Consider the following 72,089-nt stretch of genomic DNA (forward strand, 5'->3'; position numbering starts at 1 on the left):
CTTCTTTTTTGAGACGGCTAATGGTGCCGTCGCAAATACTCTGCTTTTTTGAGACGGCATTTCCTGCCGTCGCAAAAAGTGACTTTCGTGTTTTTTTTTTTGTTTTTAGTGAATATTTTTAAAATTTTAAATATTTTGTTAAAATGCACCTTACTTAGATGTATCTAAAAAATAAAAAAATTATGAAAAAATATTTTTAAAAATTAATAAATACATAAAAATACAAAAAAAAATGTATTGAATTATTATTATTATTTTTTTGTATTTTTGGTATTTAGTGAATTTTTAAAAGATTTTTTTTTTACAAATTTTTTAATTTTTAGGTGTATTTATGTTAGATGTGTCTAAAAATTAAAAAAAATACTTAAAATATTAAAAAAATTCAGTAAAAACAATATAACACGGAAAATAAGAAAGTATAATTTTCTCAAAAAGAGTTTTTTGAAAACTCTAACCTAGCATAGTGATTGTGGTTTTGAGATAGCTTCATATATATATACAGTCACAAAATGGTTTGAATAAATTCAACGGTATTTTTCTGTAGCAAAAAAAATTTAAAAAAATAATGTCGTCTTACTCTTTTGATATAACATTTCTCTTTTCATTCATTTTTTCATCTTCCTGTCTCTCTATCTCTATCTCTCTATCTTCTCTTTATCTCTTTCACTCATCACTCTTCTTTCTCTGTCTATCTGTTTCTCTCTCTCATTTTCTCTCTGTGTCTCTCGCCTATCTCTCTTCTCTCTATCTCTCTCATCTGTTTTCTCTCTCTGTCTCTCTCGCTCATCTCTCTTCTCTCTATCTTTCTCATTTATTTTTTTTTCTCTCTCTCTTATCTTTCTACTTCTCTCTATCTCTCTCGCCTATTTCTCTTCTCTCTCTGTCTCTCTCTTTTTCTGTGTCTCTCTCTTGCTTATCTCTTTTCGCTCTATTTCTCACTTTTTTTTTGTTTATCTCTCGCTTATCTCTTGTTTCTCTCTCTTTTTCTATCTCTCCTTCTATCTATCTCTCTCTCTCTCTCTCTCTCTTTCTCTCTTTATCTCTTTTTCTGTCTATCTCTCTCTCTTTCCCTGTTTCACTCTCACTTATCACTCTTTTCCCTCTCTCTATCTGTCTATTTGTCTATTTGTCTATTTATCCCTCACTATGTTCGCCTTACTCACTCTCTTACTCCCATCTTCTCTATTTATCGAGCTCTTTCTCGATTTATCGATCTACTATAAAAAAATACACTTTTAGCAACCACTTTGTCTCTCTCTCACGCTCATCACTCTATCTCTGTCTCTCTCATTATCTCTCTTCTTTATCTGTCTCTCACAAAATTAAAATATTTTTAAAATATTTAAAAAATTGATTTGAATTAAGCTTTGAAAAGAGTTTTGAATTATGTGTTTGGTTATGAGTTTCGAAGAGTAATGATTATATTTTGAATTGAGTTTTGAAAAATTGATGTAGAATTATGATTTGAAAGCTCAAAACAAACATCATACTTAAATCAATGGGTGGAACTATGACCACTACCATTACCACTCTCTCTGTCTTTTTTTTTCTATGTCTCTCTCGTTAATCTCTTTTCACTTTCTTTCTCTATCTTTTAGTTTATCTCTTGCTCATCTCTTGTTTCTCTCTCTTTTTCTGTCTATCTCTCTCTTTCCGTCTCTCTCTCTCTCTCACTCATCACTCTTCTCTCTCTCTGTCTTCCTGTATGTCTGTCTGTTTGTCTCTCTCCCCCACTGTGTTCGCCTTGCTCACTCTCCTCATCATCTCCTCTTTATTTTTTGAGCTCCCTTTCAATTTATCGATCCACTACAAGAAAATGCACTTTTAGCGACCACTTTGTCTCCTTATCGCTCATCACTCTGTCTCTTTCTCTGTCTCTCTATCTTTTTTCTCTATTCGTCTCTCACTCATTTCTCTCTCTCACTACCCATCTTCTCTACCACATTTACCACTACTGCAAATGCCATTCAACTACCACCATTCTTCTCTTTCTCTCTTTCACTCATTACTCTTTTTTCTCTGTCTGTTTGTCTATCTGTCTGTGTGTCTTTCGTTCATCTTTTTTCTCTCTATCTCTCTCATTTGTCTTCTCTCTCTGTCTTTCTCGCTCATCTCTCTTTGTCTCTCTCTCTCGCTCATCTCTCTTCTCTCTATCTCTCTATTTTTCTATTCTCTCTTTCATTCATCTTTTTTCGTTCTCTTTCTCTCTCTTTTTGCATCGCTCATCTCTTGCTTCTATCTTTTTTTCTGTCTCTCTCTCTATCTCTTTCCCTGTTTGTTTCTCTCTCTCTCTCTGTCTCTCTCTCTCTCACTCACTCATCACTGTTAATAGAAAATATTTTTCATTAAAATATTATCCTTACTTCTACCAAATAAAAAATAATAATAATAATTTTTCATTCATTAAATATTCATTTATAATAAAAATGAAAATTATTTTTTTTTTATTATTTAAATATTCATTTATGTTAAAAATTATTATTATTATTTTTTTTTTCCCCAATTCCGCCCGCTCGGTTCCCCCATTTTTTCCCATTCCTGCGCCCCTCAAAATCCCCAATCTCTTGGCACCAAATTCCCTAATTTCTACCAAAATGAAAAAACCCTAATCGTCTCCTCACTCTCCCAGTCTCATCTCAAGTTCAACTCATCACTGTCTCTCTCTCTCTCTCTTCATATCTGCACCGATCACTCTCTGACTCTCTCGTTGTTCATCTCATCGCACCGATCATCGCACCGCCGATCTACTCACAGGTGAACTCTCTCTCTCAATCTGTCTCTTTCTCTCTCTCGCCCCGATCGTTGTTTTTTTTTTGTTTTATATATATATATCAGATATCTCTCTGATCTGATCTGTCTCCCTCACTCTTTCATCTCATCAGTCTCACTTTCTGGTTTTGAATCTCTGTACCGATCGACTCACAGGTAAGCCTCTCTCTCTCTCTCTCTCTCCCTGATCTCTCATCTCTGCACCGATCGAACAGATCTGTTCTGTTTGTTTGTTTTGGACCAACAGATCTGTTCTGTTTGTTTTGGAATCTGCGTGTTTGTTTTGTTTTGGAATCTGTGTGTTTGTTTTGGACCAACTTCTCTTTTACTACAATTTTAGGCTAATTCAGTATCATCAACACGACAATCGACTGCTCAACCTCCACAGAATGAGGAAGTATCTTCTTCACAACTTTCTCTACTACTTTTTTTTGGGGGGGGTCTCATTTCAGTGCTAGCTGTTACATTCATGGTTGTTAGAATCATCCGATTTGATTCATATAATTTGATACGAGTTTCAACAAAATACGGTTTGAATTGTTCTCTTGAATCAATATAGAGTTATTTTATTTGATAATTTATTTTATTTTAAACATTATATATATTTTTAATTGTATATAAATATATAGAGTTATATTTAGTAATTATAGTTTGAAAAAATTGACTTGACTTTGAAACTGTAAATTGTAATTATATTTAGTAATTATAGTTTCAAGATTTAAGGTTCTAATAAATTGTAAGAAAAGGGTAGTAGGTATGTAGATCAAATATGACTGAAATTGGCTTGACTTTGAAACTATCAGGTTGCTGGATTTCAGAGAAAACATAGCTGGAATTCTTTGACAGTAGCTCTTCTTTTGGTTTGTAGAATTGAAGTAGATGACAATTGGTATGGGAATGTATTAAGAAACATTTTGTCTCTATTTATGCAGAGACTGTTTTTTGATCGTGGTCAGTTCGTAAATTGGGGTGTCAGACCTCCTTAAACCTTTAATCTTGTGGTATAGGCTTATGTATCTAGAAATTGGGTATGGATACGTGGAGTTGTGGACACTCCCTGAACATTTAAATATATTGTCTATTGTATGATATTATGACATAAGATGATGTTATTATTTGGAAATATAGTTGAAATAAAATGTGATTTAGGGGAAAAAGGAGATACCTATCCCCCATTCATGTGAGGCTAAAAAATTTTCTTTACTATCTAATGTGAGCTTCTGTTCTGAACATTGTTAATTATTAGAGGATCCAAGTGTCTAAATTTGAGTACAAAGGTTGGACGCATATACCATGCAACGGTGTTGGACCTTAACGGATTCTTCATAATTATTAGACCTATTATACTCTTCCAAAGACTATTATATTTGTTTATCCATTCAATAGCTGTGGCACCACCCAACCTATTACAAAATTATAAAAATCATCTTTTTCCTAGTGCTTAGCATGAAAATTAATGGTATAACTTTCTTAATAAGGGATTGAAGTAGTACCTGATTGCTCAGTTTTTACTAACTACTTTGCTCACAAATCAAAAGCAACTTGGACTTGCAATTTCTTATAATAGTTTCATATATTGTACTATGAAAGTAAACTTCATGGTCTACCATGTTAATTTCTTGGTACATCATTCATTTTCTTAAAATCAAACCTCAAGATTATCACCAGGTTCAATTAAAGCCTTCAGGACACAGTTCTCACCATAGAAATTTGGGGCTTTATAGCAAAACTATTTTACTCATCTAAAACTTTTCATTTTTGTTAAAATGATGTGGACTTTTAACTTAAGTCTTCCCCTTGGGTAGATTCAGCACTTGGATTGCACGGCTCAAACCCCCTCATACACAAATGGAAAAAGTCCTAACAAAATCAACAGCAAAACAAATTTCTTTTCTTTTCTTTTTTTTTGCAAAATAATCGCACTATATGAAAACATGTTTTTAATTATATATGAAAACATCTCTGATCTTGTTTTCTTATGTATTTACTTTGGCCCATTAATTTCTCTCTCTCTCTCCCCATCTGTGTGACATTCATTTCATGTGTAATTTGTGGCATTTCACAATTCCATGTTGCTTGCATACGTTTCTTATATAAGCATAGTTGATGTTGAAATCAAAATAAACATGTTTACATGGGATGTGTCCTAACAGATTCATTTTGGGCGAAATTAAAGATGGCTGCAGAAAAGAAGGTAAGAATGCTTGTGGTGGTCATGCTTTATGAACATAATAAATATACTCACAGCACAGTAATTAATTTTAATGTGTGATCACTGTGTGCATGGAAATTATAAATAGCAATCTTTTTTTTTTGCTTTGAAGTTAACTCTCCTTGACAACCACATTTCATTATACTTTTAGTGTGGAACACAAGCATTCTATATGAAATTTGCATTCTCCCAAGTTCAAATGGGTTTTTGTGGTGCTAATATGTTCCATGGAAATTAAAGCTATCTAATTTGTTAAAATATGATTTTAGTGGAATTTAATTTGAAATTCCAGACTTTGTTGAGTTGAGCTGAATCAGGTTTGTGGGATTTTTAATTGAGTTCATCACGGTATGGATGGTAATCAAATGTAGTTATCTTGTATTCCAGGAAGCATGTTTAATTGGGTTAGTTTTGTAGGATTTAATTTCATGTACTAGTGGCCAATTAGTTTGAATTGTTGTGATATCATAGCCATATTAATGTAGTGGCTTTTATTTCAGACATTTGATGATTGTCACCTGTTGCGGGATTGGTGTTTAGATGTATGATTTTGTGACTTGGAGAATTGTCGGTGTGTCTTGATAATTTAGACTAATGATGGTTTCAAAGGATGCACATTTTAATTTTAAATTTTTTGTTTTAGTCTAGTTTTAATATAATCCTTATTTTTCAGGGTTTGTAATTGGCTACCGGATGACTTGAAGGAAGAATATGTGCATAGTGTGAAAGTAGTGGAGAAGGCGGCGTTGAGAGCTGTAATTTTTCCTTGTTTTTCCATTCTGTTCATTTGAAATCATCTGTGCCATGGCAGACATGAAGATGTGAATAAGATATATGTTCTTATTGCTAAAATTTAGTGAGATGATACTAGTGATGCCCTTTTTTCTGTTAGCTTTATATTACTGCTTAGTTAGTTTTTCTTGTACAATGTACGACAGCAAAAAGAAAAAAATGGAAGATCATTTTCATATTTTTAATTATGGATGAATTTTTATTTATATACTGGACTTTTTATATTATTATGTAATTATCGATTTTTTTTAAAGTTATTTTTCATTTAATACAGGTCATTTTCATAATTTTAATAATTTTATTACATTTTTTTTTTTTTTGGAGACAGCAGCACACATCGTCTCAAAAAAAAAAATTGAATCAGGATTTTTTGCGACGGCACCTTTACTGTCGCAAAAGATAGGGAATTGGTTGAAATGTAACGCCTTTAGCGACGGTTTTATTGCCGTCGCCAATAGTCCTTTAACGACAGCTCAGGGCTGTCTCAAATAAACCTTTAGCGATGGTTTTTTTTGCCGTCGCAAAAGACATTTTTAGCGACGGCAACACAGTGCCGTCTCAAAAAAATTCAGATTTTTACGTGTTATTTGCGACAGAATTTTTCCGTCGCAAAAAGGGCATTTTGCCGTTGCCGTCGCTAAAACCCTTTTGCAACCCCCTTTGTTGCGACCCCCCACTTGCCGTCGCAAAAAGTCACTGACCGTCGCAAAAAACCTTTTGAGACGGCGTTTGGAGTATTTGCGACGGCGTTTTGCCGTCGCAAAAACCAATTTTTTTGTAGTGAAATCAACTATGTGTGTGTGATGCTAATGACGCACAACACACCCACGCACCACATTGCACTGACAACTAAATCCCAAAAAATCATCACAACAACAACCAAAATCAACAACGATACACCACCAATACTATGCACAAAACAAACGTACAAATGTAAAATATACCGAACAATCGAAATGCTCGCCTGTTACCATATGATAGGTGCAAGCAACATCGGAGCAAACCCTGCAAAACACCACCAAAAAGAGGTCACACTATCGGATTATGGTCACCACTGAAAAAATAGAATACAACACACTCAATAATGCCCACACTCTCTCTTCAAACCAATGAAATCAATATTAAACAATCAAAACTCCCTCTTACACCTTAACATTGCCTTATTCCATCCAAACCGAATCACTCATTTAGGGGGGAAAAATCACACAAAGGGTATTCATATAACATCAAATGGAACCAAAACACCCTAAATAAAACTCACCAAAAATATAAGACTAATTGGTTCACGAGAAAATCCTGAGAACTAAATGATTTAACTTTCCTCCATATAGGATTTATGGATAATTTTTCCATGAATTATTTGGGTTTAATTTATGGTTTTTTTTAAGGGTAAATTACAAATACACCCCCTGAGGTTTGCTTAAAATACAGATGGCTCCCTGTGGTTTGAAAAATTACAAATTTCCCATTGTTAGAATTTTTTATTAACAAAATTAACTAAAAAAATAAAATTCATAATTACTCTCCTATATAATAATAAAATTACCTAAATTATTAATTGAAACATATTTCAAATATCATTAAAAAAATTTAATTGACTTGATAATTTATTAATAAAATGGGCGATTTGTTATGAAATTAGAAATCTCAGGAGGTGGAATGTAATTTTTAAAATCACATGGGACGATTTATATTTTAATTAAACCTCAAAGATGTATTTGTAATTTATCATTTTTTTTAAAAAAAAATTAAATTAAATAAATAGTGCACAGACAAGCTTTATTATCAATTAGGATAAAACATAATTATGTTTGGATAAAAGCTTGGTTGCTAACCAAGGTTTTTTTTCTTTAATGTAAAAATTATTTGAATTACTATTTCATATTTTTCTGAGTGTTTACATTCAAGTAAAATTGCTAATATCATTTTTTTAAAATTTTAATTGAAAAAAAGCATAAAAAAAAAAGAAGGTTTAAGGACCTGCATATGTATAGTTCTTTTTTCTTTTTTGAACTCATATAGTTCTTTTCTTTGCATTGGCACGTTACACAACAAGCTTGATTGTCTTCCTATGGAAGTTTTCATGCTTGCCTATGCTGGGCTTGGTTTTTGTGGATTTGATTGGATAGCCCAAACATGGAGCCCAGCTCTTGGGTGTTGCATCCAAATTCAATGGATTGGTACAAGTCCAATTTTTTACTGGCCCAAAAAAGTCCACATTCTACCATTTAGGCTCTATTTTGGCAACTTGTTTTTTTTTTTTGGGGGGGGGGTTAAAATAGCTAAAAAGAATAATAATAATAAAAAATTAATAAAAAAGTTAAAACTCTAAAAATTACTATAAAAAAATAAACATCTTAATAATTTATGATTTTCAATATAACAAAAAAATTTAGTCCCAAGCACATTAACTTTTTCCACTTTATAAAAAAATCATACCCCAAATGAGAACTTAGTAAAGACACGAGCACTCCTACAAAGAATCTAGCCTAGGTAACAAAATGTGTTCTATTAGGCCATCTCCAATCTTTCATCAAATTTAATTTGATGAGAAATTAGTTAAAATGGTATTGTAACCGTTTTATCAAATCGACATCAAAGAAAGGAAGAATTAAAATTTTCATCAAATAAAAGGAACTTTTGACCTTTCATTAAATTTTGTAGGTGGACATGAACGTCTTCTTGGACAGTCTCCCAAATAACTGGACTTTCTTTATCTAAATGTCAAATTTTACTCATGGTTGGACGTCCGCCTCGTACATCCTCCTAGACAAACAGGTCTTGTAACAAGATCAAATTTAATGAAAAATTTAGTGAAGGATTGAAGATGCTCTTACTGTTGTTTTTTTTTTAATTTTTAAAATTTAAACTTCATGTACATTGGGGGAGATCCGTGTTTGTAGTTTTCACAGACATGAAATATATTACAAATTTGAAGCCACTAAATTAAAAGTTAATGATTGAAATTTAAATAATATGAATTTATACCTATTGGTGTCTATTTCTTCTAGGATTTTTTTAAAAAAAAAAATTTTAGCCCTTTTTTACTGGAAAATACCTAAAACTTTTCATTTAATTATGAAAAACTGGGCTACATCAACACTGAACATAAAACAAATTAGCCCACCAAAGTAAAAACCTACCTGATATTGGGCCTAGCTTTATTGGGCTGAAATACTTTCCAGTTTGTGGCCCATTTTAGGTCTTCTCCCTCTCTAAACCTCCATTATCATTAAGTTCTCTCTCTCTGTCTCTCTCTCTCTCTACCAAAACAAAGCCCTGAAACCATGGAAGCTGTTGCTAAACTCCACCACCGTCACCAACCACTCCACCTCTCACTCCATCACGACCGTCCATCATTCTCAAAACCCATTTATTCACTCTCCTTCCCAACCCCTCCACCCCCATCATCACCGTCCCTCAAATCATCATCAGCACCACAAACCCCAAAACCCCAATTCACCAAAACCCTAAACCCCTTCCCATTCTCTTTCCTCAAAACCACTCTCATCTCCGCCGTCGCCGCCGCCGCCGTCTTCTCCAATCGCTTCAACCTCAAACCCGTCATCGCCGCTACTCCGCCGCCAGCCGCCGCAGCGGAGGAAGCTGAGAAATCCCTCGAAGACGTTCAAGCCCTTCGGGACTTAATGGAAGCGAAGGTCAACAACGGGAAGGTCGACGATGCGATTTCAATTGCTGAACAGTTGATGAGACTCGAACCAAACGATATGGAGTGGCCATTGTTGAAAGCTCACATGCATTGCTACAATGGAGAGCTTGAAATGGCGAAATTAGGGTTTAATGAGATACTTGACAAGGACTCTTTGCTGGTGGAGGCTTATCATGGGTTGGTAATGGCTGTGCCGGAGGGCGATTTGGGTTTAGAATTGAAGGAGATTGAGAAGAGGGTTGGGGAGGCAATGGAGATTTGCAAGAGAGAGAAAAAGGAAGAGGTTTTGAGGGATTTTAAGCTTTTGATCGCTCAAATTCGGGTTATTGAAGAGAATTATAGTGATGCATTGAAGGTTTATCAGGAGCTTGTGAATGAAGAGCCTAGGGATTTTAGACCCTATTTGTGTCAAGGGATTATATATACTCTGTTGAGGAAGAAAGATGAAGCAGCGAAGCAGTTTCAGAAGTATAGAATGCTTGTTCCTGAGGGGCATCCATATGCACAATATTTCAATGATAATATGGTTGCAAATAAGGATTTTGGGCAGATGTTGGGAAATGAGAGAGTGGGTTCGAAGAGTTGAGCGAAACCGGTCATCTGTTTTTTTGTTGTTGTAAGACCATGAATCGTGGGTTGGGGCGTAGTGATGGAGGCTTTACCGGCACAGGAAGGTTCCTTTTTTGTAACTCTGATCTGGTCTATTTTTTTTATCATGTTTTGGATAACATTTTGTTTGTAGAATTGTAATTAGGCTCCTTATATATTGCCAAGAACATAGCAGTTCAATGAAAGTTTTGTGGTTGGTTAAATGGATTTATCGGTATAAAATTTTTCAGCAGGAGATTAATTAGAAAAGGCAATGTATACTGGTTTTCTTTGAAGTGTTTGCATTCTATATGTTGAGATTGAATCAATTTGTGGTTTAAATTGAGTAAATTGGGGATATTTGAATGCTCCTTCAGATTTGATTTGCCTTTTGTTTCTGTATATATGTTCCAACACAGTATCATGCTATTGTCATGCTGTTATACAAAACCCAATAATTTTCACATATGGTAGTTAAATTGTGAAACATTTGCATCTTGTGGCTTGAAAGTTGGTTATATGGCAGTTATATGATAAACAGGTTGATGGATCTTTTTTAATTTGATAACCACATTCCACAAAGACTGGTTGAGAAATGTCAAGAGCTCCCAAATATACAGACCTGTAGAGTGTTCTACTGAAGCCCAGCTGCATTTTTTTGGTTACCTCTGCTCTTTTCTAAGCCATCTTATCTTTGCTAGTCAGATTGGTAAGCCCACCTTATCTATTAGAGTATAATATAATTCTCTCCCCAAGATGCAAGTATGTTGGTGACTTGTCATTCTGGAAGAGATTTTATAATTGCAAGTATGTATCTGATTATTGTAATGGGGATTCTTAATGGGCTTGTTTAGTACCAAACCATATATTTGTTTATGCCAATCTTGCTTAGAGCCAAGCAGGTTCCTTATAAAGTGTTTTATTTGAAAAGTGTGGGCAATGGTTAGCTAGTTAGGTTGGTGAAAGATTCTTTTTTGGAGGTATGACGATTATTGAGATGGCGGCGGGAGCGGTCGTGGAGTAGGAAGGGGAGAGAGAGAAACCAAAAGAGAGAATAGTTTGGATATGGAGAGCTAGAGCTTTCAAGTCATAAGATGGGGAAGAACGGCGTGCTGTATGCATGGTGGAGATCTTTTATTTATGGGAGGGTCGAGTTGTGGAGGGCAACTCACAGGGTCACGCGCCTTATTATGGAAAAAGTGATTGGTGTCTTCCTCTGCTTGACTTGACAACTTGGAGGTTGCAGCCACTATCGGTAGTGATGCTGAAATCCTCAAAGGCAATTGTTACTCTAGCCATTAAGCCATAGTACTCGAGTAATCTAACGCTAGGGCCATGAGGTCACTTGGGCACCTTATCCTTATGACTGCTGGACCGACCCCAATGGTGTCCTTGGGCCTTCCTCCAAACTTGATCTAGTTTAAAAGGTTCAATGTGACTTTGGTAATAATCTTGTTTGGTTCGCTAATGGAATCAAAAGTACAGATCATAAGAAACTTGCATTTGGGTGGAAGACCGCTTGGCTTAGCCGAGGAAGAGCTAAGCGCATGTGAGCAAGTGGATATGGTCGCACTTGATAGAGACCTATTTTGCACAAGCGAGAGAGAATAGAGCATGCCCATGACAACTCTTTTTTTTTTTTTTTGAGATTGCTTTGGCCCTAGCCATCACATGTGACAATAGTTTGTTGATTCACTTGTCAGCTCATGAGTTTGACACAGCAAAATCATATGGTAAAGGTGATCTGGCAGACTTGTGGCCTGAGCCGCGTGAAAGGTGGATACAATGTACCTACAAAAACAACTAAGTATTATTATTTATCTATTTTGTTGCATGCCAATATGGCGCAGGCCCTGTAGAGGTCCACTAGCCCTTTTAAAAGGTCTCATTAGGAGATGATACTTTGGTAATTTTCATCAAATGACACAACCTAGCGGATGGTGTCCCCTATTTATTTGGTTCTCTTCTAGATACCTCAAGCTTAGTTTCTCAAAAGTTGGGGTTAAAGCCTACCACAATGCATAAATGAGTCCCATTTTGATGTTAATTATGGTCATTCAAAAGCCATAATTGTGGATTTGGACCTACAACACACTTTAATCAAGACACAATCTTCTTTTACTTTTTCCTTTTATTATTAGCTTTAGGTCAAAATTCTTCAGCTAAGTGGCTCCATTCTCTACAGAGAAGAACCTTCTTTTTTCCCCTTTTTCTGTGGCATATTGTGTAGTGCCATCTATTAACTATGCACTTTTTTTTTCCCCTTCTCTTGATTGGTATGTGATAATTTATAAATATTGTGAAAATCTGTACATTCTGTCAAAAAACACACAGGTGTATAAGCATATAATGAAATTCAGCAATCATAAAAACCACTCATCTACTGTTGGGGAATCAAATTCAGGACCCAACAATGGAGATGGTAATACTCAACCGGATGTTGCTAAACCACAGCTCAAATTTAACTATTAGGCTGTGACAGATAATCCTTATGAATTGTTAGGTAATTAAGGATAAATGTATATGTAATTTTTTTTAAAATGTTTTAATTTTTTACAATTAGGAGAAGAACAAGGGAAGATGAAGCTGCATCGCTTAGCAATAAAAGTTGAATTCAAACATCACATTTGGTAAATGCATGAAATTTGGGGATATTGATTTGGAATTGTTTGCTTTGATTTAATTAGGTCCTATGTACAATGGTTGACAATGAGACTGGTTCTTTTGTTGCATCACTAGTGTGTTTGAAGTTTTGTCCTGATTAATCTCTATGTACAATGGTTGAGAATGGGACTGGTTCTTTTGTTGGATCACTAGTGTGTTCGAAGTCTTGTCCTGATTAATCTCTATGTACATGTCTTTCTGTCTCAAGTAATTATCGGGTTCAAGTCTCGTGGTGGCTTCTACAGGAGTAGGAAATGAAATTTCTATTTGTTGATCGAACTTTTGAGGTTTCAATCCATGATTGTTAAAGCCACAACAGAATGGTAGAGTTTAGGATTAAAGACATGTTTGGAATAGATAGATTATTTTCAACCTACAACCGTATGCTAGAATACAATATCCTGAAGTCGATGGCCATTCATAAACTCAGTATTTACTTGGGCTCTTTGACATGCTTTAGTAATCAGACATTGGGTCCCTTGTCTGAAAATCAATCAAGCAATAACATAAACCATATAATAATAACATATGATTATGCATAACTGTGATTCAATGGACAATCCAACTACCTTTAATTTACTTCATGAGAGATATTGGAATTATGGAGACAACAATGATTGTTTTTTTGTTATAATAAACCTTTTTCTTTGGTCCATGCACACTGAAACAGAGGAGTCAGTGCCAGGCCAATCATAGAAAATATGGGAATGGATAGTGGTATTTTGACTCTAGAGAATGTAAGTATCTTCTGTGCGTGTATATATTTATGCTATTGTATAAAAAAAAATTAAATTATACAACCTTTCTTGAAATTGTGGATAGCAATAAGGCGAGTTTGTTTCTTTGTTAATAATGCTTTCATTAAGGGGGTCTATTTCGTACAAAATTATACGAAAAATAGGTATGAATCTAAAATGTTGGCTTGAATATATCGGCTTTGTTTGGTTTGTTTTTGATAAATAAATTTTAAAAATTTTTGTTTGGTTTAGTAGTTTTGGAAAAAAATTTCCAAAATCACTTTCTATCTCTACGCATCAATCAATCACTTTTTCTCTTTCCTCTCTTTTCAATTACTTTTTTTCTCACACACATTTACTCAACTACAACAAATATCAAATTATTTTAAATTTCCACACTCCAAAACTATTTTTAAAATATACAACCAAATAAATCAAAAAAAATTCTAAACTCTTTTTTTAAAAAATTTATCTCTCAAAACCAAATCAAACCAAACACACCTATAGTGTTCCGTCCTTGCCCGTATCATATCGAGGGTAGGACAAATTGGGGCCGGCAGGGACAGAGACAGGACGAGTTAATTTTTTATCTTTAAAAAATGAGAATGCTAATGAAAATTAAAAATAATATATTTTATAATAGATAATGATTTAGTATTAATGAGAATTAAAAGATATAAGATAAGAAATAAATGAGCGAAAAAATTATTTTAATCTTATTAAAATTGAAAATTTTAAACTACATGCATTATATATATATAAAAAATATATATACATATATATATGTTTAATTATATTTAATCGGGGGAAAGGGTGGGAGAGCAAAATCCATTTCCACTTCACTTCTACATTGAGGTATCAAAAATCTACATGGGAATTAAAGGGGGATGTGGGGACAGAGAGGAGTCGGAGAAAATTGTTGGCCTTATTTGATTTGCTTTTGATGGAGTAATTTTAGAGAAATTTTTTAAAATTTTTGTTTGGTTTAGTAATTTTGAAAAAAAAAAATTTCAAAATCACTTTATCTTTCTTATACATCAATTAATCACTTTTTCTCTCTTCTTCTCAATCAATTATTCACTTTTTCTCTCTCTCCTCTCTTCTTTTCAATCACTTTTTCTCTCATGTATATCAATTGAACTATAACAAAATATCAAATCATTCCAAATTCTCATACTCCAAAACAATTTATAGAATATACAATCAAACAAATTAAAAAAATTTCTAAACTCTCTCTTCAATTTTTTTTTTTAAAAATTTATCTCTTAAAACTAAACCATACACACCCGTCACATCCTACTTGAAGTAGAGAAATATTAGTAGACTTGAAGTGAGAAATATTAGTAGAAGTAGAACAATAGTTGTCAAGGTATCTTTCATCAAATATTGAGATTACCCCGTAGTTGTAGATAGTTTGTTTGTTTGTTTGTTTGTTTTTTTTTTTTTTTTTTTTTTTTTTTTTTTTTTTTGAGAACACTTCCGTGGGGCCAAAGATCAGGTGTGGATCTAATTTTTTTTTTCTTCCCAAACACACTTTTAATGTGTATTATTTGAACGTTATTTTATCTCGTTAAATGTAGTTCTTCCAACCAAAAATAAAAATTAAAAAATGATTTATTAGCTTTCTTAAAATGTGAAAGCATTAAAATGAGTTGTGAAAACAATTATTTTCGTTGTGCAATAATGACTCCATTAACTTGAGTAAATGATAAATTTTGAAGAAAAATATCAGTAGGGAATATTTCATATTGAAGGGAGCTAACAAGTATTCGTAGGGCGTAAGAAAAAGACAAAAAAAAAAAATATATATATATATATATATTTTATTAAATTTATTACACTTTTATTGTAATCAATAAATTTTTTATACACATTAAAATAATAAGCCTCTGTTTGGCAAGTTGGTTCTTGGGCTTTTTTGGCTATTTTAGCCACAAAAGACAAAATAGGCTATTTTAGCCATAACAAACAAAACATCACATCCAACCCATAATCATTACATTCTTCTCTCACAAAAAAACTCAAAAAAGCCAAAAAGCCAAAAAGCCCTTCCCAAACCAAGCTTTTAAGCCCAGGCTAAAATAGCCAAAAAAGCCAAAAAGCCAACCCACTTCCCAAACGGAGGCTTAAGGGATACTTGATAACATTTTCCTTTATCAAATATTATGGAGATTATGCCATAATTGTGAATTGTTAAATAATGTAATGAGTTGCTAAAACTACTATTTCTATTGTGGCAATAATGATTTCAAGTAAATTTATTATTAACTTATGATTTTTTTAAGATTTGTCTTTTAAAAAATTTAAAAAGATCATATATTTGACATAAAAATGAGTATAATAAATAATTTATAATTTTTTAAAAATCTTTTAAGATGTGTCTTGACAAGATCCAATTTTGAATCATAATACGTAAATGCTAATGACCGTTTAATGGTAGGAGAACACAAAATATTTCCACTCTAAGGATTAAGAAATTTATTTTTATTTTTTACATTCTAAAATAAAAATAAATGTAATAAAGAAAGTATAATTTTTTAAAACACACAAGTTAATGAGAACCTTTCAATAATTCTTTTAACCTTTTAAGCCTTTACAATAATACTACTATAGATTTTTTTTTACCAAACCCAAATTATTACTAAACTTATTTTCCAAATATAAATTGTTTTGAATTTATTTCTACAATTCATTATTTACTTTTTAAAGTCATATTTTAAATGGGAAGTACTAATAAATTTTAAATAGTGATCTTATAAATTGTTTAATCTTTCATTTTTTTTTTCTTCTTCTTATGGACCTAAGGTCCCATTTTAATGTGAATTATATAAAGGGACAAGTATAAGCGTGCGTGTTACGTGCTAAAAGATAAATATGTTTTTTAATTTATTTTAATAATGTTGAAATTACTAAACGTAACATTTAAAAAAATTTTCTTAGTGTACTTTTTTCAAACGTAACACTGTAATGTAATACATTAAAAAACTCATTAATGTACTTTTCTCAAACGTAATAACGTAACCTCAAAAACAAAAACTTCGCGTATTTTTTCTAAATGTAACACTCCAACATGACATATTAAAAAACTCATTAGTGTATTTTTTTTCAAATGTAACAAAACAACAGTCCAAAAAAATTTATTAGTATATTTTTTCAAATGTAACACTCCAATCAATGCAACACACAAAAACTACTTAGGTCAAGTTTGGCATGATTGAAAAAAGGCAAAAAGTCAAAAAGTCGCTATCCTATTTAAGTCACATCATCTTATTTAAGTCACATCACCTCTCTAACACATCACTTCAAACCCAACCCAAACTCAACCCATATTTCATAAAAAGTCAAAAAGTGCACTTATTTAGTCTTCCCAAACTAGGCCTTAGTATTTTTTTTTTCAAACATAGTGCTCTAATTTAATACTCAAATATAACACCAAAAAATCACATAAATAGAAATGTAGATTTTCACGCTTGACAACCAACACTTTAGCCACCAATCCCCTCAAAAAAATCTTCCACACCTCAACATTCCATTCCCATCCCAAAAAAATGAATTAGAAAATTGAAAATATGAATTACAAAAGGGCATTTATATAAACTCAAATGACTCCAAATCAAATAAATACAAAGTTTTAAAACAAAAAAAGTACTAATTAGTTCACAAAAAATTTTTTAGGATTAAATGAATCTACATTCTCCATATGAAATTTGTGAATAAATTTTTCTATTTTAAAACCCAACTTCATGCTCAATTTTAGTGAAATTGATCTCTCTCTTTTTTTTTTTTTTTTTCCTTCTAATATTTATAAATTAAAGTCTTATTTTCAAACGCAACATTAAATCTTAAAAATCGTGTATGAAAATATGATTTCATAAAATAACATGTAGTATTTAACAAATAAATTTAAAATAACTCAGTGACATGAATTTGGTCAAAAACTCGTCTTGGATTAATCCACTGTTTTTAAAATTTAATTGATTGCTCCTTTTTCCTTTTTCTTTAAAAAATTAGGCAGCTAAACACTTTTGATTTATTAATTAAGCTCGATTTATCTAAAAAAAAAGCATACTTACCAATTGCCAACAACTTCCGAATTAGAACCAAGATACCCTCCTCCATCTTTTTCCTTAACTCCTTCTTTGTTAGGTCATTAAGCTCATTTTTGGATTTAATTTTAATGATTCGAACTGTGTATATTTTTAATTTCGTTGAGTGTATTATACCAGTAAAATATTAAATTGATCAGATATCAAAAAGTATGTATTCGAAAAATTATTTATTAAATTTAAAAAAAAATAATTTATAATTCGATGATCCGAACACATAATTTTTAATATTTAATTAACTTAATTTTTTATAAATATAATACACTCAATAAATTTTGAAATATAAACAATTCCGATCATTAAAATTCAACTTAAAAATAGACGACTTAGCAATGAGAGGGTTAAAAAAAGAGAAATGAAGGAAAGGAAGCATGATGACAACGTGGCAAAACTTGATTCCGACATGTTGCAAGTAGCAAAGGGACTATTTTCGGTAATTTGAAAGTTCAAAAACAAAGTCCAGCAGGGACTTCGTTGCCCTCTCTCTCTCTCTCTCTCTCTCGTTCGATTCAAACAGAATCCGACTACAGATCTTCAAAAACAAAGTCCAGCAGGGACTTCTTGCTTCTTTCGATTTCTCTTTCTACTTTCTCTCACTATATCTTCATTTTCTTTCTCGGATAGTATTTTTCGTTTCTCTCTCTCTCTCTCTCTGAGTAGATTTTGAAGATCTGTAGTCGGATTCTGTTTGAATTTAGCTGAAAATCTAGGGCATTTGCTTCCGTGATACTTGTTGAGTTCCTCGTCACTCTAGTTCGAGGCATTCTCCCGGCTTTCTTGGTCTAAGATTTTCTAGGAAAATTCCTTTTTTCTTTTTTGTCTTTGTCTTTTTGTCGTGAAAATGGAGAGAGTCCAACATAAGAAGTCGAACAACGAAGGTCAGTCTCTCTCTCACTTACTTACTTACTTACTTACTTACACACACACACACACAAACACACACACACACACTCACTCACTCACTCGTAAATGTATGTATGGATGGTTGCCGAGAAAAGCAGAGAATGGAGAGAATCTCTCTGTGTTCTTTTTTTTTTTTCTTCTTCCGAATGCGTTGCTGCTTGGTTGCAGAGAAACTGGTGGGAAAGCAAAGAAAATGAGATTTTCGAGTATTTTCTTTCGTTATTTTTACTTGTTATAACAAAAGTAGAATGTTTCATCCCAAATTAGGAAAAATTGATTTTGCTCATTTTAGTGGTTAAAAATCTCAATTTTTAAATAATTGAGGCTCATAATGTTGAAAAAAAAGTGTTTTCTCTGCCTTCATTTTCTCGGCAACCAAACGGAGCCTTTGTGTCTGTTTCTGCACTGGTTTGTCTCTTTGCTGTTTGTTTAGCATGGAACTCATGAGTTAGGTTGAGTTTTTGGCTTTGCTTGTGCTTTTGTTAAAGTAATCTTTGTTTGCAAGTGGAATCAGTTGCGCCTTTTCTGTAGTGGTATTGATATGATTTTGTTTTTTCTTTATTAGTTTCGAGGGTTATCATGAGAAATAATTGCGTCGTCTAGTGCTCCAAAAGTTCTCATGTGCAGTTCATTTGATACTTCTGTGGGGTTTGATTTAAAAATTTTGCAAATATCAATTTTTTTCTTTTCTTTAATTTCTTCATGCGATTTGGTATCAATGCATATACCTATTTTTCTTCGGAAAATCAGATTTTATCTTTATTTATTTATTTTGTTTTATTTTAAATTTTGATCTTTTTGAGTTTTTGGAGTCTGCCTACACAATATTTTAAAATAAATTTAGCATTTTAGATGAGATTCATAATTTTGTTCTTCCTATTGCATGTTGTTTCAATTCATTGTTCTATTTGGTTTTGGTGATTTGAAATCCAGCATACACAATTTTCTTACATCTCTGTGCATAGTAATATGTATATGTCATCTTGGAATGATCATCCAGGAAACAGGCTGATTCAAAGACAAAGAAGTCTACCAAAATTGGCATCAGATTATAGTTCTTACAGCGGTGGCACCACCGAGGAAGATTTGGTACGTTGATTTCATGTTTTGTATCTATATTTGAGCTTTATGATATGTAAGTTATTAATTTTTCACATTGACTTTTGAATAGTCATTGTGAAAGTAAAGCAATGCTGCTTTTGTGATGTGTCAAATACTCAATAGTGGTTCTTTTTCTTCTGGTTATACTAAATTTATGAATTTAAATTTCATTTTGCATATGCAGTTCTCATGTGAGTTGTGGACTAGCTCTTCTAGACGAGTGACAGGCACCCCAATAAAGAAGTTATTAGCAGAAGAAATGTCAAAAGAAACGGAGTCTAAGAGACGGCCACCGAGTGTTATTGCCAGATTGATGGGTCTTGATGGGCTGCCACATCAGCAGCCTCTTCATAGACAACATAAGGGGTTCTCAGAAACTTATCGACAATGGACTGCATCAGTATCATCCCAAAGGGATGGAAAACCATATGAACGCCAATCAAATAGGAAAGACTCAATGGCGCAGCAAGAATGTAAGGATGTGTATGAAGTTTTGGAAACATCAAACGTTGAGAGGAGTAGTTACCCAGCAAAAAGGACTATAAACTCAAAGCTGTCTGAGGCAGAGATGGCGTTTATTCAACAGAAGTTCATGGCTGCAAAACGTCTTTCTACAAATGACAAGCTTCATAATTCAAAAGAATTTTGTGATATGCTTGACATGCTGGATGCCAACAAAGACCTATTGATGAAGTTTCTTCAGCAGCCAGATTCCTTGTTTACAAAGCATCTCGTTGATCTGCAAGGTGTTGCTCCTAGATCAAAATGCAGTCACATGGCAGATATGGACCCATCAAAATTGGATAAGTATGAAAGCAGTACCATTGGTTGGAAGTCAGAGAAAAGGATTTTACAATGCTCTCATCGGAAACATTATGATGGTCTTTTTACCCACTTCTACAATCATCGTGGTGCTCAAAAACCTCTTAAATCACCAAACATTCAATTAGAAGGGAAGCATGAGAGTGAGACAAACATCCACCCAACACGGATTGTTGTTTTGAAGCCAAATCCTGGGAAGATGCAGAATGCTACTAAATCTGTTTTATCAACCAGTTCTTTTCATGGTAATCAGTCAGATTGTAGGAAGCACTGGGAATATCGGACCATTGATACTGGTGAGGGAGGACATTGGGTTAAGAAAAACTCATCTAATGATGATGCAGGTTTTTTGAGGCCCAAGTCTAGAGAGCCCAAAGAAAAAGCTAAGGAGATTACTAGGAAAATGAGAGAGAGTTTACGAGGTGAGCCGATGGATTTGCCCTCCATATTTAAGGGATATGCTGGGGATGAGAGCTCATATAATGTGTCTGCAAGTGATTCTGGAAGTGAATCAGAACTGACAATATCGACTCTTAGAAAGTCCTTTCACTGGAGTAACCGACCTAGACCTTCATCATGGCATTCGACTGAGTCATTTGTAAGTAGGGAGGCCAAGAAGAGACTCTCAGAGAGGTGGAAGATGTCCCAACGGTATCAGAATTTTGGAGTAGTGGGTAAGGCCAGCACTCTGGGTCAAATGCTTTCTATTCATGATACGGAAATAAGGCCAGAGAATTTTTATCCAATGATTGGTTTGGATGGATCCAGTGACAGATTTGTTAGCAATGATGAAATTGCTGAGTGGGATAGTCCTTTGGGTATTAGTAGTAGGGATGGTTGGAAGGATAGTATCAGAATTTCATCCAGATCGAGATCTTTTGCTGCTTCATATGTTGGCTTTGGTGGCCCTAAAACAAACATGCAACGTGAAACTCTTGACCAGGATAGTTATTTGATGGCTGGAGAAGCCAAGAATCGGGGTAAAAATAAGGCAATCAGGAGAAATTCCAATAAGAAAGAAGACTCTTCATCCAGAAAAATAAGATCCAACAATAAGAAATCTCAATCCTCTCACCTCACCTATAGTGATAGTACTGACTCCTTTGAGGAGGAGCAATTTAACCTATCTCAGGTGGAGATCAACCTTGGAAAGAAAGATCCTGCAGAACAGAAGTCTTTAGTTTCTCAGATGCGGACCCATAACATCAACTGTAAAAGTTCAACTAATGATGCTGAGGCGGATGGTGGACATGCGGATATGTATTTTGAATCTCTTGATGAGGAGTTGCCCTCAAAACCATCATCTTGTTTGTTAGGAAATCCTACTTCTTCTATCCCTGGTCCAGAGGATTCAAAAGCACAGGTTTGATTTACTTGACTAATAATCTTTCAATGCTTGTTGACACAACATAGATGCAGTATTATAATATCTGAGGTGGTCTTTTCCCCTTTCTATACCCATAATAGTTCAATTTGCTTAACTTTTTATTTTTTATTTTTTATTATCATTTGTAATATGGTTGTATTTGATGAACTTGTGCATTGCTTGTTGTCCTTAATGTTTTCTTGTTGGAATTTTTTTAATGTGTACAGAGCATCAATATCTCATGATAAATAATTACATTTTGTTATAGGTGCATTTTATTGTATCTTGTTATATGGTTAGATACATGATATGTATAATTTATGCACTATGTTGATTATTTATTTATTTTTATTTTTTAGAATGGTCAACTTTTCCCTTAAAAAGTTTATATGTTATTGCTTCAAACTTCAAATATACATTAAGATTAAAGAGACTGAATAGAAATTTTCTATTGCTCTTTGAGAATGGCAATAGGGTACGCTTTGGGTTGATCATCCCTCCCTCAATCTTATCATGGAATAGAGGTGACGCAGCACGTTCAGGTTTATAGCAGTTTGAATCTAGTCATAGGTTTAGGTTTAATGAAAGAATGCTAAGGGATGTGTGGGGTTTGGTTGTGAAAGGTTTGGGCTCAAGGGGAAAGGAATTTTGGTGGCATAATAAAAGTTGTTCAAAGGCTGTAAACAGTAATCCATGAACATTAAACAGAAAGAAGGAAAAAGTGGAAGAAAACTAGGAATCAACCCTAGAATCCCTTAGGTATCACACCTAGGGCTAAAGTTGCAATTCACAAACCTAAAAGAGGATTCAAAACTCTAGAAAGTTCTGTATAATTTGATCATTGAATTAGAAGCAATACATTGCATAATCTAGAATTAGAGGAGACTTCTTTAACCAAGTAGAACTAGGATTTACCAAAAAAGAAAGTAAAACTAATAAAAAAATTGCTTCCAAAACTTATCTAATACTAAATAAAACTGTTAAACAAATTAAAACAATACCAAGACTCGTGGCTCAGAAAAACAACCCATTCTTGAGACCAATTTCAAAAATTCTGTAAATTAAAAAAATACCTAACCCTAAAACAGAACCAAAGCTCACATAAAACATAGATATGAATAGAGAGAAGACTCAAAACTAAATTATTCTAGTTCCCAAGTGGGCCTAGCATCATCCAACACATGCCAAATCAACATTTGAGCATTAGAAGCATATTTTCTACATTGTTTATAAACTCAAGTATTCTGTTGCCAGTGGTCTCCATCAAGAGGGCATCCAACTTGGATTTGACACAGACCACATTAGTGTCGGTTTAGGGGACAAGTCAACAAATTTTTTCCTTTTATTGGGCGGGTTGGGGGGAGCTTTTTTTCCCCTGTAATAATTATATGAAAATCATTGGAAATGATATAATTATTGACTCCATACACGTGAATTCTTACCTCACGCAAGCTAATGTCATGGTGGACTGCCATTATGATGAACATGTAGAGTAATGGAGGTCATTGATGATTGATTTAGAGGAGCTAATCCTTTGTTGTGTTAACTCTTTTAGATTTAGGACGAGTACTTATAGGTTTTTGTCATCATTTATTGAAATGAAGTTGTTTATTGTACAACTTTATAGAGGGAAACAATCCTTACCCACATTCCTCTCATTCCACTAATTGTTTTCTAGTTTGAGAAACACTTTAGTGAGGTAATCCCTCACTTGCAAACAATTGGCTAAATTTCATGATTATGGTTGAACATAGCATGATTTTGTCTATGAATTTATTTGTTATTTATTATGCTATGCATTAATTGATTTTCTTTTTTCTTTAAGTGATATTCTCGAGTGAGGTTGACATACCCCTCGATTCAAAAGGGTTACTACTAGTGTTAATGATCATTTTTCACGACGATTCCACCTTTGTCGACATGTCACGTTTTTTGAACATGTGCCTAACTACAGACTCCTTAATGAAGCTCCTGAAAGGGAAAGAGAGGGAAAGCAGGTGTTCAGACCCTTCATTGTACTCGTCATCCATAAATGACCTGCATTGAAAAACTATTCGACATTTGAACTTAGTTGATTGATGTCAAACCATCTTTTTTTAAATTTTTTTATAGGTTCTATGGACTGATGTCTGCTGTCTCGTCTAGGAGAAAAGAATGCCAGTCATTATAAGGAAGGATGATAGTGGTCTGGCGACAAGTTCGTTTTGACCTTGGATGCAATGCAATGGAATCTTGAAGAACCACCATGAACATTACCGCAAGTTCGCCTACGGTGATGAATACACCTATTGAGACGAAGGCCATAGTTGAGTTTCATCGGTGCATGTTTCGAACCGAAATGAGGATTTGATTCATAAACTAAGCTCGGAAGATCTAAAGTTGAGTCTTCTACAAGTTGAGCTTGAAATGAAAAGTCCAATGGCTATCGATTGTTTAGACATGAGTGACATTTGCATTAAAATAAGTTGCAACCATCCATGGACCTTGTATGTCATGGGATAGTAATTGAAGTTTTTCTCGAATTAGCTTTCCTTACTTTCCATGTCCACAGGAAACTTACTTTTTGTTACCGTTGAAGGACATCAAACTATGCTTCTATTATTTTGCATGTGTTACGCCTTAGTGGTGTCTCAGTCATAACCTTGGGCCTAGTTGTTAAAACCATGTTGTTTCCAAATTCGATTTACTCTTTTTAGAAACCTCATTCACAACCTATGTTACATGGACTCGGGTGCGGGTATCGGGTGCTAGTGCATATCTAAGGGTCAAACACTTCAAAATTAAAAATGAAGGATACGTGGATGTGGATCCAAATTTGGATACGGATCCAAATTTAGATATGGATACGGGGGTACGTCAAATAATTATTTCTTAAATATATATTTTTTATAAACATGAGTTAAAAAGTTGATCCAATAATTTTTTTATATATAATTTATGGACCAAACATATAAATTAACTACATAACAGCCTTTGTTGACCAAAATTTTAATAGGCCCAAAGTTTTACTTATCTGCTTCAGCCCAATTGTTTTAAAAAAAATAATTTTATAAAAAGAATAAAATAGAAAGATGAAATATAATAAATAAAGAATAAGAGAGAGAGAGAGGGGGGGCAGATCAAAAGGTAGATCTGGATTAGAAGAGAAAGGCAGATCTGGAATAGAAGAGAAAGGCAGCGAGAGAGAGAGAGAGAGAGAGAGAGAGAGAGAGAGAGAGAGAGAGAGAGACGTGACAGAGAAAGAGGGGGTTACGGTCGTGCTCGTCGAAGACGAGGACGAAGGACGCGAGCTGGGGGATCGAAGTCGGCGACAGAGGGATCGATGTCTTGCCTTTTCGAAGTCGGCGACAAGTTCTCTCCTTACTCTCTTCTCTTTCGTTTCTTCTCCCGTATCCATTTGTACAGAGCTGTATCCCGGCCGTATCCCACACCTGTACCCGTGTCGTGTCGTGTCGTGTCGACACGGGTACCTCCCAAAAAACGAAGAGTCCATGTAACGTAGTTCGCAACTACCAACTTGGTTACTTGGCAAAAATATTTCCATAGTCAACCTTAGATATCTGTAAATGTTTATTGATTGAACTCATAGAAATAAAACTCTTGTTATGGATGACCCAAATGATGGGTATGACACGAGCTTGGTGGATGGTGGAAATAGGTGGCTATAAGTTGGAGGTCTCTCTTGTACATTGCCATGCTAGTTGGTACCTCATGAATCTAATGTGATAATCCTGTGAAAAGAGATTTGTGTGATGGGAGAAACTAATCAATCAATTGAAAGTTATTAAGCACACAAACATATTCCCTTACAAAATGTACGTGTGTTCGACACATTTTCGACACAGATGTGGCAAATGCCTAGACATGTATCATATGTGTCTGTTTGTGTCTTATTTATTTATTTTAATTTTTTTTTTTTTGTAGCCAAACTTCAATGAATACTTAGTAAACGTGCATTTCCTTGTATCAAACTCCTCATAGACATGATGGGGATTTAAGAAGATTTAAGCGGAGCATCAATGTATAAGAAAGTATGTTTGTGGTTTTAGGAGGGAGGAAGAAAAATATTGTTGTGTTATTATACAAGTAAATTTCATGGTTGGCAAACCTATTTAAACTTGTTCCATTGGATTTGAATATGGTTGTTGTCTTTTCTCTACCTACTTTCTAATTTAAACTATAACCTCCACCACAAAATCCACCCCTTTATAAATGAAGAGGGCGGGAAAAGTTTTTTTTTTTTTTTTTTGGGGGGGGGGGGGTTTATTGTGATCCATATAAAAGAGCTCATTTGGTGTTGAATTTCCAAATTGGTGAATGCCTTATGATTTCTTGCAGCCTCATCAATTGGAGTTTTTGATGAGGCCAAAATTAAATATAATCCATAATATGTAGTGTGGAGATGATTGAATCGTCTGCATTGTGTCCAAATCGTGTGGACACCCTTCAAATAGCCCCTTGGCTTGCTTGTTGACTTATAAAGATCTGTTGTAGCAAAGGTGACTCTGATGGACTCTCACTAAACAATATTGATGGTGTGAGTTTTCTCTTTGTGAATAAATGTTGGTTTAAGAGTGTTGCATTGATTTGGTTATCAAGCTTCTAATTTGTCGGCCCACAAATGATTTTGCCTAGTTGAGTGGGTTGCTTAAAGAACTTGGTTCAAGATGATAGTCCTCAATAGTGATCTTATTTCTCCATGTCAAAGTCACGAGACTATGAAGGTTGTCTATTAGCCTACGAGATCCACTATTTACGTTGGAAGTGCAATTTTTAGTTAAAAAAGGAAAACAAACTTCTTGTGGTTCCATTTGAAATGTTGTGATTCTTACATATGGGCCCATTTACTTGGATTGGATAAATTTGATGATAATTTAACAATCCTTTATATGACCGAGTGCATCATCTTAGTTTGAGGCTTGAAAGTACGAATACTTGAAATAGGTTGTACATGTCGGATATGCATGGATATGTATCCTCAATTTAATTAACCTCAATTAGCATGTGCATGAAGGACTCGGTTCCAGTTGTTACATAGAAAAATGCATCCAAGAGTGAGAAATACGAAGGGGGAGAGAGACAACCCAAGTTACGTGAAACATTTGTTTTTGTCTAGAAGATGAAAATTGAAGGCAATTCATTTTTTCTAAGGAGCATAGGCATTTCTAAGAAGGTAGCGTGTCACCGACATGACACAACAGTCGTCGGACACTTCCTAACTCTTAGATACACATGAAACACATTACAAGTTTAAATAAAATAATTTGGAATCCAATGATAAAATAAAACAATATAAATTTATATCTAATTTTCTACTTTTGACTTCAAACATTATTACATTTTACTTAAATATTCTTATATGTGATATATAATAATTATGTGTCCTTATATATGACATATAATAAATATATAAAATTATATATTTTGCACGTGGCCCCCACATGTCGTGTATATTTTTTGAAAATTTTGTGTTAGCCTGTCAATATCGTGTCACATGTCTGTATCCATGCTTCTTAGCCTTTGCTGCTATCATGAGTGCTTTTCAAGTTGCCTTTTTATGTTGCCATGTGATGGATGTTTTGATATTGTTGGAATCATTTTAGTAATATTATTTTCAGCGGCCCTGCTGGGGACCCCCGGCAGGGAAGGACCCCCAGCACCCCCACCTCCACGTGGGGGGCTGGCAATGGATGAAAACCAAAAAAAAAAAAAAAAAAATTTGGACCAATCAGGAGAGACCCCTAGTACCCCCACTGGGGGTCTCATGCATTTTCCTATTTTCAGCTACAAGAAAATTCATGCTATTTTATTGATTTAAAAAAAATATTAATATTAAATAATAATTCAAAATTATTGTTATTTTAATGGGAAAATTACAAATACACCCTTTGAAGTTTGCTTAAAATACTAATTGCTTGTGGTAGTTTTGGAAATTATGCCCCACTCTTTAAAATTTCTAATCGAATAACAAATAAATTTTGGGTAGAGCTTGCGAGTGTGACCTCAAAGAGTTGATGACACTTAGTAAGAGCTAAACCTGAGACTTGGCGGGAGTGCACCCCCAGGCCCCAATCTGCTCCCACTAGCCCCAACCCCTTGGGGTTGTAATTTGCCCTATTTTAATTCTATAATAATGAAAATATATTTTATTATTGATATATCTTTGTTGTACCTATATCCCAATTTCTTAGATTTTGACGAATTATGATACTTGTGTCCATATCCATGCTTCCTAGGTTTGAGGATAAAACAATCGTTTGTCAAATGAATGACAAGCTGAAACATTTTCTCCTCATAATAAATGGAATTTGTTTGTTTTTGCGGTCAACATTTTAGAAATTGAATTTGTGCTCTCAACATTTTAGAATTGTGTTGTGCTTCCCACTGTTTTTGCAGTCAACATTGCTCCCGACTGCACAACAGTCGGTTAGGAGCTGAAACATTTTAGATTTGTGCTCCCAACACTAGTTACATGCGAAGCAAGAAATCATAGTTGTGCTCCCGATTGTTTCTCGCTTCTCTTGCTCATTTGCCTTTGTGATTGGTTCCATCCACTCCAATTCAAACTTTAGTGCTTTCTGTTGGAATGTGTCCCACGTCACCTGGAGTTGGCTTATTTGTGCTGGTTATAAGGCTCTAGTTTCTCTCTCTTAAACACCTGTGTTTTAAGGAGAAGTGTGGGCTGAGCTTTTCAATTTGGTATCAGGGCTTGGTTGGGCCTGTGATTGGTGTATCGTCTGTTCAGCTGCTGTATGTTGTGGTCCAAGAGGGTGTGATTGGTGTATCGTTTGTTCAGCTGCTGTATGTTGTGGTCCAGGAGGGTGTGTTGGAATGTGTTCCACATCGCCTGGAGCTGCCTTATCTGTGCTAGTTATAAGGCTCCAGTTTCTCTCTCTTTAGCACCTGGGTTTTAAAGAGAAGTGTGGGTTGGGTTTTTCAATTCTTTTTTTTTTTTGTGTAGAATTGGAGAGTTCTCTTTCTTGCAACAATTAAAGCTCTCACTTGAAGGTATTGTAGTCATTTTGTTTATCGCAATACTGCATGCCTATTTTTAGGCAATTTTTTATGTGATGATGTAAGATGCAATTAGACATTAGTAGACTTCGTTATATCTTGAGGCTATGTGCTTGGAATCAATTTTCACAACAATCTAATAAGATTGGTGGGAGATTTTTATCATAAGGCAACAATGTAGTCCGTCATGACGTCCCTATTGAAATTGCTTTCTATCTCTCTCTCCCTCCCTCTCTCTTTTTTTTAAATGTACATATTTTTTTATATCTATATTTACTTCTTCACTCCATTGTTTTATCATCCTAAAGCCTTTGGTTGATGCTCAGATGAGGACATAAGAACTAAACTGGAAATATGGTTAGTACGATGTTGCTTGGAATGTAGATTAGTCCAGTACAAGGAACGTTAATTGGAACATGTTTGCTACATGCTCTTAAATGTGGTACGTTTAGGGTAGGCTTGGATAGATCACACTATTAGAAGACAACTCTCTAGGAGTATTGTGGCGCTCTTTCTTCATTTTATCTGGCCAAAACCCTACTCTAAATTTTAGTCATTATATTTGATTTTTTTCCTCGTAAAGAAAACATGTAGGAAATAAATAGGATTTGTTTTTTGGATTGCTTTGGATTGGTAAATTTGTCATATGCAAGCTCATCAGGACTAACCTTATGTAACTGGATAAACCTGCATGGTTCTTCCCCTAATTTTATTTGAATTTTTTTAATGATGTTGACATTTTTTATATTATTTTAAATATAAAGTTCCCGGTTTCCTCTAAGATGGATGGTTATGTAATCATCCAATTATCTTGTGTTATTTGTATCATTACTGTTATGTTCAATCGAGGTTGCCTCATGTCATTTTGCGTCATGTTATAATGCTCATCCACATTGACTTGGCCAAATTGAAAACCGCCAATTCTTTTGTGGAATTGGGAGTATCCTTGCTTGACATCTTATCCATGCAAAGCCACTTAGTTAATAGTGATGTTTAAAATATTCTCTAGCAAGCTTGCATTCCAAAGCTGTACCCGCTCCAAATCCAATTTAATTCAGCTTGTCTCATTTGCAAGCGTACCCCACTTAACCTTGTTGCGTCCCTATCTTAATAGGGTAGGACAGTTCAGGTCTGCCAGTTGATGCTTTCCTTGCCCTCCTTTGCATCTATATCTCTCTACATTGCTTGGAATTTAATGCCACATTTTTCTCATGTTGCTTGGAATTTAATAATTGCTCTTTTATATATATATATATATATATTCATTCCAACCATTTACATTATTCTTTATAATTGTTGAGTGCAAGCACGTACTAGCTTCCTTTTTGTTAATTTCCGTGCCTGTTTATAACAACATAGATATCGTTTTTGAATTCCTACAATTATCAAATTCTGTCCCGTTCCACTAATTATTGTGCGCGGACTAAGTAGTTAACTTATATTATTAGATTGAATAAGTCAATATTGGCTTCATATATTATGCATGAGCAAAACACATTACTGCTCTGTATATTGCTATCTAATCATTAAATTTTTTGCACATATGTTCATATATTTTGATTTACTTTTATGTTTGTTTGTATTTTTATATATTTTGAGGTTAATGTGTATCATTAGGTCAAAAGCATTGATACGGTACATGATATAGAAAGTCCCACACAGTTGCAAACATTTTGAGAAGTATTTTGAAGTTTGGAAAGTAGTTTCAGTGTGATTTGTACATTCACAACTGCTCTGTATATCACTATCTAATCATTAATTTTTTTTTTGTACATATGTTTATATATTTTGATTTACTTTTATGTTTGTTTCTATTTTTATATATTTTGACGTTAACGTGTATCATAAGATCAAAAGCATTGATACACAGTACATGATATAGAAAGTATCCAGAGTCACAAACATTTTGAGAAGTATTTTGAGTTTGGAAGTATTAGTATCAGTGTGATTTGTACATTAACGGACTACTATATCTTTTCCTTCTCTTGATATTTTATATTGTAGATCCTTGTTAGTATTTTGAATCCACATCTTAACCAAACCTAATGTTTCCTTTCTTACAAGTGTGGGCTGATTGCATGATATTGGTGGTTTGACTTTTTGTAACTGTTTATCCACCATAGAATTTATCAGAAAGTGGGACATTGCAGGAGTTCATTTATTTTTATTTTTAAAATTTGATGGAAAAAAAAATGTAGTGTTGAGAAAGCTTTAGAGTTCAAAATATTTTTATCCTGATTCTAACTGTTTATCTTCTGTTTTATTTTTATTTTCTTTCTTTTTCAGTTGATTCAAAACTCTCCATTGCCCTTATGGTTTTTGTAATTGTTTATATCTAAAATGTGTTTTAACAGATCTGTCAATCCCAGTTTGGCCTTTGTATATATATATATATTGACATACGAGGACCCACATAGAGTGCACAAGTATGGAATCGCATTTGTATGCACATACAAATGTGTAACCACAACTTTATGTATTTTACTTTTTCTGGTTCCCCGACCTCTTCCAAACTAGAATCAGTTTGCTCTATATCTTCATCTATTCATCATTTGCTTCCTTTCGGGAGGCTTGATTTTGCTAGAAATGGATTGATTTTCTGGAAACTTGTAGATCATTGATGGTGCATGATATAAATATTTATTTGGAGATTCTTAATTGTTCGATAGTTCTTTCTATTTTACATTATCATCGATAAATGCATTATACATACATTAAATGCTTGCAAAATACTTCCTGTGAATATAATTAAATTAATGATGTTACTTTTTTCGTTTGAAGATATTCTTCTTATTCATTTATGATGTCCCAGGTACCTCAAATTGGGCCATCTGAAGAAGAGTCAGTTCAGCTGCAGTGTCCAGTACCTGAACCACAATCTCCAGCAAGCTCAAAGGAGGCTGATCATCCGAGTCCGGTTTCAGTTTTGGAAGCCCCATTTGTGGAAGATGTAAATGTAATATCACCTGGTTCAGAATGCTTTGAGAGAGTCAATGCTGATCTTCACGGTAACCCAAATAAAAACTTTTTATTCATTTACTAGTGTGTTGGAACTGTTGGAGTTGTGGTCGTTGCATCTAATTTGTTCTGTAGGTTGTGTTGGCTAGGCCCATATACAAAAGCCATGATGTTAACAAATCATAACAAAAAATTCATTGCAATATTGGAACATCATACAGTTATACACAGATGCTATAGGTACAATGGGTTAGCATTTATCTTATACAGATAATGAATTGATACCCTTCTGACTTTTAATGAGGAGTATAGTGTGAGCAACTTAGAATCGAGCCCAGAATGGTACGGTTCACTAGCTTTATACGGTTTATCTTGGATTAGGGTACATGAATCTTCGTAAGCTAAGTTAATTTTTGATCTAACCTTTTTTTGGCCTTCAATAAGCATAGATCAAGTTCATTCCATATACTACATCAGTCATTGAACGATAAACTACAGTTTAACTTCTCTGCTTTAATTTCTCTTTATGTTCTTTGTTACTGGTAGGGCTTCGAATGCAGCTTAAGCTACTCAAGATGGAGTCTGGAGCAAATGCAAATGGACTAATGCTTACGCGAAGTGACAAAGATGTTGGCCAAGGATTTGTCTCAGTCTTCGAGGAAAATGAAGTATTTAATGATGAGAGTTGGGAATCTTTCTATCTAGGTGATGTGCTAATCGACTTTGGATATGATGATGCTGACCCCTACACGTTCGTGTCAACATGGTACTCTCTCGATTGCCCTCTGCACCCTTGTTTATTTGACAACCTTGAGAAGAAGTATTCCAATGAGACAACGCCATTGAGGTCTGAAAGGAAGCTCCTGTTTGACCGCATAAATTCCGGGCTCTTTGAAATGTTCCATCAGTTCGTGGATCCACTCCCGTGGGTGAAGGTGGCAACAAGGAAGGTGGGCCTTACATGGCAGAAACATGGGATCGGTTACGAGCTGCATAAGTTGTTGGCAAGTGAAGAGAAGAGCATGTATGAAGACGTGACAGAGAGGGTGTTGGATAGGGAGATGCAGTGGCTTGATTTTGGGTATGGCGTGGACACGATAGGTAGGGAAATTGAGAAATTGTTGATAGATGACCTAATAGTGGAGGTTGCGAATATGTAAAGTATGGATCTGAACTCGAGTTTAGGCATAGCTAGAGGCAAGCGAAAGGAATGGAACGGAATGGAATAGTAGGTGGAGAAGATGGGGAATAAAAGATCGAGAAAAATACTCGATGTTCATAACATATATTAGCATATGTTTCTTTTTTACTGTTAAGTTTAGCTGTTGGAACATTTGAGTTTAGTAATATATTAGCATATGTTTCTTTTTTATTGTTAAGTTTAGCTGTTGGAACATTTGAGTTTAGTAGTTCTTTATGATTGAGGATGTTTTAGGATGAAAAACTGTGGATGAATATAGGGTTCTTGATCAAGTTTAGTTTTTTGTTTCAATAAGTTCGTAGATTCTAGTGGCTACCTTCATGTTTAATAATTCTCATTTTTTTTTTTTTTTTGAAAAAAAGGGAAGAGAGACCTGGCACACCCTATCTTATGGTTTTTTATGCAATTACATGTCAAACTCAATAATTTTGGATTGAAAATCTACCATTGCTTTTAAAAATATTTTCTAAGTGATTCACTAATTTTATATAATTCACTCTAAAATGGATTTAGTTGGTTGAAAATCTACCACGACTTTGAAAAATATTTTCTAAGTGATTTACCAATTTTATATAATTCACCCTATAATGGATTCACTACAATTGAAAATAATTTATGCATAAAATGAAATATTAGGTCAATGTTGGACTATTTTGTCAGATGATTGATTCAATACTAATTTTTGCTGGCATTCAAATGAAAAAGAAGTTAATTATACTTTTGATCCTCTAGTTTGATTCAAATTTTATTTTGATTTTTTATAATTTAAATCTAATTTCAATTTGGTTATTCTGCTTAAATTTGAAGTTAAAATTAACGATTTTGCATTTATCAATCGTACAAAAAATTAACCAAATTTGAATAGAAGGATTAAATTGAAATTTGACTTTTAAAGTGTAGGAATCGAATTGTTTAAATTAAAAATACGAGGATCAAAATAAAATTTGAGTAAAATTATAAAAGTGAAAAGTCTAATTGAATTGTCAAAGTTCATATCCCTACCCACTGAGATCGTTTCGTAGATTTAAATGTACCGTGACAAGTAAAATAAAACTAATCTATATATTTTGAATCAAATTGTGGTCGTGACAAGTAAAATAGAACTAATCTATATATTTTGAATCAAATTATGGGAACAAATGAAAAAAGGAATATTTGAAAATATCAAATTAGTAGTTCATGTTTTGTTTTGTTTTTTGTTTTTTTGTTTTTTTTTTCTGAAAAAAATAACACTATCAATCTTTCCATGCATTCAACCAATTTTGTCTGCCAAGTAACAGGTTTGTGACCATGGACCTAAATCCACGTTGTCAAAGATTATGTCATGTGAGTGTACCAAATTTTTTTTTTTGAGGACGATTGTGTGCATTTCTTAGTCGGAAATGTTGCAATAGACTACACAGTTGTTTTAGTTTTCTCCTATATCTCAATTTACTTCTTTTATTCAGATTGTGTTTTGATTTTGACTTATGTAAAGTAATTTGTGAACGAAAAAGAAAAACAAAGAAAAAATGAACAAAATCTTATTTGGTTTCTCTTGTTTTTAGTTTCCCTCTATAAATCCCTCACAAATTCAAAATCTAAATAAACAATAATATGTTACAGAAAAAAGAAGTGATATTAACAAAACCACCACCGATGTACCAAAAAAAACTATTTATTTTTCTATACTGTAACTGTTCATATGCATTGTCTCAATATTTAAAGAGTAAAATAGTTATAAAACATGTAAATTTTATGAGCACATAAGATTTATATGAATTTGACTGAGAAGCTAGTTCATGTGAATTTGACCCTTGTTTGCTTGATCAATTACCCCAAATTATTTAGTATTATATGGTTAATACAAGTTTAATTTTTGTCAATTTAAAATAAGTTGCATTATGAAGTATGAGACTCCAAAGAACATTAAAATACCAACAGATGGACAGATACAAGAGAGTATGACCAAGAATTGATTTCCTAGAAACAGTAAAAAAAATATAAATAGAAAAATTATACAAAAGATTTATAAAAATAGTGTGATAGATTTTGTTTACGGTTTAGTTTTAGTTTTTAGAGTTATGATTTTTTTAAGGAAAAAAAAAAAAAAAAAAAACAGAGCCACCCAACTGCACCAGACCAGGCTAAAGAAAGAGCCAAAGGTTACTCCGAAACATTTTGAAAATGGAAATAGGATATATATATTCCTAAAAAAATAATAATCCACAACTAGTTGGCATAGGCTATGTTTGTTTAGATGGATTGAATAAGAGGGATTGTAATGTAAGGACCATTACTTTGCTTGGTTTGAGTTTTCTAAAAGCACTTTTAAAAAAATTTTACTTTATTATTTTTCGTTTTTTTTTTTGTTTTTACAGATTTTCTTTTTAATATTTTAAGGATTTTTTTTTTAAATTTTTAGATACTCCTAACATAAATACACTTAAAAATATAATTTTTGCGAATTTTTTTTTTTAAAATTCACTAAATACCAAAAATACAAAAAAAAAAAAACGAAAATTCAATACATTTTTTTTGGTATTTTTGTGTATTTATTAATTTTTTAAAATATTTTTTCACAAATATTTTACTTTTTAGACACATCTAAGTAAGATGCATCTAAAAAAAATATAAAAAATGCTTAAAATTTTAAAATATTTACTAAAAATAAAAAAAAATACAAAAAACAAAAAGTTCAATTTTTAAAAAACTTAATTCAAAAAACTCAAACCAAACACACTGAATAATAGTCCTGAAATAAATAATCTCTCGACTATTTGGCTGGAAATAATGTGTATTTCATATTTGTTTTTTTTATAGGATTAAATATTTGAAAATGATTATTTTAGTGAATTTCATTAAAAATTATAAAGTGCATTGTTTAAATTGTTTACGATGACAATACAAAATTTGAAATATATTTTTTTCATTTTATTTGAAGTATATTTTATTTTATTTTATTTTACGAAAACCATTTTTAATTTTATTTAAATACGACATTAGAAGTATAATTTTATCTATGATTTTGCGAATACAAAAAAGAAAAAGAAAAAAAAAGTTGGAGAAGACTATTATGCCTCCGTTTGGGAAGTGGGTTGGCTTTTTGGCTTTTTTGGCTATTTTAGCCTGGGCTAAAAAGCTTGGTTTGGGAAGGGCTTTTTGGCTTTTTGACTTTTTGGCTTTTTTTTGTGAGAGAAGAGTGTAATGATTATGGGTTGGATGTGATGTTTTGTTTGTTGTGGCTAAAATAGCCTGTTTTGTCTTTTGTGGCTATTTTAGCCCCAACCCACTTGCCAAACACCACATCATGAGATTAATTTACACATGTTTAAAAAATGCAACATGTTTAAAAAAAAATTTAAAAATGAAAAAAATAAATTATATATATATATATATATACTTAAAGGTTAATTTCATCATTTAACTAGCTAATCCAGAGTCTCCCCATTTCTATCCCACTCTCTCATGGAATTGAGTTATCCCACATATTAGGGATTATATATCATGAGATTAATTTACACATGTTTAAAAAATGCAACATGTTTAAAAAAAAATTTAAAAATGAAAAAAATAAATTATATATATATATACTTAAAGGTTAATTTCATCATTTAACTAGCTAATCCAGAGTCTCCCCATTTCTATCCCACACTCTCATGGAATTGAGTTATCCCACATATTAGGGATTATATATCATGAGATTAATTTACACATGTTTAAAAAATGCAACATGTTTAAAAAAAAATTTAAAAATGAAAAAAATAAATTATATATATATATATACTTAAAGGTTAATTTCATCATTTAACTAGCTAATCCAGAGTCTCCCCATTTCTATCCCACACTCTCATGGAATTGTGTTATCCCACATATTAGGGATTATTAGTCTGACCAGACTATTAGTTCGCCTTTACTTTTCTAACCAAACATCGGATTATCCACTTTGTTAGACATGGAGTCTAATCCCATACCTTAATCCCACCAAACAAACACCCTAGATATTGTTTGGTATAATTTATGAAGTTGCTTATATATATATATATATATAATTTAAAAATTTGTGTCAAAGTAATTAGTGTAACTTTTCTTTATAGTTTATGAGACAAAAATAAATTTGAATAATTTTTAAAAGAAGTTGATTATTAGAAAGTAGTTGTTACCTTAATCCCACCAAACAAACACCCCAGAGATTGTTTGGTATTATTTATGAAGTTGTTTATATATATATATATATATATATATATATATATAATTTAAAAAATTTGTGTCAAAGTAATTAGTGTAACTTTTCTTTATAGTTTATGAGACAAAAATAAATTTGAATAATTTTTAAAAGAAGTTGATTATTAGAAAGTAGTTGAACTTGCTAGAAATTGTAACAAGCAGACTTAGATAACATGGTGTAATGATCATAATTTGAGAGTATTGAGGTCTTTTAATCTACTAATCTAAACTTTTCTTAATCGGTTAATTTTGTATCACATCTACTCATTAGACTCAATAGTCTTCTTAAATATATAGCATGAGAAAAGTGTCCATTCAAAGACTCATTTTTTATATCCGAAGCTGGAATTTAGAATTGATTGGACATAAGTCTGTTTTGGGTAGTAAATTAAAAATTATTTTTTTTATTTTTTTTGACTTTTCTTTAAAAAAACGTACAAAAAAATAAAATAAAAATATGATGTAATCTGAAAAAAGTCAAAAAAATAAAAAAAATTAACTTCCAACCAACCTCTCAAAATATGCCATAGTTTAATTGCATGATTTTATATCCCAAACTAAACACAATAAATAGCCGAGTATTTTCCAATTGAAGATTATTAAAGTCTGTTTGATGTAGTTTCTAACAAGTTGAATGCTGAAAATCATAAGGTAGAATTTAAATACACATTTTCTCTTACTTTTCAATAATCATATATATATATATATATATATTAATTTATTTAAGCTATTTTTTTCCTAACAAACCCATATTCATGAGACTCAATTATAAGAGTGGTGTTACATCTCCCAATATATCACCCCATGTTGACCTCTAATTCATGAGACTTAGGGTTCGTTTGGGATGTGGGTTGACTTTTTGGCTATTTGGTTATTAACCTGGGGCTAAAAGGCGTCATTTGGAATATGTTTTTTAGTTTTTTTGATTTTTGTAAGAGAAAATAAAATGATTATGGATTAGATGTGATGCTTTGTCTTATTTGGCTAAAAAGTCTATTTTGTCTTTTTGTGGCTATTTTAGCCAAAAAGCCTTTGGCTTTTTTTATGCCAAACGAGCTCTCAATAATAAGAGTGGTGTTACATACCCTAATACATCATCTCCATATTGACCTCTAATGAGACAGAAGAGAGAGAGAAAATAGAGAGACAGAGAGAGAAGGAATGAGGAGTGTGGGTCGCTCTTCATATGGTCATTCCATGTCATTGTGGGTGGATTAGGAATGCTTAATTAGAACTTTCAAATATTTTTCTTATAAGAATAATGAGAAAAAGAAAGAGAAAAATATGGCACACCATATCTACTTTCATTCTTATGCAATATTTTGTCAAACTTAATAATTTTGGGTTGAAAATCTAACAATTCTTTGAGAAATATTTTCTAAATGATTTACCGGTTTTATATAATTCTACTAAAAAATAGATTTGGTAAAAAGTCAATTGAAAATAATTTTAAGCATATAATTAAATTATGTGCCTATGTTATATTATTTTATACTTGTCTGATTACCAATTTAATACAAATCAATGATATTGTAGGCACTCAAATGAAAAAATAAAAAATAAGAGAGAACCTCAATAGTTATCCTTATATTGAGATGGTCTGCTTAGAAAAAAAAAATTATTTAAAAAATTACTAAGAATTTAAAATGTGTTGAGTTTTACTTTTTAGGTATATTTTTTAAAATTCATTATACAAAACATTTTCACATGAAAAAATTTAGAAAAATGACATTATTTAAATGTATGGTGAGGATAGAGAAAGAAAAAAAAAAGAGATCAAAGATAGATATCAAACAATCAATTTAGGTGAATTAATGTACTGTACAATAATCTTTTTAAAGACAAAACTATCTTTTTATTATTTTCTTTTTTAGAAAATATATCATCAGTCTCAACAAATACAAAAGATGAGAAACAAAGAATATTTTCTGAATAAAAATAAATTAGATGATATTATGACTTATTATTACATCTTAACATGACAGTTGTTGAGTGCAATGTTGTAATATTAAATGTATTAATTAATTTTCATGTGAGTTACACTGTGGAAGGTGGCCGCGAAGGTAGCGGCATTTGAGCTGCAGGTAGAGAACCCGCTTGATGAGGTGACTATGCAAGATTCCTTGAACGGTGGTCGTGGTGGCACTTGATTAGTTGGCCACCGTTGTACTTTATTTGTTGATTGTAGTTGTTGCAATAGACTATAAATTTGTTATGGTTTTTTTCTGTCTCATTTTTCTGTTTAGATTTTGTAAGGTAATTTGTGAAAAATAAATAAATAAGTAAACAAAAAAAGTAAACAAAAATTTATTTAATATTGCATTCACTTCTCTAACTTTTTCTTCATTTCCCTCCACAAATTTTCCACAAATTCAAAATATAAAATTAACAAATATTAATGCCTTATAGATTTACCCAAAAAAGCAACTAATCTTAACAGATTGCATTTCATTAACCAAGAAAACCCTCCATTTTTTTACATTGGAACAGTTCATTTGCATTGTCTCCACATTTAAAGAGCAAATATAGTTATAAAACATTTAAACCTTATTAAAAGTAAATTTTTATTTTTTATTTTGTGACTAAATTATTTTAATAGTCAAAACTAACTATATAGTGACTAAAATATTTTTTAATCACTGAAAATAAATTTTTGGCAACCAAACTTTTGGTTGCCAAAGATAAAAAGTAATTTTTTATTTTTCATTCGGCGACTAAATAATTTTAGTAGTCAAAACTAACTAAACAGCGACTAAAAAATAAATTTTTGGCGACCAAAAGATAAAAAAGTAATATAGCGATTCCGGTTTTCCCTTTCTGTAATTGTTGTATTCCGGACTTTGGTTCCGTGGAGTTGGTGGTTGTTTATCTTGTTGTCATCCTTTAATTCCATATGTTTGAGTTTTAGGATGTGTTGGGCTTGTTTCGAACAGGTAGGTTGAGTTTTGGTCTCAAGTGTAGTTGCCCAGGTTTTTGGTGTTACGCTCGAGCGGGTCATTATGAGCTCGCGCAGAGTTTTGGTTTTTAGTTGTCCGCTCGAGCAGGCCTTCTTGCGCTCGAGCGGGATTTACACACTCCCAGTATCTCGTGTCCCTGCAAAACTTCTGCAGGTGTGTTTTTCACGCTCGAGCGGGTTTCCTACACTCGAGCGGGTCGCGCTCGAGCGGGTATGTTGGCGCTTGAGTGGGTAGTGCTTTGTCTGTGAAAGTTCTGGGAGGGAGAAATCTACGCTCAAGTGGACTGGTTTTCGTGCTCGAGCGGATGTATTTTATTCTTGTGTCTTGGAGCTCGAGCGGGACTTCTTGCACTTGAGCGTGTCTAGATTTTTGTGCTTGACACTCGAACGTTCTATTCTCCGCTCAAGCGGGAATGTCGTATATCAGTGGGCAGCTGGGCATTTTTGAATCATTTTTTACATTCACTCTCTCTCTCTCTTACTTTCTAAAAACACTTTTCAGGGCCTCTCTCTCTAGGAATTTCCCTTCTCTCTAGGGTTTGATCTAGTTAGAGTGTTCTCCTATCCTTCGGCCTTTGTAAAAAGTGTGATGATCGTCGAGGGCTTCGTTTTGATCCGAAAAGTTTGGAGTTTGGAGCACTTTAGTTTTGGTCTTCTTCTCTAATTGAGCTCTAACTTCGAGGTAGGGATATCTTACTCCTCCTTATGAGCTTTGTCTTTAAATTTTAGCATTTTGATATGTTGGGGATTATTGGGTAATTTTGAGAAAGTTTGGGTCTTTGTGTAATTTTATAAAAGATGGGGTTTTATTTATATAAGCCTATATGCATGTTTAGCATGGAGAAATGAGATAAATGTTGGGTTATTGATAGAAATGGAACCTTAGGGTTGTTTTGTTAATTATGGGAAATGCCCTAATTATATTGATGAATTAATTTGTGAAATTAATTTTGAGAAATGAGAAGTTGAATTGAGAATGTTGAAATTGGGATCGTATGGGATTAAAGGGTGTAGTTGGATCTTTTATTACTCACCTAGTTGAAATGTTGATATTTTATCCATTTGGTGCATTTATTTTTTGTTTAGAAATAACTGCTTTGGGCTATCGGTGGAGGATAGTCTTGATTGTTGTAGACGATGCATGATGATTAGGCAAACTAAAACTAATCGATTGAGTATGCTATCGAGTATAGCGGTTGGAATAATACATTAACTTTATGTGTTGATTGATTATGTATATGATCTATGTTTATATACATTGTGTGTGGGAGGAGATGGGGGATGTACTCCACGGTTTAGGGGAAGATAGGGGATGGACCTCTAAACCGGATTTCGTGTGACATTGATACAGCACTACAATGTGTATCAAGTGTTGATTATGGAAGTGTTTGAATTGATTTGATATAGCACTAAAATGTATATCGGTATCAATTGTGAAGTATAGAAGTGTTTCTATGTGTTATTGATACAACACCAAAATGTGTATCCATCATGAATCTTGCAAGTGTTTTAAAGATGAGTCTTAATCTCATTAAATTATTTGGCTAGGTTCTAAGCCTTGTTTCCAAACTCAAAGTTGAATAAGAAATGGAAACTGAAGTGTGCCATGGGCATGATTGTCGTGAAACTGTAATACGACATACGTTGGAATACAAGTATGGACCATCTATTGAATGCTATTATTTTAGTCATTGTTTATAGTTGGTTTAGTATATTTCTACTGGGCTGTGGCTCACCCTTTATGGGACATCATTTTCAGGTACAGGTAGCATGCCACCTCCAAGGACGTAGCTTGGGAGGCTAGAGGCAGATAGACTGTTTCTGTTGTTTTATTTTCTTTTAATGTATTACATGTATATCAAGCCAAGGGCTTTCTTTGTATAGAGTTAGTACTCTTTTTTTGTAACCAAGTGTTGACTTGGGAAGTTGTAAGCCCATAGGGCATTTACTTTTGTTGTCAACATGTAATACATTTTGTAATGATTACTCTGATGGAATATATTTATGCTTTATTTTCTTATGTCTAAGCATGCTATTGTTGGATGATTTATGGGTTTATTTTGAGGGCGTTACATCTTGGTATCAGAGCGTACCGGGTTCGAATACCTTAGGTACGCGGGAAGTGATTAGTATCACAATGGGTTTGTCTCGTTTGTTAGAGACTTATGTGTGACATTATGTGTTTATTTGATAACATGTTTATGTGACTACTTGGGTATGGGATTCAGTTTCCAGGATGTTGATTGGATCCTTGGGTTTTTGTGAGTCTTGTTGGAAAAGCACTTGATCAATTCTGTTTCTAACCGGAACTCTAGTAACGCCTCGGGACTATTATTATACGGAAATGAAATTCGTAAGTGCTTATGTGTTTATGTGCTGACGTGCTTACGTGGAGTGAATTACAGTTGTCCATGTAGTAAGACGCGAGTGTTTAGTTTTGGCACACTGATGAATGTGCTAATGTTTTTCGTTACCTTTATTAGGATGTCAGGACGAGAAAGAGGTGGTAGACGTGGCAGACGTGGTAGGCAGGAGATGCCTTTACCGGATGATATTTCGGCACAGCAGGAGGGGGTTGGCCAGGCCAATGTGGCCGAGCCAGCAGGTCAGGAGGCTATGGGCGCTTTAGCCCGAGGGATAGCTGTAGACGTCCTCGAACGCCCCGGGAGGAACGAGCTCCCGTTCCGTTCATTTTGGGGTCACTACAGCTCAGGACTCTCAAATTGTCACGGTTCTAAGTCTGAACCAAAGAGTCCAAATCCGGCAAATCGTTTTGAGAAACAGATTTTTGAAAAGAAGTGCCAAACATGGACTGCTTTGCCAGATACAGAGTCGCCACCTAAATGTTTTTTTTTTAATGGGAAATTTAGGAAACCTTGACTCGGTGCTAAAGGCCACGTGTCCGTCATCACCAAAGTTGCCTCGGCTCGGGAATTTGGGTACGATTGGAGAAGGTCACTTCGTGAGCACCCCCGCTCGCCCGATCAAAGATCGACCTCTACTAACCATGATATCTACTTTTGAAAACCTTGTGTGTCCTTATTCCGGTTATTAGCCTAGGTTACTATGTGATGCGCACAGCATACAAGTATAGACTGAGTCGCCTGAATTGGAACAAAACATTTCATGTTTATTTTTTGAAAGATGGTTTGCTACTCGCAAGTAGGCTTAAAATGCAGATTTTGCCACCCTCGGGTGGGCTTAGTAAAAAAAATGGTTTTGCCACTATCTAGTGGGCTTAAAACAAACATTTGATGAATTATTCCAATTCAAATAACCCAACCTTCACCCACAGGCATTCAGGCAGTTATATCACATAAGCATATTGCCTCATGGTAAGCATGCTATCATGGCATTCACTCACACGCATGCAAGGATGCTAAAGCATAAAACTTACCGAGTACTCCAAGCCAAAATAGAAACTACATTAGAAATCATGCATGATCCTAAGTATACAAAAATGCCTAATGCAACACATGCAAAATGCAACTATAGCAGGCTCGGTTATTCTAAACATGGCATATGAAATGCTACAGCTAACATGTATTCAATTCAGAATTGAAAGTACAATGCAGTTAGTATGATGCCCCGAGCCCGGTGCATGCAAAACAGATGAATGATGCAAACATGCTGTCATACTATATGCTAATTGAAATATGCCCTAATCTAACCATCATAAGCAGGTAAATAAAAGGGAAGAAAGACGTGGGGTTGGAAGACATACATCACACTCACCCACACTTATTACAACATTGCCCTCGCGCAGAGGGTCCGAATAAATATACAGTCCCGAATGAAAGAATATTACAGTCCAAATAATATACAAATTCCTAATTAATTAACAAATTAACTAAGAAAATAAATAAAACTGGCATGCAAGCCAGGGACTGCCTTGCTTCTGATGGATGATGTACATTTAGGCTGTCTTGCGCGGAAATCCACCGGGATGCCCTAATTAGCCTCTGTTTAGCAGTTATCCTTGGAAAATGCGCCAAGCTCCGAAAAGTTGCTGATTCTTCATTTTGCTGCAACAGAGAGCAGGAAAGGGGCATAGCAATGTATTTTCACAAATATATGCATGCCTCGATCCTCGTGCCACCAATCACGCATACCGAGGCATGATGGCCGAGGAGTCGAATTGCACAACTCAATATAGAATGGATGCACGTATAAACACAACAAGAACCTAACTCCATCATGGATGATCCGAAGTGTCGGTGACTAGGGAATTGAGACACATTCCGTCACTCGGAGTACGAAATGCACCTCGTTTCCCGTGCCCGGGCTAACTCCTATCCCGAACACGATGCAATATGCATGACATGCATGAAATACAACTAAGATACAATCCTAGTATACACAATGCTATGGAATGACATGCCTCGAAATGCATGCACACGGGCACGCAAGCCGAGGAAATGCATGAATGCGATCTAAGATACAACCTAGTATGCACTATGCTGTGAAAATGAGATGCCTCGAGATGCGTGCACACGGGCACGCAAATCGAGAAAGTGACATACGCAATGCAAATGATAGAGAAATATGATATGGGCTTACACTAACATGAGAGAGCCTCAGCCACACTCACATAAAAGGCCGATGGATGAAAATGAAGTGCCTCGAAATGCGTGCACACGGGCACGCAAACCGAGGCAATGGTATATGCAATGTAATGGCATGGAAATGGCATATAGAATGCAACATGGACTTATACTAACATGAGAGAGCCTCAGCCACACTCACATAAGAGGCCGATGGATGAAAATGAAGTGCCTCAAAATGCGTGCACGCGGGCACGCAAACCGAGGCAATGGTATATGCAATGCAAATGCATGAAAATGGCATATAGAATGCAACATGGACTTATACTAACATGAGAGAGCCTCAGCCACACTCACATAAGAGGCCAATGGATGAAAATGAAGTGCCTCAAAATGCGTGCACACGGGCACGCAAACCGAGGCGATGACATATGCAATGCAATGGCATGGAAATGGCATATAGAATGCAACATGGACTTATACTAACATGAGAGAGCCTCAGCCACACTCACATAAGAGGCCGATGGATGAAAATGAAGTGCCTCGAAATACGTGCACACGGGCACGCAAACCGAGGCAATGGCATATGCAATGCAATGGCATGGAAATGGCATGGAAAATGATATGCAATCATGTTGATGGATTTTCAGCAATGAAATGTGGGGGAAAACAGCCCCGAAATGAGGCGAAAACACACCCGATGCACAGAATAGTCCCGAAACACGAATTTTGGCACCCAAAATGGCCTATAGCTATACCAAACATGCATAATTGGTACATGGAATGAAAAGACAGAAGCAAGGCAGCCTCAAAATAAGCATTTTTCCAGTACAAATCATGGCCAAACAGCAAGCAAGGATAGGGCAACAATGGCATGCAAAAATGGCCCTAAACATGAGATTATGAAGCAACTCACAGCTACTAACTCCAAACAGGTTAAGGCCCTTCAACAACATTGAAGAGGGGCCCAAAATATGCACATTTACAGAACTGTAAAAACCCTAAAAACAAACAGAGATATGGCTAAGCTCTTATGCAAGAAAAAGGGCCAAAAGGTAGCCAAAGAGGCAAGTGATATATGCAATGCCCAAACTGAAAAGTTCCCTTCTACAACATTGAAGAGGGACCAAAAATATGACTATTTACAGAACTGTAAAAACCCAAAAACAGTATACAAACATGCTAGAAATGCAATGCAAAATGAGGCCCGAAAGAGGCTATAACACAAAGTATGCAAAATATTCATCAAACAAGCAAAGACCCTTAATAAAACATGTTAAGAAGGTCAAAATAAGGCCATCTCTAGGCCTGTAAATCGTCCAAAAATGGAAGCATAGTGGGCTGCCAAAGCATGCAAGAATGGGGACCAAAAGAGGGATATTGAAGCAAGTGCAATATGGGGGCCTCAAACAGGGTTGAGCCCCTAATGAAACAAGAAAATGAGCTTAAAAGAAGGCCACTTTCAGTTTTAGTCGGAGCTCAAATCAGCAAGCATGTATGGCTTAGAGATGGTGCAAAAATGAGCTAGAAAGGAGGGCAATTGGACTTACCTTTGAAGACCAATACTTTTGTTGCTTCTTGGACCAGATTTGGTGACTCTAAGCTGCTGGAATTCTTCCCCTTGCTGCTGGAATGGAGGGGTGATGGTAGAGCTTGAAGATGATGAAGAAATGGAGCCCAAAACTTGAAGGAAATGGGGTGCTATGCATGTATCTCCTCCAAGCAACTCTTGTAACCCCTTTTCTTGAGTTGGGAGGCCAGAAATATCCAAGAGAGAGAGAGAGGAGTCTAGCCCAAAGTGGAGCCAAAATGAAGCCCCCTTGGTCCCCCACAAAATATCCCCCGGATATAGATATTTTTTGGGGGAAACAGCTGCACAGCTGTAAAGTGGAAGGAGAGAGGAACATGGCCGGCCCATTACTTTTGCTGCAGGTGGCCAGCCGGCCACCACCCCTAGCCGGCCGGCTAGGGGTCAAAAAGGTCAAGAATAATTAGTGGCCGGCCACCACAAAAAGGTGGCCTCCCAGGTCTCCTCTTCACAACCCTGTGGTTCGAATTTGGAAACTCTAAAACAGGAGAGAGAATAAGCCATTTTGAAGAGGGGTTCAAAAGGTTCAAATGGAATTAATGGCCGGCCACCAACTTTTAGGGTTCTCCCATGTGTGTACAACACAAATATGTGGTTCAAAGTTCAAGAAAGTGGCCCAAGGGTGTTCAACATTGGCCCGGAAGGAGGGGTTCAAAAGGGTCAAGAAACATTAGTGGCCGGCCATGAACTTTTAGGGTCCTCCCATGTGTGTACATCACAAATATGTGGTTTGGGTTTGAAGAAAATGGCTCCAAGGTGTTCAACATTGGCTCGGAAGTGCGAAAAACGGGTGTCGGAGGGCGAAAAAGGAACATAACTGGTTGCCAAGATAATTGCTGGCCTCCCACCCTTCTACGGCCTTCCTGGTGATAAAACAGAGGTACCTGCCAAAAATGAACAAAAATCGATGCAAAACGAATGCTCGGGGGCCAAAACACGCAGTTCGGGGTCCCGAAAATGGGCTGTTAAGCACCGAAAGTGGCATTCGGCCACGAAGTGGGTTTCTCAGGCCCCAGTGTCCCTTGAAAGGGAGAAAATAAGATGTACGCCAAAATTTAGAGCAAGCGGAGATGGTTAAGCGGTCCCGAACCGAGGCGCACGACCAATGGTCCCGAAAAACCGGAAACCGGGCTCCAAAATGGGAAAAATGGCCTACGGCCACAAAATGTAGCCCGCGGCCACTGAGAGATGGTCTACAGGACCTCTCCCTCCCCTCAGGAAAAGAAACTGAGAAAACCGAGTCTGGTTCGCAAACCGAGGCAAGGCACAGAAGAGGGTTCGGAAGTCTGGAGGCAGGGCTCGCAGCCGCGACTCTGAGACTTCTGAACAAGCACAACATGCAATATCACCAAGTGCTCAACTGGCGACGTCTGAGTCTTAAGGTCGGTCAAAAATGGGGTGTCTACAGTTGCCCCTCTTTGACAGAACTCGGAAGTCATAAGAATGACGGGAGTGAATGTCAAAGCCCAGAGACGACCCATTTTTGACAAGGCCGAAGACTTAGAAAGAGCAGATAGGATAGACAAAGATGTGCCTGCGGGCAAATGATATGCAGAAAAATTTTGAAGATTGGACTTATACGCTACGCGAAGCCGGTTCGAAAATTGAGGATTCATGCAATGCACTGTAATGTAGTGGCTAAAATGCAATGTAATGGCTAAGAGGTAATGGCGATGACTTACCTCATGCTGCTGGGAATCTTTCGCTTCTTCTTGGTTGAATTGCAGGTACTACTTTTCTTCCTGACTATGGTCGCAGCTTTCCCTATTCTCTGACAGGGTGACAGACTAGGTTGGTTCAGTATCCAGAATTGAGGTGCATACATGCTATCTCAACCTATGGGGCTTCCATACAGATTTCAAGCCGAGGACGCGCCCCTGGGTATTTAAACCAGACTTTAGTCTCGGAAATTCCGAACCTTTGCATTCTAGGCATAAGCCATTCGAACTCTAGTTTCCACCGTCTCAGTTGGTCTCCTAGGAACTTACTGCAAATACAGGCAGGTGGCTATACCAGACCACCAGAAGTCGTTCGGGCACGACAAACACCAAAGGAATTGCACCTTTAGAGGATTTAAGGTCTCCTAGACCAGGGAGTGCACAAGACAGTGCGATGCAGAGTGAATGCACAAAACAGTGCTAAACAGATGCACAAAATAGTGCGATGCTAAAGGTGTACAAAACAGTACGAGCAAGGTGAATGCACAAAACAGTGCGATTCAGATAAGGTGCGCAAGATAGCGCGATACAATGCACTAACAAGTACAGGTGAGATGCGCAAGATAGCGCGATGGAATGTATGCAAAATGTAAGTAAGGTGCACAAAAAGTGCAATGCACAAGAAAGCGCGAGTGATTTGAAATGCACAAGACAGTGCGAGTGCGGTGCATAAAATAGCGCGAAATGTAAACTGCACAAAACAGCGCGATACGCTAAACAGCGCGATTGATTTGAAGTGCACTAAACAGTGCGATACGCTAAACAGCGCGATTGAAATGCACTAAACAGCGCGATACGCTAAACAGCGCGATTGATTTTGAAATGCACTAGAAAGTGCGATTGATTTGAAATGCACTAAACAGTGCGATACGCTAAACAGCGCGATTGATTTGAAATGCAATGCACAAAATAGTGCGAGTGATTTGAAATGCACTAAACAGTGTGATACGCTAAACAGCGCGATTGAAATGCACTAGACAGTGCGATACGCTAAACAGCGCGATTGATTTGAAATGCACTAGACAGTGCGATACGCTAAACAGCGCGATTGATTTGAAATGCACTAGACAGTGCGATATGCTAAACAGCGCGATTGATTTGAAATGCACTAAACAGTGCGATACGCTAAATAGCGCGATTGATTTGAAATGCACTAAACAGTGCGATACGCTAAACAGCGTGATTGATTTGAAATGCAATGCACAAAATAGTGCGAGTGAGATACAACTACAAGATGCACAAGACAGTGCTAGTGAGATACAAAGTGTAAGTGCACAAGATAGTGCGAGTGAATGCATGTTCTATGCAAATGAGGTGCATTTTCTATGCAAGTATGGAAGAGTGCATTATCTATGCAAAAGATACGAGCATTTTCTATGCAAGAAACAGGAGCATATTCTATGCAATATTGAAAGCAAATTCTATGCGGAATCGAAAGCAAGCATATTCTTTGCATGAATCATAACGATGCACGGCACGCATGCCACAGAAGTGTATATGAAAGTTCACATTCTATGTAGTAGAGGAGCATCAAATACGTACTCTGGTGCCTCTGATTTACTTCTTAGAGGACTTTGCAACACACTTAGCTCAAAAGGGCACACCCTGTTCATATTGGCGAGAGATAACATCTGCTGCTGCTGCTTTAATGGCCATTCTGACTTGAAGCATGCTTAAATTTGGAGTTGAGATACACTCATACTCCAGAGAAATGGCGAGGTCTGGGAAGGTGCACCTGAAATACAGTCTCGGATCTTGCCAAAGCTGGAACACCCTAAGATGCTCCAAATTTTCCTTTTTTTTTTCTTTTGCTTTGCAGTCTGGAACCTACATAGCTTCAGATAGGTCCTTGTTCTACTGTTCACACTTATCGGGGGTGGACCCTGCAGTTTTATGAAAGAACAAATACTGTTTTGTACAAATGTGGAGAATGGCACAGCACTCTGAGCACAAGATGATTTTTTGAAATTGAGAAATGAATTCTTAACCGGGTATTGAGCCTACGACTGCACACAGTGAAAAAGACTCAACAACGGAAAACAAAAGGTAAACAACCTAAACACATCGAGTAACACTCGAAGCGACTCACAACAAGAATCGAGACAGACAAAATAAAACACAAGACTCAAATGTGCACATGGAGCCTGTTTCCCCGGGTATTGTTTCCCACCCTTTCTCATTTGTGATTCTCACATCGCTCGGCCCTCAAGCTCTGTTTTTCTGAAAAAAAAAAAATCCCTCTTCTCACTTTTCCTCTCATCGCACGTCTCTCTATTCTTCAATCTCTCATTTTTCAACCCTCCCCTGGGTGGTTGATGGATAAACAGGAAATTGTAGGCTCGTGCCCCTAGCATTCTGCTAGATTCTCTTTCTTCCACTCACAACTAGTGAATTCCTCCTACGGAAAGGTTGTGCTACAACTGGGTGTGTAGCAAGTCTGTAGTTAACATCAGTGGATGATGCTTTGCTGGGGAGTTTGGACGTGATAAGATCTGTCCAGATGAGGGAGTGGAATATCTTGCCCCATTCTAGTTCGTGCTTCGCACTTGTCTTGATACCTCATTGCTTGGAGGATGAGAGAGCTTTCAGCCCTTTGTGATTAGCCTCAGTGGTGCCCTTTTCTGGCGAATATGGTGCCCTTTCGGCAAGTAAAGTTCCCTTTCTGGCAAGTAAGTTAACAACAGGAGGAAGACAGAACATCTGACTCAACTGTGCCCCTATTTCATCATTTTGACCATTTTTATTTTGGTTTTAAAACAATTTTGACCAACATGAAAGTTAGATTAACATGTTTGTTCAATTTTTGATTTGAAAATCCTGCAAGTCAGGCTATGAGCACTGAAAATTTTCCTTTTTTGGTCCAAGAAATGGTCCAGTTTTGGAAAATGAAACAATTTTCGAGAAAATTAGTCAACCTCAGTAAAAATTCTCAAAGACTATTTTCGCAAACGGCCGATGCTTAACAAGCGCGAAACTTACTCTTGAGACGTACAACCTCGGATCTGGACGAAAATTGCCCCCTTGCTCGAAGAGAGCTGCATGGCAACAGAAAGTTGCCCCTTGTTTGAAAGGCGCCGCGGCGCATTGAATGGCAACGGAAAGTTGCCCCTTGTTTGAACAGCATCGCGGCTCGTTGAACGGCAACGGAAAGTTGCCCCTTGTCTGAATGGCACCGCAGCGCATTATAATCAGTCCTCGAAGTGATGATTGCAACCGAACTCTCGGATACAGAGACGGCAAAGATTATCAGAACCATTACATGGACATGATCGAATTTGAAGTGTTTTAGGGCTGGACTTCAGAATGAAGTTGCCTACGTATCCCAATGATGGGAATCAAGCCTTACGTAGTTCGGGGTTAAGGTACACTCGGGTATTAACCTCTCCATTTTAGGCTCTAACTTTTGCCAAGGCGCCCGTTGCGGGTTTTCGACCTTGCGAGCTTTGTTCTTCTTTTCTTTTCAATTTTTTTCATTTCTTTTTCCTTTTTTTGATTTTCTTTTTTTTGTTCTTTTTTTTGCTCTTTTTTTTGCATCTTTCCTTTTTTGTTCTCTTTTTTTGTTTTCTTTTGCATTTTTTGTATTGCTTCTTTTTTGTATTTTTCTCTTGCTCTAACTTTTTCCTTGGTCGCCCTTCCGGGTTTTCGGCCCAGCGAGCCTCTCAAGGGTAAAAGTGTAACGAGTCCATGCCAAATGGTTTTGAGATCCTGAAATTATCTGAATCCAGGAGAATGGCTGCTGTTCTAGCTTCGTAAGCTTCTTCTGATGAGATCTGATCTTCTTGATCTGACTTTCTTGCCTCTTGTTCGAGGGCTGCTTTGAATCTGGCCACGCAGGCCTCACATCGTAGTTGACCGTCGAACCTTCTAAATTCAAGGTTTGGAAGCGAAGGGGTTGAGTCTCGAGGCTGAGAGCGATCCTAGGCTATACAATCTCAAGAGCGATTCCACACAGGTCTTCGCAGGACCGCGCAAAACATTTTGTTTTTGAAAATTTTTTAAGAAAATGACAAATCGCTCGCGCTGAAGGTAGTGTGAAACCAGTCTGGATCAAGCCAGGGTCCTTCTCAGTACTCACGCTAACAAGCATGATTTCAATCATTAAGGGCTTAGCATGCCTCTCTTTCTCTCAATTGATCAAAATTTTGCAAAACCCGAGGAATCCCTTCCTCTTCGTTTTCACCGCAGTGTTCAAAAAGTTTTGAAAAACTTAGGTCGATACAATGATTTCAAGGCACGGAAAAGACAGAGTTCTTTAGTCAAATACTGCCGTCTCATTCAGAACTTCCGGCATAACTGGCACAAGGCAGAAGCAAATGCGAGAGCATGAAGATCACTGCTGTTTTATTCAAATCTGTTGGCACGACTGGTTCCCTGGCAGAAATAGACTCAAAACAAAATGAAAAGACAAACACAAAACAAAATGGTGATGCCCGAGGCAACATCCCCTGGAATCACCCGACTCCTATACAACAGGACTGACTCGATACAACAAGACAGACCCAAAACAAAAAAAAAAGAGACTGACTCAAAACAAAACAACAAGACTGACCCAATACCCAAGTCAGAAAGCACAAAAGCTAGCATTCGCAAATGCTCAAAACAGTGCATGCCATCCACCATATCTGGAGTAAACTGAGCGCTGCCCGCAGATGGTTCATCCCCCCAATCACATCACGTTATCCCCCAAGTTCACTGATCAAGTGCTAATAGACTTCGCAGGACCTGGTGCGGGGATGATCCCGTTGTCGATCAGATCTTGTATTTCGTGGCGGAGACGAAAGCACATGTCAGTGTCATGGCCAGCTCGCTGATGGAAGGCACAGTAGTCGGCTGGGTTGTGCGTGAGAGGGAGGTTCTTTGGTAATGGCTGCGGCTCCAGGGGCTTCAGATGCCCTTTCTTGATCAAAGCCCCTAGAGCCTTTGACAAAGGCATATAAAGTGGGGTGAAAACCTTCTTGGCTTGGGGGGGATATTTGGTTCCTTGTGGGCTACTTCCGGATGCACTGGTGAATGGGGTGGTTGTTTTTGGTGCGGTGGCGGTGACCATGCCCACTTCGGAAGATCTTGCAGCTGAGTCACCGCTGGTGGTCACATTCGAACTGCGGGTAAACGCCCTCCTGGGCTGCTCCTTCTCCTGGTCAAAAAGGCCCTGCTTCATAGCATCCTCGATCTGCACTCCCATCTCATGCAAGTCTGGAAAGGTAGGGAAGGGAATCACGATCATTTTCTGCATTAGCTTGGGCTGGAGATTGCGCACAATCATCCGAATTTGATCTTTGTCAGTGGGCCTAAGGGTCATCATTGAAGCCTTGGCCCTCCAGCGGGCTACGAATTCTGAGAAGCTCTCCTTCGGCTCCTGCCTCATTGTCTCAAGATCACGGGTCGTAATCTCGATTTGGGTATTGTATGAATATTGTGCGACGAAGGCCTCGGCCATCTCCTCCCAGCTTCGTTTCACTGAATCCTCTAATTTGGCATACCAGGTGACCGCAATACCCGACAGGGTCCTGCCAAAAAGGGAGAGCTTCTGTAATCTTGTCAAGCCCATCGGGCGCAAAACATCTAAAAACAAGCTCAAGTGGACCATGGGATCTCCTGACCCATCAAAACGGTCGATGTGAGGCATCTTGAACCTGTCCGGCAGAGTTACAGCTGCGTCGGTGTACCCGTCCTCAATGTCCGGGATGGACTTTACCCCCTGGGATTTCTTGAACAGCTTTTCAAGCTTGCTCAACTTCAACGCTGTGGGGTCGACCTCGAACTCGGAGGGAGAGTCCGGTAGATTGGTAGGTGTTTTGGATAGTTGAGGTAAAATTGGGGGCGGAGCCAGCCTGCCTGGAATGTCCGTATCATCTTGGACGTTTGGCGTCTCCCCAGGTGCTGGAGCTCCTGCTGGGGGAGGAACTTGTTGTGAAGCGGATGCACCGCTTTGCTGTTGTAGCTTGGTGATGAGCTCGGCCTACTGAGTCATGATCGCAGCCTGCTGTTTGGAAAATTCCTCCTGACGGGCAGCATCCTGCTACATGAGTTTCATACTTTCTTGCATCTGGCGCATCATGGCCTCCATCCCTGACGTGTTCTGCTGATCCATCTGACTGATTGGTATCTATCCCTGCAGTAGAAACTGAGACCTCAGCCTGACTGTTCACTGGTGGGGTGGATAAGGGCTGCTGACCTGGTAACCGCTAAACCGGTGATTTGTGCCCGACTAGCCCTTTTACCCCGCCTCTGGCAAAGGAACACTGATTGCCCTTGGACTGAATCTCTGACCTGACAAAGTCTATCAGCACAAGTTCGATGAACCTTGGGGGATATCGGAGCCTTCTGAAGCTATGGTTCCCAGACTACCTTGCAAAAGAGAAAACAGACAGTATCTCAGCCTGATTTCATCTGAACAGATACGAGTATAGTTGAATGAGTGTGCCATCTACTGAATTCTGTCTCAAAAATCTGCCCCAAATCGGAGTTTGATACCCACAGGTAAAGCTGACTCCCAAATATTGATAGTAATGCCCGCAGGCCTGATGCCCAGACTTGCAAACTGATACATGCATTCCTGTAGGGACACACCCTAAAAGCACATAGCAAGCAAGTGAGAGCTAAAACACCCCTATGGTGGGGTAGGGTTTCCCTGTCCTATTTTGTCAGGAACTAGGGTTTCACTACGCACGCAGCGGTTTCAAACAACCTATAAACGGGTAAGCAACCTGTCCTAGTTTGGAATGGTCACTATGGATCCGAATATGCACTAGGTCGAATGGTCAAAAAGGGTACCTCGGTAAAACCGGGGTTTGTGTTCCCATACTGGCAGAGCCCACAACCGGTCAGCCTTATGGTCATGCCTTGACAAGACAAGCCTCCGGCAAACCGTTCAGGAATAGCAGATGGCAAACACGGTGTCCTAGGCGCACCAATGCAAATGCAATGCAAAGAAACACACAAGTGTAATAAAAAACAGATATCAAGAGTTCGAGTCAAGTTCTCTAAATCCCCAGCGGAGTCGCCAGAAACTGTAGACGTCCCCGAATGCCCAGGGAGGAACGAGCTCCCGTTCCGTTCATTTTGGGGTCACTACAGCTCAGGACTCTCAAATTGTCACGGTTCTAAGTCTGAACCAAAGAGTCCAAATCCGGCAAATCGTTTTGAGAAACAGATTTTTGAAAAGAAGTGCCAAACATGGACTGCTTTGCCAGATACAGAGTCGCCACCTAAATGTTTTTTTTTAATGGGAAATTTAGGAAACCCTGACTCGGTGCCAAAGGCCACGTGTCCGTCATCACCAAAGTTGCCTCAGCTCGGGAATTTGGGTACGATTGGAGAAGGTCACTTCGTGAGCACCCCCGCTCGCCCGATCAAAGATCGACCTCTACTAACCATGATATCTACTTTTGAAAACCTTGTGTGTCCTTATTCCGGTTATTAGCCTAGGTTACTATGTGATGCGCACAGCATACAAGTATAGACTGAGTCGCCTGAATTGGAACAAAGCATTTCATGTTTATTTTTTGAAAGATGGTTTGCTACCCGTAAGTAGGCTTAAAATGCAGATTTTGCCACCCTCGGGTGGGCTTAGTAAAAAAAATGGTTTTGCCACTATCTAGTGGGCTTAAAACAAACATTTGATGAATTATTCCAATTCAAATAACCCAACCTTCACCCACAGGCATTCAGGCAGTTATATCACATAAGCATATTGCCTCATGGTAAGCATGCTATCATGGCATTCACTCACACGCATGCAAGGATGCTAAAGCATAAAACTTACCGAGTACTCCAAGCCAAAATAGAAACTACATTAGAAATCATGCATGATCCTAAGTATACAAAAATGCCTAATGCAACACATGCAAAATGCAACTATAGCAGGCTCGGCTATTCTAAACATGGCATATGAAATGCTACAGCTAACATGTATTCAATTCAGAATTGAAAGTACAATGCAGTTAGTATGATGCCCCGAGCCCGGTGCATGCAAAACAGATGAATGATGCAAAAATGCTGTCATACTATATGCTAATTGAAATATGCCCTAATCTAACCATCATAAGCAGGTAAATAAAAGGGAAGAAAGACGTGGGGTTGGAAGACATACATCACACTCACCCACACTTATTACAACATTGCCCTCGCGCAGAGGGTCCGAATAAATATACAGTCCCGAATGAAAGAATATTACAGTCCAAATAATATACAAATTCCTAATTAATTAACAAATTAACTAAGAAAATAAATAAAACTGGCATGCAAGCCAGGGACTGCCTTGCTTCTGATGGATGATGTACATTTAGGCTGTCTTGCGCGGAAATCCACCGGGATGCCCTAATTAGCCTCTATTTAGCAGTTATCCTTGGAAAATGCGCCAAGCTCCGAAAAGTTACTGATTCTTCATTTTGCTGCAACAGAGAGCAGGAAAGGGGCATAGCAATGTATTTTCACAAATATATGCATGCCTCGATCCTCGTGCCACCAATCACGCATACCGAGGCATGATGGCCGAGGAGTCGAATTGCACAACTCAATATAGAATGGATGCACGTATAAACACAACAAGAGCCTAACTCCATCATGGATGATCCGAAGTGTCGGTGACTAGGGAATTGAGACACATTCCGTCACTCGGAGTACGAAATGCACCTCGTTTCCCGTGCTCGGGCTAACTCCTATCCCGAACACGATGCAATATGCATGACATGCATGAAATACAACTAAGATACAATCCTAGTATACACAATGCTATGGAATGACATGCCTCGAAATGCGTGCACACGGGCACGCAAGCCGAGGAAATGCATGAATGCGATCTAAGATACAACCTAGTATGCACTATGCTGTGAAAATGAGATGCCTCGAGATGCGTGCACACGGGCACGCAAACTGAAAAAGTGACATACGCAATGCAAATGATAGAGAAATATGATATGGGCTTACACTAACATGAGAGAGCATCAGCCACACTCACATAAGTGGCCGATGGATGAAAATGAAGTGCCTCGAAATACGTGCACATGGGCACACAAACCGAGGCAATGGTATATGCAATGCAATGGCATGGAAATGGCATATAGAATGCAACATGGACTTATACTAACATGAGAGAGCCTCAGCCACACTCACATAAGAGGCCGATGGATGAAAATGAAGTGCCTCGAAATGCGTGCACGCGGGCGCTTGGTTGATGCTGCAGCCCATATGGAGATCATGATGCAGGAGGAGGAGGGACAGAGAGGCTCCAAGAGAAGCCAGGATGGTCAGGGGGATGGTAGGAGACAGAGGAGTACTAACCCTCAGCAGTCTCAGGGTGGTGTTGCTAGATCGACCTTTCTAGTGCCGAGTGCAGGCTCGGGGAGAGGCAATCAAGGAGATTTCACCTGTTACAAGTGTGGTCAGCTGGGCCACAAGGCTTCGGTTTGCCCACAGAGGAGAGGAGGTCAGAGAGCTGCTTCATCTTCAACTAGACCGTAGAGCCAGAGTTAGGACAGGGGCTAGCCCTTGTCTTGTTATCAGTGTGGTCAGCATGGGCACCTGAAGAGGTTTTGCCCACAGTTGGGTGCCACTTCGGGCGCATTTGGTTCTAGGAAGGCGCAGGGTTTTCAGCCAGCTCAGTCTGTGCAGGCCTCGAGGGCCAATTCGGGAGCCTCGTCGTCCCAGTCTGTGCAGCAGTCGTATGCTCCGAGGGGTGAGCAGGTGGATCAGGGGCCTACTGGGCGCGTGTATGCTGTTACCGCACAGGATCTTGTACTTGCTCCATCAGTTGTGAGAGGTACCTTCTTGTTTTGCAACTCAGTTGCTAGTGTATTGATTGATACGGGTGCATCTCATTCTTTTGTATCTGCTGCATTTGCATCTGTTTTGGAACTGGAGTTGGCACAGTTAGCATCTCCTATTTGTGTAGTGTCACCTATTAGGGGTGAGTTGATTTTGAAACAAGGATGTAGGGGTTGTGATATAGAAGTCGCCGATCGCCGGCTTCCGTTTCCTTTTATAGTTATGCCCATAACGGGTTTTGATGTTATTTTGGGTATGGACTGGCTATTGTCATACCGGGCTGTTATCGATTGCTACCGCCAGAGGGTTACCGTATGTACCTTGAGCGGGAAGTGTTTCCATTTCTTGGGGGATCGGGTTGGTAGTGTGTTGCCACCGGTGTATGATCCGCGAGGGCGGAGTGAACTTAGCGGTCTTCTTGCTAGCTTTATGAGTAGTGAGTGTGATGAGACCCAGATTGTATTGCCGAGAGTGGTTTGTGAGTATTCGGATGTCTTTCCCGAGGATCTCGTTAGCTTGCCACCTCATCGAGAGATCGAGTTCTCTATTGATTTAGTGCCTGGCACGGCGCCGATTTCTATGGCACTTTATCGTTTTGCCGAGCCGAGTTGAGTGAGTTGAAGATTCAACTCCAGGAATTGCTAGATAAGGGCTTCATTCGCCCTAGTGTTTCGCCGTGGGGAGCACCGGCCCTCTTTGCTAAAAAGAAAGATGGTGCCTTGAGACTTTGTATAGATTACCGGAAGTTGAATCGAGCTACGGTTAAGAATAAGTACCCTATGCCCCGTATAGATGATCTGTTTGACCAGTTGAAGGGGTCCTGTTGTTTCTCTAAGATAGACTTGAGATCGGGTTACCTCCAGTTGAGGGTCAGGGAGGAGGATATTCCGAAGACGGCATTCCGTACGCGGTATGGCCACTATGAGTTTCTGGTGATGCCGTTTGGGCTTACCAATGTACCGGCAGTCTTTATGGACTTGATGAATCGGATCTTCCGGGAATTCTTAGATCGTTTTGTGGTCGTTTTCGTAGACGACATTCTTATCTATTCACCTCCAGAGGAGGAGCACGAGGAACACTTGAGAGTGGTGCTTAAGTTACTTAAAGCCCATAGGTTGTATGCCAAGTTTGGGAAATGTGAGTTCTGGCTGGGGGAAGTTAATTTCTTAGGCCATGTGGTTTCCAGGAAAGGGGTGTCTGTTGATACATCCAAGATCGAGGCAGTGCAAGATTGAGGCAGTGCAAGATTGGGCACAGCCTAAGAGTGTGTTTGAGATCCGCAGTTTTCTAGGGTTAGCTGGGTATTACCGCCGGTTTGTGAAGGATTTCTCCAGGGTAGCTTCGCTATTGACTAGATTGACTCAGATGGGAGTCAAATTTGTGTGGAGTGAGACTTGTGAAAAGTCGTTCCAAGAGCTGAAAGTTAGATTGACCACCGCTCCGGTCTTGATTATCCCAGAGAGAGGTTTGGGTTATGCGATTTACTGTGATGCCTCACGAGAGGGTTTGGGTTGTGTGTTAATGCAGGAAGGGAAAGTGGTGGCCTATGGCTCACGTCAGTTAAAAATACACGAGAAGAATTACCCTACACATGACTTAGAACTAGCTACTGTGATCTTTGCCTTGAAAATCTGGAGGCATTACCTTTATGGGGAGAGGTTCAAGGTGTTCTTGGATCATAAGAGTTTGAAGTATCTATTTACACAGAGGGACTTGAACTTGAGGCAGAGGAGGTGGATGGAGTTTATTGAGGATTACGACTTCGAGTTGCACTATCATCCGGGAAAGGCCAATGTAGTGGCCGATGCCCTTAGCAGGAAATCCATTAGTGATATAGCTTGTATAGCCATCCGGGAGTAGGAGATGTTGGGTGCACTTGGCGAGTTTGAGTTGCTTTTAGGCGAATCCGTTGAGGCTGCGGCCTTGTTTTCTGTTGTTGCGCAGCCTACACTTGTGACTCAAGTATTAGAGGCACAGAGAGGTGACCTTGAGGTAGAGTCCTTCCGAGAAGATCTCCAATGGGAAAGTTGAGAAGGGTTTGACGGTGTATCCTGACCTGAGTGTGAGATACTGAGACTGTTTGTTTGTGCCGGAGTCTTGCCGAGAGGAGGTACTCTGAGAGTTTCATCATTCACGCCTTGCGGTGCATCCAGGAGGCACTAAGATGTATCAGGATTTGGGTCGCTAGTTTTGGTGGCGGGGTATGAAGAAGGATGTGGCGGTTTTCGTGTCTAAGTGCCTTATTTGTCAGCAAATAAAGGCCGAGCATCAGAGGCCAGCGGGTTTGTTGCAACCCTTGCCTATTGCCAAGTGAAAGTGGGAGCATGTCACTATGGACTTCGTTGTAGGCCTTCCGAGGACACAGCAGGGTAGTGATGCTATTTGAGTGGTTGTAGACCGGTTGTCTAAGTCGGCGCACTTTATCCCTATGCGCGTGAGAGATTCGGTAGATCATCTTGCCGACTTGTATATTCGGGACATAGTGAGGTTGCACGGGGTCCCAGTGACGATCGTCTCAGATAGAGACCCTCGTTTTACTACTAGGTTGTGGCAGAGTTTGCAGAGTGCCTTGGGCACTAAGTTGACCTTTAGTACGGCTTATCATCTTCAGACTGACGGACAGTCTGAGCGTACCATTCAGATCCTTGAGGATATGCTTTGAGGTTGTGTCCTGGACTTTAGTGGGACGTGGGAGAGGCACTTGCCCTTGGTGGAGTTTGCCTACAACAACAGTTTCCAGTCTAGTATTGGTATGGCACCGTTTGAGGCCTTGTATGGTCGACCGTGTAGGTCTCCAGTTTGTTGGGCCGAGGTGGGTAATGCACCTTTGTTGGGCCCGGAGTTAGTGAGAGAAACGACGGAGAAAGTCGAGCTTATCCGTAGGAGGCTTGTTACAGCCTAGAGTCGTCAAAAGAGTTATGCCGACCGTAGGAGGAGGCCTTTAGCTTTTGAGACGGGTGATCATGTCTTTCTGAAAATATCACCTAGGCGAGGTTTGATGAGGTTTGGGAAGAGTGGGAAGTTATCCCCTCGGTTTATCGGTCCCTTTGAGATCTTTGAGAGGATTGGAGAGGTTGCTTATCGTTTTGCTTTGCCGCCGCAATTGTCCGGAGTGCATGACGTGTTTCATGTGAGTATGCTTTGGAAGTATGAGCCGGATCCATCGCATGTATTGGATTGGACCAACTTAGAGGTAGTTGAGGATGCCTCGTATGAGGAGAGACCGGTTCGGGTCTTGGATAGGCGGGATCAAGTCTTGTGAGGCAAGACCATTCCCTTGGTAAAGGTTTTGTGGAAGCATCACGGAGTGGAGGAAACCACTTGGGAACGTGAGGCGAATGTCCGTGAGAATTATCCAGATTTGTTTGTTGATGTATAATCATGTATTGAGATTTTGTAATATTGTTGAACTTTAAGAGCATTATATATGGCTTAAGTTGTAAAACATGGTATATGTTTTGGTTTATGGAATTATGTTTTGGAACTTGCCTTAAAATGGAAGTTTAATGTAAACATTGCGTATGTTGAATGTATTGTAGAAATCGGAATATATCATGAATATTGAATATGATATAGAATTGTGAAGTGTGGTATCGAAATTTGTGAAATTTTAGGGAATGCATATCTATAATGCATGTTGTGGAAAATATTGTAAATTGCCTCTTGAAAAGAGATGAGATGACCGGTAATGGGTCGGGTTGTTAAATTTCATATTGTAATGATGTTGGGAATTGAGAAAATCTTGTTTTTTTTTGAAAAACTTGTATTTAATTTCGGGGACGAAATTCTTTAAGAAATGAAGGTTATAGCGATTCCGGTTTTTCCTTTTTTGTAATTGTTGTATTCCGGACTTTGGTTCTGTGGAGTTGGTGGTTGTTTATCTTGTTGTCATCCTTTAATTCCATATGTTTGAGTTTTAGGATGTGTTGGGCGTGTTTCGAACAGGTAGGTTGAGTTTTGGTCTCAAGTGTAGTTGCCCAGGTTTTTGGTGTTACGCTCGAGTGGGTCATTATGAGCTTGAGCGGAGTTTTGGTTTTTGGTTGTTCGCTCGAGCGGGCCTTCTTGCGCTTGAGCAGGGTTTACACACTCCCAGTATCTCGTGTCCTTGCAAAACTTCTGTAGGTGTGTTTTTCACGCTCGAGGGGGTTTCCTATGCTCGAGCGAGTCGTGCTCGAGCGGGTATGTTGGCGTTCGAGTGGGTAGTGCTTTGTCTGTGAAAGCTCTAGGAGGGGGAAATCTATGCTCGAGCGGATTGGTTTTCTTCGCTCGAGCGGTTGTATTTTATTCTTGTGTCTTGGAGCTCGAGCAGGACTTCTTGCGCTCGAGCCTGTCCAGATTTTTGTGCTTGACTCTCGAGCGTTCTATTCTCCGCTCGAGCGGGAATGTCGTATATCAGTGGGCAGCTGGGCATTTTTGAATCACTTTTTACATTCACTCTCTCTCTCTTACTTTCTAAAAACACTTTTCAGAGCCTCTCTCTCTAGGAATTTCCATTCTCTCTAGGGTTTGATCTAGTTAGAGTGTTTTCCTATCCTTCGGCCTTTGTAAAAAGCGTGTTGATCGTCGAGGGCTTCGTTTTGATCCGAAAAGTTTGGAGTTTGGAGCACTTTGGTTCTGGTCTTCTTCTCCATTTGAGCTCTAACTTTGAGGTAGGGATATCTTACTCATCTTTATGAGCTTTGTCTTTAAATTTTAGCATTTTGATATGTTGGGGATTGTTGGGTAATTTTGAGAAAGTTTGGGTCTTTGTGTAATTTTTCAAAAGATGGGGTTTTATTTATATAAGCCTATTTGCATGTTTAGCATGGAGAAATGAGATAAATGTTGGGTTATTGATAGAAATGGAACCTTAGGGTTGTTTTGTTAATTATGAGAAATGCCCTAATTACATTGATGAATTAATTTGTGAAATTAATTTTGAGAAATGAGAAGTTGAATTGAGAATGTTGAAATTGGGATCGTATGGGATTAAAGGGTGTAGTTGGATCTTTTATCACTCACCTAGTTGAAATGTTGATATTTTATCCATTTGGTGCATTTATTTTTTGTTTAGAAATAACTACTTTGGGCTATCGGTGGAGGATAGTCTTGATTGTTGTAGACAATGCATGATGATTAGGCAAACTAAAACTAATCGATTGAGTATGCTATCGAGTATAGCGGTTGGAATAATATATTAACTTTATGTGTTGATTGATTATGTATATGATCTATGTTTATATACATTGTGTGTGGGAGGAGATAGGGGATGTACTCCACGGTTTAGGAGAAGATAGGGGATGGACCTCTAAACCGGATTTCCTGTGACATTGATACAACACTACAATGTGTATCAAGTGTGGATTATGGAAGTGTTTGAATTGATTTGATATAGCACTAAAATGTATATCGTTATCAATTATGAAGTGTAGAAGTGTTTTTATGTGTTATTGATACAGCACCAAGATGTGTATCCATCATGAATCTCGCAAGTGTTTTAAAGATGAGTCTTAATCTCATTAAGTTATTTGGCTAGGTTCTAAGCCTTGTTTTCAAACTCAAAGTTGAATAAGAAATGGAAATTGAAGTGTGCCATGGGCATGATTGTTGTGAAACTGTAATACGACATATGTTGGAATACAAGTGCGGACCATCTATTGAATGCTATTATTTTAGTCATTGTTTATAGTTGGTTTAGTATATTTCTACTGGGCTGTGGCTCACCCTTTATGGGACATCATTTTCAGGTACAGGTAGCGTGCCACCTCCAAGGACATAGCTTGGGAGGCTAGAGGCAGACAGACTGTTTCTGTTGTTTTGTTTTCTTTTGATGTATTACATGTATATGAAGCTAAGGGCTTTCTTTGTATAGAGTTAGTACTCTCTTTTTGTAACCAAGTGTTGACTTAGAAAGTTGTAAGCCCATAGGGCATTTACTTTTGTTGTCAACATGTAATACATTTTGTAATGATTACTCTGATGGAATATATTTATGCTTTATTTTCTTATGTCTAAGCATGCTATTGTTGGATGATTTATGAGTGTATTTTGAGGGTGTTACAAGTAAAAAAATAAATATTTTACCTAATAAGTCTAAAAATAAGAACCATTCAAATTATGAAAATTAGGATAGACTCTGCGGATCACTCCTCCCTCCATATTGTAAATAATTCAAATTATGAAAATTATTCAAATTATTAGGATAATTGTTCAAATTATTCATATTGTAAGTAATTCAAATTATTCAAATTATTAGGATAATTATTCAAATTATGGAAATTATTCAAATTATTCAAATATTATTCAAATTGTAAATAATTCAAATTATTCAAATATTATTCAAATTATTCATATTATAAATAATTAAAATCATGGAAATTATGGAAATAAGCATATTAGGATATATTGCCTTTTGGAAATTTAGAAGGAAGGAAGGAATGAAACTTCCAGAGAAGAGAGGGAAAGCGTGTTCGAAGAAAATAAGGAAGGTAAGAAACATACTATACTACTGATGAGAGAGAAAGAGAGAGAGAGAGAGAGAGAGAGAGAGAGAGAGAGTATATTCATGTTCAAATGTGTCTTTCTCACTCAGCCATCACTGTTTGAAAAAAAATCTCCCTTGCCTTCTTCAGGGATCCCCTGTCCTCTCTATCCATCCATATATATTAATCACTTTCAGTTCAGCCATTCCACACAGTCTCTCTCTATCTCTCATAGGCTCTCTCTCTCTTTCTCTCTCTCTCTCTCTGTGTCTCAAAATGGCCGAGTCGCAGAATAAGGTTTTTGCCGCCTTTTGGTACTCCATCATAGGCCGTCTCCTTTGCACCAACAGCAGAAAGGAAGATCAGAAGGAGGAAAAAAGTGGAGTTCAGATTTTTGATCTTCATCATTTTGATCTTCACAGTTTGATTCCTCATCAACCAATGTTTGCGTCTTTGGCGTTCACAACTGAAGCCATGAGGCTGTTGGAGGAAGAGCAGTTTCTTCAGTTGAATAAGTAAATTCAGTAATTTTCTCTATATTTCTCTCTCCCCCCTTCTTATTCTTTGTATAATCTTTGTCTCATTGAATTTCTATAGGAAAGAGAAGGACCCGTTGAAGCCGAAGCAACTGATGTCTGTGTTTTTCATGTTCAGAAATGAGCGAAGAGCAGAGAGCAAGAGTGGTTGGGAGGTAATTGAAGAATGGAATAACAAGGTAGAGAAATAGAAGAAGCCATATGAAAAGGTTCAATTAACTCTGTCTTTCTCTCTCAATCTGTGTGTGTGTGTGTGTGTGTGTGTGTGTGTGTGTGTGTGTGTGTTTCTGCAACAGCAATTTCATATTTTGGGAACTTGCAGATTGCAAAGCAAAACATGGAAAAGTATTTGGAAGAAATTAAGGCTTACAAGTGTAGACACCCCATTTTTGACCGCCCTTAAGACTTAGGCGTTACTGATGGTTTACTTGGTGATAAAAGATGTGCAGGGTAAAGGTTCAAATTCGTCAGCAATGAGAGAGTCAAATCCCAACTTCAGACCCCTTTTGGACCAAAACAATCTTGATTAAAAGATTTTAGATCTAAAAATCCTCTCTTTCAAAATGTTTTGAAAATAAAATTCCTACGATGTTCCGACGCTCACATTTCAGTAAATGTTGCGCTTTTCGGTAAACTAAGCAAGGACAAGTTGGAGATGAATGAAAGAGAGATGAAATCTTTGAAAAATCTTTCAAAACACTTTTTTTAGGGGTTTGGAGTTGAAGAGAAGAGGAAAGGAGAGGAGAAAACTAGTTTGGGAGAAGTTCGGCATGAATCCGGGTAAGAGAGAGTTGAGCAGCCCTCGCTGAATCGGGCTTATTCATTTGCATACTTGGATTTTAGCTATGAGGCCACCACCGTTGGAAAGCTTACTTTTGGGGCTTCATTTTTCACTCAAGAATCTCCCAGAGCCAAGTCCAGGTGGGGGAGATATGATTGGTTGAAGTAGGGTATCATCCCGGTTGGATCGAATCTGCGTGGCTTCACCAAAATGGGCATAACTTTTTCCACAGGAGGAATTTTAATGCAAGGTTTATGCCATTGGAAAGCTAACTTCCGGGGCTTCAATCTGGACACCCACCGGCCACTTTTTGGCCTTGAAAGCCACCACCGGCCATCAATTTATCCGACCGGCCAAATAGATGGCTGGCTGACCATTTAAATACAGTGCCGACCGGCCAGTAATCTGAGGCCGATAGGTTAAAAGGCGGCCGGTGATCATCCTGTTAGGCCGGTGGTGTTTCTACTTGGTCGGTGGTATTCCCTAACATACAGAGAGCATACTCTTGAACTTTAGCAGTCCCCAGAGGAGCAGGGCAGTGTTAATAGAGGCAACAGTGCTATGGCAGCGAGTTTCCGGGCGAGATGGGTCAAGCATGCATCATTCACGCATTCCGAGGTAGGGCTGTGGCCCCCATCCTTTTGCATTTAATTTGTTAATTAATTAGAAGTTCTGTAATAATTAATTTAGTATTATTTATTCGGACTGTAATATTTACTTGGACCCTCCGAGCGAGGGCAATTGTGTAATAAGTGTGCGTGAGTGTGTGTATGTCTCCCAACCCCACGTCTTTCTTCCCTTTTATTTACTAGCTTTCGATGGTTAGCCTAGTGCATGTTTCAATTAGCATACAGTATGATAGCATGCGTGCATCATTCATTAGTCTTGCATGCACCAGACTCGGTACATCATACTAACTGCATAAGTATTTCAAATCTAACTTGAATACATGCTACTTGTGCATTTTCACCTATCATCTATAGACTAGCCGAGCCTACTCTAGTGGCATTCTGTATACGTTGCATTAGCCACTTAACATGGACTTGGATCATGCATTGATTGCTAACATGTTTTTGTTTTGGCTCGGAGTACTAGGTAAGCATTTATGCTTTAGCATACCGCATGCGTGTGAGTGTTGCCATAATAGCATGATTACTATGAGGCTAGATGCTTATGTGATATAAACTGTTTGAATGCCTGTGGGTGAAGGTTAGATTGTTTGAGTTGGAACAACTCGTTAAAATCCGTGCTTTAGCCTACTTGCGAGTAGTAAATTTCAAACTATTTTTCAAACAAACGGATTATGCAATGTTTCGTTCCAATTCAGGCGATTTGGTCTATACTTGTTTGCTGTGCGCATAACGTAGTAATTCTAGGCTAATAACCGGAATAAGAACACATAACGTTTTCAAAATCGGATATCACGATTAGTAGAGGCCGATCTTCGGATCGGGCGAGAGGGGGTGCTCATAGCTGACCTTCCCCAATCGTACCCAAGCTCCCGAGCCGAGGCAACTTTGGTGATGACGGACACGTGGCCTTTGGCACCGAGTCAGGGTTTCATAAATTCCCCCATAAAAAAAAAATATTTAGGTGGCGACTCTGTATCTGGCAAAGCAGCCCATGTTTGGCACTTCTTTTCAAAAATCTGTTTCTCAAAACGATTTGCCGGATTTGGACTCTTTGGTTCAGATTAAGAATCGTGACAATTTGAGAGTCCTGAACTGTAGTGAGCCCAAAAAAACGAACAGAACGGGACTCATCCTCCCGTGGCGTTCAGGGACATCTACAGTTTCTGGCGACTCCGCTGGGGATTTTAGAGAACTTGACTCGAACTCATGATATCCTGTTTTGATTTCATTTATGTGTCTCTTTGCATTGCATGTGCATTGGTGCGCCTAGGACACCGTGTTTGCCATCTGCCATTCCTGAACGGTTTGCCGGAGGCTTGACTTTGTCAAAGCATGCCATAAGGCTGACCGATTGTGGGCTCTGACAGTATGGGAACACAAACCCCGATTTTACCGGGGCACCCTTTTCGACCATTCAACCTAGTGTATATCGAAATCCATAGTGATTATTCCAAACTAGGACAGGTTGCTTACCCGATGTTAGGTTGTTTGAAAACCGCTGCGTGCGTAGTGAAACCCTAGCTCGTGACAAAATAGGACAAGGAAACCCTACCCCAACATAGGGGTGTTTTGGCTCTCACTTATCTACTATGTGCTTTAGAGTTGGCCTTTACAGGATTGCATGTATCAGTTTGCAAGTTTGAGTATCAGGCCTGTGGACATCACGATCAGTATTTGGGGAATCAGTTTTACCTGAGGGTATCTGTTTACAAGGGCAGAATTCAGTAAAGATTCAAATCTGTTTTGGCGAAATTAGGCTGAGATACTGTCTGTTTTCTCTTTTGCTAGGTAGTCCTAGAACCATAGCTTCAGAAGGCTCCGATATCCCCCGAGGTTCATCGGACTTATGCTGATAGACTTTTTCAGGTCAGAGATTCAGTTCAAGGGTAATTAGTGCTCCTTTGCCAGAGACAGGGTAAAAAGGCCAGTCAGGCACAGATCATCGTCTTCGGATCAGCAGTCATTATCTATCTCACCTATGCGCAGGTGGGTTGAGATATCTGTTTTTACCTCAGGAAGGTATACCGGTTGCTCAGTTAGATCGGAACAATATGTCGAGTCTGGAAGAGATGGTGCGCCAACTCTAGGATAGTATGAAAGCCATGCAGCAAGACACTGTCCGTCAAGCAGAATTCGCCAAGCAACAGGCTGTGGTCATAGCCCAACAAGCAGATACAATTGCCAGGTTAGAGCAGCAAACTGGAGTATCTACTTCACACCAGGCTCCTCCCCCACCAAGAGTTCCAACACTCGGGGAGACAACTAATGTCCAGGAAGATACGGGCATTCCGACAGGGCCAGCTCCGCCCCCGGTTCTACCCCAGCTATCTAAAACACCCACCAACCTACCAGACCCCCCCTTTGATATCGAGACAGATCCCATAGCATTGAAAGTGAGCAAGCTTGAGAAATTGTTCAAGAAGTCTCAAGGGGCCCACTCCATTCCTGACATTGAAGACGGGTATACAGACTCGGCTGTGACGCTGCCTGACAGATTCAAAATGCTGCATATTGACCGTTTTGATGGGTCCAGGGACCCCATGGTGCACATGAGACTGTTTTCAGACATACTAAGGCCGATGGGCCTCACCAGATTACAGAAGCTATCATTGTTTGGCCGGACCCTGTCTGGGATAGCTGCAATCTGGTATGCAAAATTGGAGAACTCTGTGAAACAGAATTGGGAAGAGATGGCTGAGGCCTTCAGTGATTAATACTCCTACAACGCACAGATTGAGGTCACAACTCGTGATCTTGAAGTCACCCGCCAAGAGCCAAAGGAGAGCTTCTCAGAATTCGTGGCCCGCTGGAGGGCCAAGGCCTCAATGATGACCATTAGGCCAATGGATAAGGACCAAATACGGATGGTTGTGTCCAACCTCCAGCCCAAACTAATGCAGCAAATGATCGTGCTCCCCTTCCCTACCTTTTCAGATTTGCATGAGATGGGAGTACAGATCGAGGACGCTATGAAGCAGGGCCTCATTGACCAGGAGAAGGAGCAGCTTAGGAGGCCGTTTTCCCGCAGTTCAAATGCGACCACCGGTGGTGACGCAGTTGCTAGGACCTCAGACGTGGGCATGGTCGCCGCCACCACACCAAGAGCAGCCACCCCCTTTGTTTGTGCATCCACTTCAAACCCCCGAACTTCGGGCTATCTACCCCGAGGCAAGAGGGTTTTCATCCCACTCCTTATGCCTTCGTCTAAAGCTCTAGGGGTCCTACTCAGGAAAGGACATCTGAAACCGTTGGAACAACGACCTTTACCCGATCCTCTCCCTCCAAAGCATGACCCGACCAAGTACTGTGCTTTTCATCAACAAACCGGTCATGACACCAACAGTTGCGTCCGTCTCCGCCACGAGATACAAAATTTGATTGACAACAGGGTCATTCCCGCACCGGGTCCTGCAAAGTCTATCGGCACTTGATCAGTGAACTTGTGGGGGATAATGTGATGTGATCGAGGGATGAACCACCTGCGGGCGGCATTCAGTTTACTTCGGATGTGGCGTATAGCACGCACTGTTTTGAGCATTTGTGAATGCTGGGTTTTGTACGTTCTGGCTTGGGTATTGAGTCAGTTCTGTTATTTTGTTTTGAGTCTGTCTCTTTGTTTAGAGTCAGTCTTTTCGTACTGAGTCAGTTGGGTCTGTCTTGTTGTGTCGAGTTAGTCCTGTTTTGTTAGAGTCGGGTGATTTCGGGGGTGTTATCTCGGACATCACTTGCTTGTTTTGTGTTTGTCTTTTTGCTTTTTTTTGAGTCTGTTTCTGCCATGGAGCCAGTTACACCAACAGTTATGAATGAAACAGCAGTGGTTTTTCATGCTTTTGTGCTTACTTCTGCCTTGTGCCAGTTATGCCAGAAAGTTGAATGGAACGACAGTGCATTTCACCTGCTTCTCTGTGCTTTTAAGTCATTGCGTTGACCTAAGTTTTTCAAAGCTGTTTTTGAACATTGTGATGAAAACGAAGAGGAAGGAATTCCTCGGGTTTTTGCAAAAATTTGATCATTTGAAAGAAAGAGAGGCACGCTAAGCCTTTAATGATTGAGATCATGCTTGTTAATGTGAGTACTGAGAAGGATCCTGGCTTGATCCAGATTGGTCTCACACTGTCTTCAGCGTGAGCGACTAGTTGTTTTCTTAAAAGATTTCAAAAAAAAATGTTTTGCGCGATCCTGCGAAAACCTGTGTGGAATCGCTCTTGAGATTGTGCAGCCTAGGATCGCTCTCAGCCTCGAGACTTGACCCCTCATTTTCAAACCTTGGACTTAAATTCAGAATGGTCAATGGTCAACCATCAAAGGAGGCCTGTGTGGCCATATTTAAAGCAGCCCTCAAACTAGGGGCAAGAAAAGTCAGATCAAGGAGATCAGATGTCGCCAAAAGAAACTTGCAAAGCTAGATCAGAAGTATCCCTGGAACTAGGGGCAAAAATGCTAGATGTGCTCGAAGAGTCGAAGATGGAACGTCCTTCAAATCAATAAAGACTGGCAAGAATGCCAAACCCCAGAAGAGAAGAAAGAAAAAAGTATTGCTGAAGAACAACTGAGTTCCTATCCACAACATTAGGGGCAAATCCAGCCCCCATGGGATGGACTCCTGCATTGTCAGCGAACAACAGTCACTCTCCTGGATTTAGACCGATTCGAGATCTCAGAACCATTTGACATGGACAAAGCTACACTTTTACCCTTGAGAGGCTCGCTGGGTCGAAAACCCGGAAGGGTGACCCAGGCAAAAGTTAGAGCAAGGAAAAAAGGAAAAAAACAAAAAAAGAAATGAAGAAAAGATGAAAAAAAAGAAAAGAAAAGATGAAAAAAATGAAAAGAATTGAAAAGAAAAGAAAAACAGAGCTCGCAAGGTGGAAAACCCGGAAGGGCGGCCTTGGCAAAAGTTAGAGCGCAAAAGGAGAGGTTAAATACCCGAGTGTACCTTAACCCCGAACTACGTAAGGCTTGATTCTCATCTTTGGGATACGTAGGCAACTTTATTCCGAAGTCCAGCCGTAAAACACTTCAAAATCAACTGTGTCCATGTAATGGTTTTGATCATCTTTGCCTTCTCTATATCCGAGAGTTCGGTTGTCATCGTCACTCTGAGGACTGATTGCAATGCGTTGCGATGCTATCCAAACAAGGGGCAACTTTCTGTTGCCATACAGTGTGCCGTGGTGCCATTCAAACAAGGGGCAACTTTCCGTTGCCGTGTAGCTCTCTTCAAGCGAGGGGCAATTTTCCTTCGGATCTGAGGTTGTGCATCTCAAGAGTAGGTTCCGTGCTTGTTGAGCATTGGCCGTTTGCAAAAATAGTTTTTGAGAATTTTTACTGAGGTTGACTATTCTCTCAAAAATTATTCCATTTTTCCAAAAAACTGGACCATTTCTTGGACTCAAAAAAGGAAAATTTTCAGTGCTCATAGCCTGACTTGCATGATTTTCAAATCAAAAATCGAACAAGCATGTTAATCTAACTTTCATGTTGGTCAAAGTTGTTTTAAAACCAAAATAAAAAAATGGCCAAAACGATGAACTAGGGACACAGTTGAGTCAGGTGTTCTGTCTTTTCCCCATTGTTAACATGCTTGCCAAGAAAGGCACCATACCTGCCGGAAAGGGACACCACTGAAGCTGACCGCAAAAGGGCAGAAAGCTCTCACATCCTCCAAGCAACGAGGTATCAAGCCAAGTGCGCAAGCACGAACCGGAATAGGACAAGATATCCCATTCCCTCATCTAGGCAGATCTGATCACATCCAAACTCCCCAGCAGAGCATCGTCAACCGATGTCAGCTGCAGATTTGCTACACACCCAATTGTAGCGCAGCCCCTCTGTGGAAGAAACCCACTATTGTGAACAAGAAGAAGAATCTAGCGGAATGCTAGGGGCAAGACCCTGCAACTTCTTGTTTATCCACCAACCACCCAGGGGAGGGATAAAAAATGAGAGATTGAAGAATAGAGAGATGTGCGCTGAGAGAAAAAGTGAGAAAATGGCTT

General features: G+C 37.8%; 2 protein-coding genes and 1 long non-coding RNA gene across 3 annotated transcripts; all 3 read left to right on the forward strand.

The window, feature by feature from the left end:
• Window positions 1-4,920: 4,920 nt before the first annotated feature.
• Window positions 4,921-5,995, forward strand: LOC145822383 (uncharacterized). The gene is made up of 2 exons (XR_014363545.1): window positions 4,921-4,963; window positions 5,655-5,995. It is a non-coding gene; the product is annotated as an uncharacterized LOC145822383 (long non-coding RNA).
• A 2,973-nt stretch (window positions 5,996-8,968) lies between these two features.
• LOC114269961 (protein SLOW GREEN 1, chloroplastic) lies at window positions 8,969-10,301 on the forward strand. The gene has a single exon (XM_028211353.2). The coding sequence runs from the start codon at window positions 9,061-9,063 to the stop codon at window positions 10,027-10,029; it is 969 nt and encodes a 322-aa protein (XP_028067154.2). The 5' UTR covers window positions 8,969-9,060; the 3' UTR covers window positions 10,030-10,301.
• Window positions 10,302-17,986: 7,685 nt separating this feature from the next.
• Window positions 17,987-33,194, forward strand: TRM19 (afadin). Its single transcript, XM_028211354.2, has 5 exons — window positions 17,987-18,416; window positions 19,442-19,530; window positions 19,727-21,727; window positions 31,557-31,752; window positions 32,249-33,194. The coding sequence occupies exons 1-5, from the start codon at window positions 18,380-18,382 to the stop codon at window positions 32,860-32,862; spliced, it is 2,937 nt and encodes a 978-aa protein (XP_028067155.2). The 5' UTR covers window positions 17,987-18,379; the 3' UTR covers window positions 32,863-33,194.
• Window positions 33,195-72,089: the final 38,895 nt, after the last annotated feature.

This window comes from Camellia sinensis, chromosome 3 (assembly GCF_055761805.1).
Source record: "Camellia sinensis isolate YWXY chromosome 3, ASM5576180v1, whole genome shotgun sequence".
In the NCBI taxonomy this organism is placed as follows: Eukaryota; Viridiplantae; Streptophyta; class Magnoliopsida; order Ericales; family Theaceae; genus Camellia; species Camellia sinensis.

What these genes read in the sequence shown, in the direction of transcription:
- LOC114269961 (XM_028211353.2), top strand. Translation starts at nt 9,061, where the DNA reads ATGGAAGCTGTTGCTAAACTCCACCACCGTCACCAACCACTCCACCTC.
- TRM19 (XM_028211354.2), top strand. Translation starts at nt 18,380, where the DNA reads ATGGAGAGAGTCCAACATAAGAAGTCGAACAACGAAG. An exon ending in CAGAGGATTCAAAAGCACAG is followed by an intron (nt 21,728 to 31,556) that starts GTTTGATTTACT and finishes ATGATGTCCCAG; the next exon opens with GTACCTCAAATTGGGCCATC. An exon ending in AGTCAATGCTGATCTTCACG is followed by an intron (nt 31,753 to 32,248) that starts GTAACCCAAATA and finishes TGTTACTGGTAG; the next exon opens with GGCTTCGAATGCAGCTTAAG.